The sequence below is a fragment of the Rhipicephalus sanguineus genome, chromosome 9, assembly GCF_013339695.2.
Source record: "Rhipicephalus sanguineus isolate Rsan-2018 chromosome 9, BIME_Rsan_1.4, whole genome shotgun sequence".
Classification (NCBI taxonomy): Eukaryota; Metazoa; Arthropoda; class Arachnida; order Ixodida; family Ixodidae; genus Rhipicephalus; species Rhipicephalus sanguineus.
The window spans coordinates 53,667,971-53,740,059 of record NC_051184.2 but is presented as its reverse complement, the minus strand read 5'-3'; the positions used below and the strand labels follow the sequence as shown (position 1 = coordinate 53,740,059).

General features: G+C 47.7%; 1 protein-coding gene across 1 annotated transcript; it reads left to right on the top strand.

The window, feature by feature from the left end:
- Positions 1-41,666: 41,666 nt before the first annotated feature.
- LOC119405533 (uncharacterized) lies at positions 41,667-67,747 on the top strand. The gene is made up of 6 exons (XM_049419430.1): positions 41,667-41,740; positions 48,104-48,242; positions 49,594-49,773; positions 64,189-64,330; positions 65,615-65,834; positions 67,510-67,747. Exons 1-6 carry the CDS (start codon positions 41,667-41,669, stop codon positions 67,745-67,747), a joined length of 993 nt encoding a protein of 330 aa, XP_049275387.1.
- Positions 67,748-72,089: the final 4,342 nt, after the last annotated feature.

Below are 72,089 nucleotides of genomic sequence, written 5' to 3'. Positions count from 1 at the left end.
ACACGCTAGATGTTTTGCGAGTGATAGACATGAATTTTGTCTTTGAGGTATTTAGAGAAAGGTTATTGCCGTTGCACCATTCGGAAAAAGAACACAAATCTGACTGCAGCAAGCGACAGTCGTTAACTGAATGAATTTCCTTAAATATCTTGATGTCATCGGCATAATAATAATAATAATAATAATAATAATAATAATAATAATAATAATAATAATAATAATAATAATAATAATAATAATCATCATCATTTATTTATTTAACGTGCTCAGGAACAACCGTAAGGTCTTTATGCAGGAGCACGCAAAAAAACAACAACAAAAATAAACAATACAATACAGACAGTTTTCAGTAATAAAAAAAGAAAAAACACGTAGACAAAGAGAAATGAACACAAAAGGAGAGGATTAAAATAAGACAACACGAGAAATATTGACGGGGAATAAAAAGTTAGATTGCATATATACAACTATGCGGAAAGACTGAGAAGGGAAGACTTTGTACATTGTGTCACACTATGTCAAAACAGTGCAAAGCTCGGATAAAAACAATGATTGTGGCCTATGAAAAACGTCAAGATCAAGAAAATTAACATTATTGAGACTTTGTATTCTGTGAACGGTAGTGTTGGAAGAAGCAGGCGGGTACATGAAACGGTCTGTTCTCTCTGGTTAACTTACGCGGAATTCGAAAATTTACACAATTGAGAAGTACAGGGCAGGATATGATACCGTGGACTAGCTTGTAAAGAAATAAGAGATCAGAGCGATTTCGTCGGCAGTGAAGTGATGGCAGTGATAATAATTCAGCAGTATTTGAACGAGATCCAGAGTCATTTTTAGCAAAGCGATGGTTATACATGCTGAGGAATTTTTTCTGGACTCGTTCAATGGTGTTACCGCTGGATTGAGCAATGCCATTCCATATCACGGACGCATACTCAAGTTGCGGAAGACATATTGCCGTGTACAACTTGTGTAGGGCCATGGGAGACCTGAATTCTCGAGATATTCTACAAACACATCCGAGAGAACGAAGGCCCCGCATAGCAGCACGCTTAACGTGAGAAGAAAAGTTTAACGCGCTGTCAACAATAACACCAAGATCACTGATTTCATAAATCTTGCATAACGGCACAGAATTGACAAAGTATTGAAATGACACGCTAGATGTTTTGCGAGTGATAGACATGAATTTTGTCTTCGAGGTATAATAATAATAATAATAATAATAATAATACTAATAATGATAATAATAATAATAATAATAATAATAATAATAATAATAATAATAATAATAATAATATCTGGGGTTTAACGTCCCAAAGCCACGATATGATTATCTATCTATCGATATGATCTATCTATCTATCTATCTATCTATCTATCTATCTATCTATCTATCTATCTATCTATCTATCTATCTATCTATCTATCTATCTATCTATCTATCTATCTATCTATCTATCTATCTATCTATCTATCTATCTATCTATCTATCTAAGTGCGCCTACTCGGCGCTTCCATTTTAGCGGCCACCTCCGCGCTAGGGCCGCAGATCCCTGACATCGACTTGATTGCACGCAGGCTCGTGTACACCCGACTACGAAGCGCAGCAGCTCTGATCGCCGCATTAACGCAACAGCACAAAAGGCGGATGTTGTGCTCAGAATACTCGGCGCCGTCTTGATCGCGATATTGTACGCGTGCACTACGCAGGGCAGCGGGGTTACGTAAGACGATATTCGGGTGCGCAGCACATTTCCGTACTCCTGCGTGCTCTGTCTTCTCGCTCCGCCGGCACCTTATGTCGAAATCGCGGAAAGATATTGTGCGCGTATACGTGCGTCGTGGACGACGTCGGGTAGACCGTCTATTGGGAAGAAAGCCGAGACGCTGTACGTCAAACCCTGGTTTTGTTACTCGGCATTGACGGCATAGGGAAATCGGAATTCGGAAAAGTCACATCATACTCGAAGACGACAGCCATCTTCTTTATAATCACAGTTGATCGTATTGGGCGAATATGTATTGGGTAATATGGCACCATGTCGTCCTTCAGAAGCCAAACTACAGCCATCGCAGAGCTCATTTGCTATGATGAAGTAAGTTGCACGGCACACCAGAAGTGAGTCCTGACAACAGAAAGAATTTGGTCGATAATGTAATATGGTGCCCCAGAAGAAATCTGGTCATTATGGCAGAACAGAGTTTGTCGATGATGCAAGATGGCACCCTGAAGAACTCCTAAAGCCATACTATAGCTATCGCCGAACTGATTTGGTAGGATGATGCAAGTTGCATGGTACACCAGAAGCATGGTACACCAGAAATTGGTGCCTCCGAATATCTTCAGAAAGTGGGCTTTACAGCACAACAAATTTTTAGCGATGATGCATCATGACACCCAGGAGTTCTCCAGAAGCCAGACTAGATTTATCACATAACCGTTTTCGTAGAATGACTCAAGCTGCATGAAACACCAGAAGTTAGTCTCGTAGAAAACCAAATTTGGACGATGATGTAACATGGTGCCCAAGAAGAACTTTGGTCTTTATAGCAGAACAGATTTTGCCTATGATGTAGCACGGTGCCCAAAAAAACTCAAGAAGTGAGACCACGGTTATCGCAATGTTAATCTCGCAGGATGATGCAAGCTCCATGATAGACCAGAAGTTAATCTTTGAACCAGAGCAATCTTGGACTATGATGCAACACGGCGCACCAGAAAAACTTCATTAGCGGGCCTATACAGCCGAACACGTTTTGTCGATGATGCAACATTGCACCCAGAAGTTCTTCAGAAGACAAGCTACATTTATCGCAGAATTGAATTGGTGGAATGAATCATGATGCAAGTTGATGGTACACCAGAAGTTAGTCTTTGAACCAGAGCAATCTTGGATTATGATGCAATACGGCGCACCAGAATAACTTCAGAAACTGGGCTTTTATAGGAGAACAGATTAGGGCGATGATGTGACATGGTACCCAGAAGTTCTCCAGAGGCCAAACTGCATTTATCGCAGAATTAATTTGGTGGGATGCAAGTTGATGGTACACCACAAGTTAGTCTTGATAGCAGAGAGAATTTGGTCGACGATGTAATATGGTGCCCAAGAAGATACTCAGAAGCTGGGCTTTACAGCAGAACAGATTTTTTCGATGATGCGATGTGGTACCCATAAGTTATCCAGAAGCCAGGCTACATTGATCCCAAAACTGGTTACGTTGGATGATGGAAGCTACAAATTTGGATGCCCCAGAAGAAATTCAGAAGGTGGGCTTTATTGCGGAGCATATTTTGTCGGCGATGCAACATCGTACCTAGAGGTTCCTCAGAAGCCAGACATCATTTATCGCAGAATTGATTTCGTAGGATAATTCAAGTTGCATGAAACACCAGAGGTTCGTCTTATAGAAGAGCAAATTTGGACGATGACGCAATGTTGTGCCCTATATAGAAGAACTTTGGTTTTTATAGCAGAGCAGATTTTGCCGATGATCTAGCATGGTACCAAAAAAACTCAAGAAGTGAAACCACAGTTATCGCAATGTTAATCTCGCAGGATGATGCAAGTTGCATGATAGACCACAAGTTAGTCTTTTAGCAGAGCAATCTTGGACTATGATGCAACGCAACGCACCAGAATAACTTCAGAATCTGGGCTTTTATAGCAGAACATATTTGGGCGATGATGCAACATGGTACCCAGAAGTTTTCCAGAAGCCAAACTTCATTTATCGCAGAATTGATTTGGTGGGGTGAACCATGATGCAAGTTAATGGTACACTAGAAGTTAGTCTTAATAGCAGAAAGAATTTGGTTGATGATGTAATATGGTGCCCAAGAAAATACTCAGAAGCTGGGCTTTAGAGCAGAACGGATTTTTTTTCGATGATGCAATGTGGTACCCATAAGTTCTCCAGAAGCCAGGCTACATTTATCACACAACTGGTTGCGTAGAATGATGGAAGCTACAAATGTGTTCCATGAGGCAACATGATGCCCCAGAAGAAATTCAGAAGCTGGACTTTATTGCAGAACATATTTTGCCGATGATGCAACATGGTACCCAGAGGTTCTTCAGAAGCCAGATACATTTATCGCAGAATTGATTTCGTAGGATGATTCAAGTTGCATGAAACACCAGAGGGTCGTCTTATAGAAGAGCAAATTTGGACGATGACGCGATATGGTGCCCCAGAAGAATTTTGGTCTTTATAGCAGAACAGATTTAGCCAATGATGTAGCATGGTGCCCAGAAAAACTCAAGAAGTGAGAGTACAGTTATCGCAATGTTGTTCTCGCAAGATGATGCAAGTTGCATGATAGACCAGAAGTTAGTCTTTATAGCAGAGCAAAAGTGGTCGATGATGTAATACGGTGCCCCAGAAAAACTTCATTAGCGGGCCTTCACACCCGAACATGTTTTGTCGATGATGCAACATGGCACCCAGAAGTTCTTCAGAAGCAAAACTACATTTATCGCAGAACTGATTTCGTAGGATGGTGCAAGTTGCATGGTACTGCATTGTTAGTCCTTACAGCATAGAACATTTGGCCGGCGATGTAATATGGTGTCCCAGAACTTCAGAGGCTGGTCTTGAAAGCAGAACAAATTTTATCGATGATGTAACATGTTACTCAGAAGCACTATAGAAGTCAAACGAAAGTTGTCGCCGAGCTAACTTGGTAGGATGATGCAAGAATCATGGTACTCCAGATATTAGCCTTACAGCAGAACAAAATTGGTCGATGGTACCCCGGAAGAACTTCACAAGCTGGTCTTTGTAGCAGAACAGATTTTGTCAATGACGCAAGCTGGTACCCGGAAGAACTCCAGAATGCCAAACTACAGTTATCGTAGAGCTGATTTGGAAGGATGATGCAAGCAGGATGGAACACCTGAGCTAATCTTTACAGCAGGACAAGTTCGGTTTATGATGTAATAGGTTGGCCCAGAAGGTGTTCTGAGGCTGGTCTTTGCAGTAGCACAAATTTTGTCGATGATGCAACACTGTACCCAGAACTTTTGCGGAAGTGAAGCTATAGTTACCGTCCAGCTGATTTGTTAGGATGATGTAGGTCACACATTAACCTAACAATGTCATCAAATTTCGACGGTATTCCGAGAGCGGGTCTCCCTATCGCAGAACTGTTCAAAAAACAAAAGAGAAAGTATCGCTACAACGCTTCGGACTGGAAACCGATCAGTAATAGACCCGGAAAACTGAGTCGCGCGGTGCTGCAGGCACGTGAGCGATCCACTGACGTGCAGCAACGCACACTGCGACTTGCGTCAGCCAAACCACGAGGTATCGTGCCAAAAGAGACGGGAGCAGAAGAGCGGCAAATTAAAGCCGAGGAAACGCGCAGGCAGCGCCTGCGGCGGCAGCCTTCTTTGTATATATAATATACGACACTGCGATTCCCTCGCCACAAACCTTCCACACGCCCTCTTCCGCGCGGCGTCCTCTCCCCACTAATGACGAGCGAACCATCGCGAGATGCCAGCTGCAACAGTAGAAGACTCCAGGAGAACGCCTGATGGGCGGGGAGCACGTGCGCCCATTTTTTTCTGTGTCTTTACTCTATTTTCGAGGCGCGAACCCCTTTTTCCTCGTGCCACAGTTAAAGATATACTTACAGGGACTCGTAAACTTGGCGCAATAGAGCGCGAGAAGCGATATACGGTCTGACAAAGACACACGCGCACGATGTGCGCCGGCTATGTACAGACGGGTCCATTGTGAAAGGGAACACTTGCGCGCGGAGAATGCGCGGATTTCATTTTCTTGCGAAAGCATATAATGACATATATTTCTAAGAAGACTACTGGTGGCTGAGAAATCAGACTCCTTTCGACAGACTCGTTCATTAGACAATGTTTCCACATACGGTTGCTGTTAGGGGGCCAGCAATGCATAAGGTGCACACTCGAGTGTTTCTTTATACGTATACCTAATGCCTACATAAGGGTCTACCTGGACTCTATGTGACCTTCTGTCCAAATCAATCAATCAATCAATCAATCAATCAATCAATCAATCAATCAATCAATCAATCAATCAATCAATCAATCAATCAATCAATCGATCGATTAATTAATTAAGCAATCAATCAATCAATCAAATATTAATTCAATTATTCTGCGAGGAAAACAGAACGAAAGAGTGTATACAGAGCCTTTATGCGACACCTTAGATCAGGGGTCTCAAGCATGCGGCCCGCAACTTCACAAGGAATAAAATATCCGTGACATTGTCAAATGGTGAGAGCATTGTTTGCTCGCTCACTGCGATTAATAATGCTTTGTTCGGGTAAGCTGCAGAGACAGGAGTGGTCTCAAGCATTTTATTTTCGCGAGGCACCCACGTGGTCACCCATGCGTTAAAACGCAACCGCGGAATAAAAACGCTATATTTCACAATCGACATCCAGATTTGAATCCTTACGGACATCAGCATCGACATGTTTCTCGAATGCTGACGCCGAATCCTCCTCAGAAATGATCCGTATATGACATATGGGAAATGCGTTCGTTCAAATGGCTGCAGCGTTAGGTGACATTTTAGGGGCGAAGCACCTTCGGGTCGACGCTTGTCCGTTGTTGTCCGTTGTCCGTGCTCATGGCACAGCACCACGTAAAATCGAAACGTGAGGTTTAACAATAGACTAATATCAATCATAATTGCGACGAAACAAGATAAGAGACCTACAAGCACAAACCCTTTATACTAGTCGGCGACTTCAACGTACACATTATGGGCACTAGGACCTAGCTTCGCCCTCGACTGACTCTCACTGTCAGCTGTCACGGTATATAGAAAACCGTTGCTATATTCGAAACATATATGTGTGTATGTGAATAATAAAAAAAGGTTTACAATAGACGAACATCAACCATAATTGTGACAGAACAGTATAAAACACCTACAAGCACAAACCCTTTATACTAGTCGGCGACTTCTACGTAGACATTATGGACCTTAGGAGCTAGCTTTGTCGTCGACTCTTTATGTCACTCAATTTACATTATATGGGGCAACGCTCGGGTAACGTACGGTTACTCACCCATACCATACCCACAGCTTCGCCCACTCGCCATAATTCACTTTGTGGAGATGCGTGGATTTTTTGTTCACCCCTTCCAACCTGCACCACCCCGCTTCAACCCCCTTAAGTGTCCTGGCCCTTGCGGGACCACATTTCGTGACTGTGGGGACCAATTTTCGGGACCAAATTCTGTAACTCGAGTCAACCAGTGTGCTATTCCGTTCGGTCGTTTTAAATTATGACGGATGGGCTGCGGACTGTGCCAGCTAGACGGCAGCGGTGGGCTGGGTGCTCAGATATGGATGCCTCCCTCCCTTGGCTGTATAGCGCGCGACACACCCCCAACAATTGGCAAGCACACCCAGCCCGACGGAACTGTCTCGTCAGCGGCTGCGGTAGAGAGAGCTTATCGTCAAGGCGGGGAAGGAGGCGCCGGCTCGACAAAGGCATGTCTCGATGGCTGGCCCAGATAAGGCCTAGTTATAAGCACGGATCGTCGCGACGAGGCGCGACCGCTGCCAAATGAAGACATGCCAACCTTCGATTGCATAAGACTCTATACACTACGCCTATATTTCATTCCTTATGCGAATCTGACAACATACGACAGGTTATCTTCGTCGTAACTTCTATTCTGCCTCTTCTATTCCCAAGTTGGTCCTTTCTAAAACTATTGTCATGCATTAGTAAACTTGAATACGCGGCCTCTACATGGGATCAATTTACTAGCAAGCTTGTTAACATAATTGAAGTATAGATAGCGATGCCATTTTCACAAACAGCTACAACAGTACAGCGAGTACTGTCGTCCATGACAAATACTTTACATTGTAATCATCACGACAACTGTAGGAGTTTTGCAATCCCAAAACTACAATATGACTATGAGGGACGCCGCAGTGGAGGGCTCCGGAAATTCGAACCACCTGGGGTTTCTTAACGCGCACCTATAAATATAAGTACGCGCGCACCCTAGCATATCCCTTCCATCAAAAATGCAAATGCGCCGCGGCCGGGATTCGATCCCGCGACCTTCGGGTCAGTAGTCGAGCACTATATGACCTTATATTGTCGGCTATTGCTTTGTTAACGCGAAGACACGTGTCGAGTTCAACACACATGACAGCTTTACGCAAAATCCGGTCGATACCGCCTGCATTGAGTATGATATAGACAGCGCTATAACGCAAAGCAGGTAACTGCCAGCCGGTCGTTACCGCCTACAAGCGGCTGTTGATTCAACTTTTTCCCTTTTAATTTCCTTTTTTTTTTAACAGGATGTGCTGCTACAGTTCGTATGCGTCAAAGCGCCGACGGCGGCGGTAAGTTGAGGTTCTACCGTACGCCTCTACAGTTTATCATTGCGTGGCCAAAAAACCCGGAACTGCCGGCAATGCTATTGGTATGCGCATTTCTAGTTGGTTTTCAGGTGAACTCGCGAAAGCGATCTGACTTAAAAGTTTCTTTTTTACTGCCGGTTTAGCCTAACTTCTTTTGGTCAGCAAATAGGTCGACTAGCAAAATACTCGTGAAGGCCAGCGCAAAAAGAGCATGGCATAAGAGAAAAGGAAAATACGACACAGGCACTGAACGTAATCCTACATTAGCCTAACAGAACGTAGCTAATTCATATTAGTAAGTTAATAATAGTTTCTGGGGTTTTATACATGCCGAAGCCACGATGTTATTACGAGGGACGCCTTAGTGGAGGGCTCTAGAAAATTTCGACCACCTGGTGTTCTTTAAGAGAGAGAATTTATTTACAGAAAGGCAGAGAGGTCGGCCTGAGCTATAGTTTGCTCTGGCCTGCTACTCTACACTGAGGAGGGGGGACAGGGGAGCGAAAGAGTGATGAATGACGATGGTAAGGTAGGGATCATTAAGGTAGGGTTCTTTAAAGTGCAGCTAAATCTAAGTAGCACGGGCCTCTCGCACTTCGCCTCCATCGAAATGCTACCGCCGCGACCGGGATCGAACCCGCGACTTTCGAGTCAGCAGCCGAGCACCGTAACCCCTGCATACCACCGCGACGGCTCGTAGAAGCCTAACATGGCGGCGCCCGTGAGGGCAAAATAAGAATCACACGGCGCATTTTTTAAGGCAATACAGAACGTATTAAAGATCACCCGTGACAGATACACTCTAAGAACTGTGACTCTCTTTTTATACATGTGACAATCATATGCGTAGCACTCCCTTTAGAGAGTCACGTTGGCCCTCTTTAGGAGAGTCGTGGAACGCACGACTTTCGAAAAGAGAGTCAATGGACGACTCCCCTAAAGAGCGTCAATTTGCCTCTCTAAAGGGAATGCTACGTATGTGACTCTTACATGCATAAAAAGAGAGTCAAATGACACCCTTTTTTTTCTTAGAGTGTAGCGTAAAGTGTACTTCTTGTACTCTATTGCTCCAAGCAACGGATGTTATTTCAACGAAAAATGAAGTTGCACGCAAAATAATGCACGAAGTTTAGGAAATGAAGTTTTCATTATCATCATCATCAGTTTCTTAAGATAAACGCTTTAAAGCGCAATCAACGCAGACAGATTCTCGAAACAACTCCGTTTCAGTCTCAACGACGTTAACGTCTCTCTTTACCGTCCCTTCAGAGCGAATGACACCGGTGGCACTGACTTCAACCTTAAGCTCAAGGGTGTCAAACACGTTAATCTACACCGACGCATCTATAGACCTTTCGTATAAACACTTCTCGACATCTCATACGATCGGCTCGGTTAGTGGCAAGTCTCTAGCAGCGCGACCTGTCCTCGGAGCTCTCCTCACCGGGCTGATGCAAGCTCGCCGTGGCATTGCCCGAGTCTAGCTGAGCGGGTTGTAATAATAACACCTGGTCCGTCAGGAAGTGCGGTCGACGCTTTGGCGGCACCGTTTCCTGCTCGTCTAGCTCTCTTGCAGCGGCGCGACTAAAGTTCCCGGATTATGCTCTCTTTCTTTCATATTTGTTTTATTTTCTTCTTCTTTTTTTTTTGTCAAGGGACCTTATAGGTATACACAGAGCCAGCATTGCAGTGAAAGCGCGTTGGCGTTTACGCGTTGACGGTCAGAAAAAAAGGAGAAGAAGATGAAGCAGAGAGATGTGAGGAGCGAGGCGCATGCATTCCTTCGCCAAGAACAAGATAAGAAGATAAGGAACAAGAAGAAGATGAAGAAAAAATAAATAAACAACGCCAAGACGCGTGTCAAGTCGCCGTCGCCGCCACCACGAGAGCGTGTCTGAATGCTGCCGTCGGTCGAGTTCTATTTTCCCGTTATTTATTAATCTTTCGCCTTTTTTTTTATTGCGCGCGTCTGCGCCAAAGCGACATATACGCAGTGCTGTTGAAAGAGAAATGCAAACTGGCGCTCGTCCAAGAAAAAAAAAATGTAATTATAGCTAAAGAAGAAAAGCTAACGCGGCGTCGTCGCCAAAGCTGTAAAAAAAGAAACACAAATACAAAAAAGCGAGGTGCTAAGCGATGTGTTTGTGCGAAAACACTCGACAGCCGCAGCGACAGTGATGATACTGCGTTGTTGCGCTTGTTGCTTTCATTTTGTGCGATATGCTCGCGCATTTACGTTATAAACTACCGCGTGATTAATCCCCCTCGTGCACTGACGTAGCCAGGAAGGGGGGTTTGGAGGGTTCAACCCAACCCCCAACCCCGGATTTTTTCATGTGCGTGTAAATTGTATGTTTTCATAATGTGTACGTGTTTTCATGTGTACATTTTCTGGCTACGCCCTGCCCTCGTGGGTATGAACGAGCCATATTTCTACTACAACAACAACAACAGCCGTGCGTAGGCACTTATGTGCTGTCGAAGTCTCTACTTTCTCCATATCGTGGTTATATACCACGAATGTGACCTTCGGGCAGATCGAAATACCGGGCTGCGGTATTTTGGGAGAAAGATGTGCTAACGCTTTGTTTTTTTTTTGTTTTTTTGCCAGAAGCTAAAATAGCACAGACATCGAAGTTCTGGTCGCATATCTAGCTCGAGACTGTGCGACCGAGACGCCGCGGAGACGCGGCGGCGATAGCCGGAACTTCCGCTGCAGGCAAAACGAGCCGTAATGATTCCGCGGCATCCCGTGAAGCCAACGAACGACGTTACCGCCTTTAACTGTAACAGTGACCAGCAAATAGCGCAGGCCCAGCTGTACCGTCGAACTACGGCGCGAGTGCTTAGAGGCATGCCCTTTTAAGCACGCCATCCGTTGCCCTAACCAACAGGGGCGTAGCCCAGGGGGGGGGGGGGGGGGGGGGGTAAACTCCCCTCCCCCCAAAATTTTTAGTTTTGCTTGCGTATATATACACGCACACATACAAACGCACGCACGAACATACATAAAGTATGGTTGAACCCCCCCCCCCCTCCCGAAAAATATTTCTGGCTACGCCCCTGCTAACCAAAAAGGAAATCGCGTATCTGGCTGTAATGCAATAGATTTGTGCGTTTGTGCTGATGTGTGCTGGTGTTATCATGTGAATATATTCTTGAAAAAATAAAAGCTGTCTCGAGTTATCGACGTAATATCAATTATGAAAGAATGCACAGTAAGCGTTTCGCTTAGCGAGCTAGGCGATTCGATGTTTATGGTAGAGGATCTATAGGCCCGTAGTCGCAAGAAATCTACTCTTACGCTGAAACTGTTGTTAAGCCACTTGTGATGCATGCTAACTGATCGGGTTGTATTGGACACTTTGGCAAAGGTGGCTAGCCTACTGTATATATCCCTATCCAACAAAAAGCCTTTGTGTATTTGGCCCTTAAAGAACTCGTCGAATGGCGGCAACATTGGCGTAGTCAGGGGTGGGGGGTTCAACCCCCCCCCCCCCCCGTAAATTTCCAGTTTTGCATGTGTACGTATACGCAGACGCATATAAGCGCACGTACGAACACGTGTAAATGGTGATTGAAAAAAAAAAGATGGCTACGCCTCTGGGCGGCAACAACCATGTTTGGCCGCATCGATGCAAAACGCATGTACACACACACAGTATGCGCGCCCACACGCGCATACTGTGCACTTTTCCAAGAAAGCACGCATGTTACCAAGGTTAGTTGAAAACCTCATTTATTCGTGTTAACACTTGACAGCAGCGTCGCCGCGTTCTCCTATAGCTGACGTCACGACCATCATCTCGATAACACCACGGTCGCGAAAACACACATTTCTCCCGACACCGCGAGATTGGCGTCTAGCGATAACGAACGACAACCACAGCCACAAATAATGCGTCATCAGAAGGAAAACGAAATACAGAAAACGTATTGATCAGTTAGTCGGCAATGCGTGCTCCCGATATCACGCGAGGAACGCGTATCGCGTTACCATCTTAATCGTCTGCTACAGCCGAGCCTCGTAGCTAATTGGGAATGCATGCATGGTCTCGAAATATCGTCTGCTTGGTATGCGTTCGAAAATCGTCTGCTCGGTATGCCAATTCTCGGAATGTAATACTTCACGCATGCAGTTGACCTTCACCAGCAGCCACTGCGGTTTGACGACTGTGGAATGATAATAATAGTAATAATAATAACTGCTGTGGTTTTACGTGCCAGAAACAGGATATGATTATGAGGCACACCGTAACGGGTGGAGAGGGAGGGGGATTAATATCGACTACCTGGGGAGAGAGAGAGAGAAATTTATTATGACAGAAAAGCTGAGAAGTCGGCCTGAATCAGTTTTATGACCTGCTACTCAGCGTTAGGTAAGTAGAGGGGGTGGTAAAGTGAAGGTGTCGATGATGATGAGGAGGAAGGTGGCGATGAAGCAAAACCTTGAATGTCCAGAAACTGTTTCCAGTGTCTTTTCTAATTCCGTCTCGCGCGCAAAAAAAAAAAAAAGAAAGGAAAGGAAAGCTTGTTCAGAGCTTTCAGAATATTGCGCTGATGACGAGGTGGAGGCCCCAACAGAACTTTTCCCGATACTTGTTGCTTGATAGATTTCAGCAAGAAGGTGCCCATCTGTTTACACTGTATGGTATATCGTGGGCAGACGACCACCTGGGGTTCTTTAACGAGCACCTAAATGAAAGCACACGGGCCTCTAGCATTTCGCCTCCATCGAAACGCGACCGACGCGCGGGCGGAATCGAACCCGCGACTTTCAGGTCTGCAGCCAAGTTTGGGCATTGATGTACGGTGCAACCGGTTTCTCGGTATAATGTTTAAGCCACACAATCAGCCAATACCGCAACAAGTTTCCCAGAAATATATAAAACAAGAATATCGCCTGCAATTGCAGATTTCGTCTGTTCGTATGCGGCATCGAGCAGTAGGCACAGTAAACACTTGCGTGCAGCACCGTCTTGGACGTGACGTCTTCGTGACTTCTTCGTCGTGACGCACTGTCTGCGACGCGAGATGTGCACAACAATGAGATTGTTCACGTGGCTTCAGCGCCTTGCCGTCTAGGGGTCATTTCACGACCTCGCTGGGTCTAAACAAGACAATTACGCCCGATCACGAGGCACGCGAGGAAAGCAAAAATCACCGGAGGCCATTTATCTTGATAGAACTGAACGGATAGGGTTAATGGAACCGAATCGTTTTCGTTTTGCAATGCGTTTTCCCATCGTCCTCCGAGAACCCCGTCGCAGTTATTTACGTCGTGTTTATTTCTTCCCGCGGCTTTGCGCGCAATTTCCTAACTAGCAGAGCGCAGTCGGCGTAATTATACGTACTAACCGCACTAAAGTTTAGGTTAGCGTCTGCGCAGCTAGGCTTAGCAATATATAGTTAGCGTAGGTACGTTTCTTGCGAAAACCTTAAGCGCATCATCGCCACAGTTGCGATTGCGCCATTAAACCTGACCTAACTACCAAATTGACCCAACCATTTTTGTGCACAGGTAAGAGCAAACACGTGTGACGACGTACATACGCGTGCGCAAAGGGTGGGCAGGAGGAGGGGGTGGGGGGGCGCCTCCCCCTTATGCCTGGTATTTGCACGGCGTTCTGAGCGTAAAGGCCTCAGTGGGAAGAGGTTCAAAGGAATGCGGGGGGGGGGGTTCTGCGTGAAACTTTGCTCCCCCTCCCCCCAATAAAAAAGCCTGATTGCGCCCATGACGACGTTAAACTACAGGACAGCCGACAGCAGTGAATCACTCCGAAAGTATTGCCGTCATTTGGAAACAACTCTGTCGCCAGGTGCAAGCCGAGGAGTAAGACGGGGGACATCGGTATTTATGCTGCGTGAAAGAAAGAAAGAAAGAAAGAAAGAAAGAAAGAAAGAAAGAAAGAAAGAAAGAAAGAAAGAAAGAAAGAAAGAAAGAAAGAAAGAAAGAAAGAAAGAAAGAAAGAAAGAAAGAAAGAAAGAAAGAAAGAAAGAAAGCGCTTATCAGGCGCGAATGTCTCTTCGTTGAGTGCGTCCTCTCCAAGCGATACATTCGGCGTAGTACATTGCCGACCACTTACGGGCCAGGAGTGCGCGAAGGAGATAGACGCGTCCTCAGACTCTGAAGACTTCAATCTCCGCTACAAGATAAGACGGCTGTTACGTTCCTCGGCCCCTCGTGTAAACAACGTCGGAAAACATTGACTGCACTACCGGCAAGGCTGTATCTATTTCAAGACAACGTGTAAGAGCGTGAATGGCCCGCTTGACCCATTTGTATCGAAGGGCTTGTCTACACCTGAAAAGAGCCGCGTCAGAACCGGAGAAAAAGTTTTAACTCACTGTTTAACTGTATAGTGAGTGACAGTGGGGATATATGTCAGTCTAAATACGTGATTCATTCATTCATTCATTCATTCATTCATTCATTCATTCATTCATTCATTCGTTCGTTCGTTCGTTCGTTCGTTCGTTCGTTCGTTCGTTCGTTCGTTCGTTCGTTCGTTCGTTCGTTCGTTCGTTCGTTCACAAAACTTTATTTCCGAGAGTAGCGAGGTGGGCCGCGTCCACGTCGGCACCGTCAGGTAGCCTGATCGCTTTTTTTTTTTCGTTTCCCTAGCTGCCATTAAAAGTCGGGCTCCCCGGTTCGGGAATCGAACCCCTTGCCCTCAGCAACGCGATGCCACAGCCGCCTGCGCTACCGTTGCGTGTTAATAATAATGGAAGAAAAGAATTAGGCCTTTTTTTTTACGTGAGTGTCAAAAAAGGAATTTTGAAAGTATGCAGAGCGCATCGTTTTCTCGAAAACAAAACTTCATAATTTCTTCGTTCCTCACATACACGTAGCCAAAAAAAAAAAGAAAGAATTCACGGATATGCCGTCTATTAGCGTGGTACTGGTCGGAATACAACTGACAATTCAAAGGGAATTCTTTAGGTAATTAAATGTTTTGTGTAATATAAGTGTAAGTGGCCTAGCCAGATTGGGGAGGGGGGTGTCCGAACAACAAAATAGAGCATAACCAACCAAAATCAGTCATAATCAATCAACGCATAATCAAAACTTTGACTACGCCTATAGAATATAACAGCACCAGAAGCGAATCGAGCATCGAATACCGCTATACCACTATAATGGCTTTGCAATAATGAATAGCCCTATTTTTTACAATTAATACAACACGATCATAACAATCACTGGGGTTTTACGGGCGAAAACCACAATACGATTATGACGCACCCCGTACTTGGGCACACCGGGTAAATTTAGACCACCTCGGGTTCATTAACGTGCGCCTGAATCTAAGCAAACGGGTTGTCTTTGCGTTTCACCCCCGTCGAAATGCGGTCACCGTGGCCGGGATTCGAACCCACGCCCTCGAGCTTAGCAGCGCGACCCCGCAAGCGCTAATTAAATTACCACGGCGGGTAATATATCAATACGTTCTTATCGCAGTTTACAGAGTCTTAGAACTAACAGCACAAAATTAAGCATCAGGAACAAAAAAAAAAAGCAGAACCTTGGCATTCACAGAACTGTTCAAGGAGTGCGCATTATCGTTGCACAGGCCGCTAAAACCTGGCTCTATGAGCGAAGTCGCACTAGACGTAAGCTCCCAAGTATCGTGACCATATGTATACACCATGCCAGCGGAGATGAAATGTATAGCGCTTTTGCACCAAATTTGTGCTTATTTGGGTGCATTTGATATTAAAGTATTCACAAAAGAATAATGGACAAACATTCGTAACACATAGTGTAGCTCATCGATTCGAGAACCGAATGGGGTAGGATACTATTCGACTCTAGGTTCGATATTTTCGAACATTCTTGCCCGGCTAATTGCAAGACAACAAAAAATTAACAAAGTTTATCCATCCATCCATCCATCCCACTCCGTACAGATGCGAACCTGAGACGTCCGGCTCAGTTATTTATAACTGGGTTAATCACGACGGTTCGCTAAGGTCTTTCTTAATTATTGCTTTCGTCTGTCCATAAATCTTAATTGGTGTTTGCGCCGCGTGTTCCCGTCTTCATTTGTAGTGGACCAGTGGTGAGCACTGGGGCTTTCCCAATTCCTGTGGCACATAAGCGCTAGGAATTATTCAGGCGAAAGCCTTAGATGCCTCATCAAAGGCGAAAATTGACCGGCGTACAACAGCCGTCGGCGCCAACACGAGTGATGCAAAAAAAAAAAAAATCACAGCATATCCACGGAGTGAATGATGATGAGTGGGCGAAGCTGCGGAGGTTCATCGGTAAACCGTGAATGTTCCGTGAATTCTGCCCAGTACATCATCACCGACGTGAGATCGGGCGCGTTTATACTAAAGGTTCGATGAGTTATGACGACTTGCAGCTCACTTTAATTTTACATGTACGCTGTGAATTTTCATTGTTTAGAAAACCATTGCTTTAGAAAACATCTGGCGTCTTTCGTTAAGCAGCTGGCGTCTTTTCGCTTTGCTTTAGAAACATCTGGCGTTCTTTCGTCTTGCTTTTACAAAACATCTGGCGTCTTTCGTTGGTTTATTTCATCAATCAACGGCGTTTTGAACAAAATTTTTATTGTTTATTCACGCACAGGAGAAATCCCACCAGGCACTACCCTGGAGGTAAACAATGGCTGCTAATGGGAATGAGAGACAGAAGAAGTCGGCTTTTAGCTAACACTTACACTTCTACTTCTACTAACGTTTCCTACTGGAACATGCCAATGGCTGCTAATGGGGAATGAGAGACAGAAGAAGTCGGCTTTTAGCTAACGCTGCGAATTTTTTATTGTTCAACAACGCACAGGAAAAATCTCCCACCGGCACCACCTTGGAGGTCAAAGCGTAAGACTGGTTACGCACTACGACTACGACTACGAGGGACGAACGGGTGCCGCCTTAAGGAGCTTCGCCCCTAAAAAAACGTTGCCGAAGCTTGCATTAAGCCGCGCAAGGCTTGAAACAGCGAAACTGCGGACGAATTTTGAAGACTAATCTGGTTGCTTCTAGGTTGTTTCTAGGCTTTAGCTATAGGTGATGCAGGTTGTTTCTAGGTTGCTTCTATAGGTCGTTGCTAAGCTTTAGCTAGGTGATGCTAGGTTGTCACTCCGTTGATTCTCAGTGCAGGGAGGTTCGAGTTAAACCACAGACAGTCACAGACACGACACGGATGTCCAAACTCCAAAGACAGAACCTCGCGCTCAAACCCAGCGTTCGCACCTCTCATAGATCGACGGGCCGCTTATTCTAGTTGCAGCTAGGCAGAACTTGGTTGTACCTATATGTTGTCGGTAGAGTGAGCCGGCAGCGAGTTCACTCACTGGCTTGGCTTCTTTCGCATACCCGTTTGATGACGATAGTTTCCTTCTTCATTTTAGAGCACAGCCCTTAGGCGCCCGTTCCTGCGTTGAGCAGCGTCGTCGCGTTGGCGTCGGCGTAACCGATAGAGCGAACGAGTACGAAAGAGAGCGAACGCGGAGTCTGTCGGTATCACGAGCCACTGGCCTCTAACCCCGCCTTCTTCCTCCGTCACGCGCGCTGGCCCCTCGGTCGGAGCTCGTGCGCATGCAGGGCTGGCACGTGCACCGCGGCTGGCTTCGCTTTTCGTAACGGGGCTGTCGGCGTTTCGCTTGGTTCGAGATGCCTGCAATGCACAGAGTGGTGTGCGTAGCACTCGAGCGCTGGCAGTTTCCGTGGCAATATGTGACGAATGTTATATTGCTACAACTGCGGATAGCCAAAACTTCAAACACAGTCGGCGTTGCCCCAACACGAAGCTGCGCTCAGAATTCGCATTAGGGAGTATCGTAATCGTCGGTGATTTTTTTACTGGATGTCTCTACCCGGACAGCAATAAATCAGTCATCGCTTAGTCTCATATAACACTGAAGGCAAAGCATCGGGTCTCTTTTGTCGCTATTATTTGGATCAATAGTTTGTTTTGATACTGCTAGGAATACCGAGACGGTGCCGAGCCGTAAAAGTGGTTTGATGTCCACTGGGCAGATGGCGCCACAACATTAACTCCGGTGATGCGTTGACGACGTGAAACGCCGTGAATGCCAATAATTGTTTACTGCGCCAATAATTTGTTGTTTCCGCTCAAGAACGGTATGTGATGCCTGCTGAAAGGGCGTTGACTGAATGTCCGCTATCTCCGGAGCGCTATAGGTTAGAGATCCGGTATTTCTCGAAAGAAGCAAGGTTAGTAGCGCTAAATGTGTTTGGTGCAATCAGAAAAAGAACTCGTTGAAAGCGCCAGCATGAACGCTGTTATAAAAAAATATCCGCGTTCCTCACAAGCGCCAGCGAACGCTCCCTGTACAAGTGCGCATAGGTCGGCAGTCTCACTCATTGACCGACTCGCCGAGACTCACTCAGACTGAGACCTCACTGTGAGTATGAATCTGAGTGAGCCCAGCTGTTTAATACATTGGTGAGCCTGAGCCCGAGTGAGTCCGGTTCAATAAAAATGCCCTTACTAAATTGGAACCACTGGTAACTCGTATATGAAGGTACGAAATCGAAAGGTGTTAAGTAGAGCACCGATTCGAAAAAGCTAATTATACGCTAACGAGCTCATGAGTCGACTCACTCAAACTGAGATCGAGCCGTGAGTCTGAGTGAGTCTAGCTGAGTAACACATTGGTGAGTCTGAGTGAGTCCGGTTGAGAGAAAATTTAGTGAGTCTGACTTCAAGTGAGTCCTAAGGGCAATTAATATGCTTCTCGAGAGATTCTGAGTGAGATCCACATTTTTTGCCGACCTATGCAAGTGGGTTTCTGAACATGAAAAGAAACGGCGAGGTAGCGTCCTCGACGAGGTTTATCAACTGCGAGGAGCAAGTATCAATAAAGCAGGCGAGCCGACGACGCGACGCGGTTGAACACGCCTTGAGGGGCTCCCGCCTTTCCTATTGGCTAACAAGCCCTGCAGCTTTCACAGTGTTACTGCTGTTATGTGAGAGGGGTACGCTCTCTCCGATCCCAGAGGAGAGAGCGACATTTTGTCTTGTACAAAAAGTGAACAATTTAGGGCAACCTAACGTCATTCGCCGTGGAAAAGCAGGCGATGCGGAACAACTGCCAAACAATGTAAGCATACAAGACGAAAGTTACGTCGAGGTACGAATTACCTTACATTGAAAAAACATCAATGTTTGCCCTGGTTTTATTGTTATTGCCTCAACGAATATATTACCGTCGAATTTGAGTAAACAACACATGTAGCAACCAATGAAAAGTGCTCAGTGCGCGACGCAGCTCTTTTATCAACATATTACACAAGAGGCTCGGAAATCATAGTGCTAGCGAAGGAGGTCTAAAAAAAAGGTGCTGAGTGCGAGCTCTCGCAACTTGGAAGCAAACGTGAAGCCAGGTTTTTGTCCATGCTATCCATGCTTTACCTCGAAACATAACATTTTCGTGTGATTCGCGATTAACGATGAAGTGCTTTGAGAGCGCAGCCCTTAGGCGCCTGCGTTGAGCGGCGTAGGCCGCACAAAATTACGGCGAAGGCCGCCCGTTCCCGCGTCGAGCGTACCCGTAGGCCTCACAAATTACGGCTAGCCTTAACAGCTTCGCTGTCAAAAATCATCGCGTGGTGTCACGTGACAACATCATCGCATGACGTCGTTGCTTGGTGAAAGGCGGGCCGATCACGGAGGCTGTGTAAATCCAGGTGAGGTGCAGAAAGCTTGCAACGTCTCCGATCTCGGAGGTAGTGCAAAAACCACGTTAGGTTGCGGAAAGCTTTCGGTGGGTGCCGGGGCAGTATCAATACATCGACCGAGAAGGTAAAGAAGATAGCTTTAGCCTTCGAGTCGTCTTAGGTGAGTGCGTAAGGAACCCTGTGATTACTGCGTATGTAAGACGAAGTAATTTTGGTTTCTCCTAGCCATATAGAGCTACGCTTTTGAAAAACAAGAAGTCTGCTACCTCCGAGGAGAAACGACGGCGTAGAAGGTTTTGGGCGCAGACGAACATATCCACGAAGCAGCAGCACGTGCACGTGGATGTAGACGTACAAGCGCAAGTGCCAAGAATAGCTCCATTAACGACCCCGAACTACCACCTGTCCTTCGATCTGAGTCCCCCTTGTTTCATTTCATTTTTTGCTCAGCGCGCGAAGGCTTGCGAACGAGGCTTAGTAGCCTTGGAAGTAAGCTTCGCGCGAGGTTTTCTTCTTCATTTTTTTTTCTTCTTACGAATGAGTGTAAGGGCAGCGGAGGGTGCATATGAAATCGATTGAACCTGGCTTCGAAATTGCCATACCAGACCTCATAGGCTCGCGGCGAAGTTGAGGTATGTCTTGCAAGACCTCTGAAGCGCTTTGAACGCAACCCAATCAAATATTTCGTCAGATTTCATTGGATCAAGATAAGGAAGACATACAGTTTCTGTATTTACCTAAAAAAAAGGTAAACGAAGACGAGCAGAAAATTTTCTTTCCTTCACATGCGTTCCCACACGTCGTGCCTGATGTGAAGGCAGCCCTGGCACGGTGGTCTAGTGGTTATGGCACTCGACTGCTGAACCAAAGGTCGCGGGATCGAATCCCGGCCGCGGCGGCTGCATTTCCGATGGAGGCGAAAATGTTTGAGGCCCGTGTACTTAGATTTAGGTGCACGTTTAAAGAACCCCAGGTGGTCTAAATTTCCGGAGCCCTCCACTACGGCGTCTCTCATAATCATATCGTGGTTTTGGGACGTTAAACCCCAGATATTGTTATTATGATGTGAAGGCAAGGTGTGAAGGTAGCTACACCGCACACGTAGTCGCACTGCGAAGAAGCCATCTTTGGCGTACACGTTTCGATGAGCTGTGTACACACGCACGATCGTTCTTGAGGCGCGCCGCTTGCGAAGGACACGACATCTCGCCGAGAAACGTAACAGCAACGTCTATAAGGCGAAAGCCTTAGATGCCTCACCAAACACAAAAAACGACCGTCGGCACCAGCACGAATGATGCAAAAAATCATCATGCGATGACCATATATGTTGGCAAACTCACTCATCAGTCGACTCACTCAGACTCAGATCAAACCGTGAGTCTCAGCCTAAGTGAGTCCGGGTAGGTAATAGGTAGGTAAGTCCGGTTGAGAAAATTTTTGGTGAGTCTGAGTCCGAGTGAGCCCTAAACGCAAAGTATACACCAGAGCACGCCTGTCTCGCACCCAGGCTGCTGGCGAGCCGAGCGGATACTCTCGCACCCAGACGCCGGGCTGATCGGGCTGCCAAGGCGCGCGCGGGCTGCACCAAGTAAACAGGGCAAGCTGCAGTTCTGAGGCTTTAAAGTGCGAAAAGTACCCGTTCACGCCGCTTCCGCGTATAAGAGCTCGTCTGGGCACTACTGCGTCGTCTTTGGATGCGAAAACAAGCAGCGCAACAAGAGGATATTAGCGTTGTCTGCGATGATTACGACGCGCCACGGAAATAGTGCCGGTGCGGTGTTTTCAGCTTCGTCGCGAGTGGATAACTGCGATTCAAGCAAAAAAAAAAAAAAAACTAGGAGCCGAGTGAAAACGCGCGAGTAAGTACACTAGCTGCGTGTATTCTGCAGTGTGATGCCCACCTATTTCACTTTGCGAACCTAATTTTCGTGACACGCAGCTGGGTTGAAGGCAGGCGCGAGATTTGTGTGGGGGTGAACTTCATATCTTTGAGCGTTTCGAAAATCTAGTGCAAGGTTGTGCTTTCAAGCACAAGCAATCAGCATGCTTTGCCACTCTCAAAGTAGTATTAAGATTTAGTGCTTCTGATGGCATCCACGCCTTCGAGATTTCGTCTTCAAAAGGTAATAAATGGCACGGTGCTCCTCAACAGCTGGCCAGAATTTCGTGCTTTCATTTCAGTGTTTGATTTCCCCAAATTTATTTGGACACGAGGCATCCAGCTGCACATAATACATATATTGGCACGTAAGTAAACAGTACTCGCGCCAGTGTCCTTTACGTCGCAGGCGTAGCTAACCGGCTTAACTAAGAGTGGCACAGTTTCGCTTGTAAAGCACCATCGTTACAAGAATAAAATCGCGCAGGTAGCTTCCAAAAGGGATCGCTGAACGATACTGCAGGTTATACTCTCTGATAGCACGCTTTTGTGAGCAAGACGCATTATTGTAAGAGCGCTCGTGAAACAAAAATTACGTACCGCGAAACTACCCGTAAAGCGTACTCTAATTATTACGCGATGCATGCTGAAATGATGAGCTTTCACAAAACTTTGAACAAAACGTCGTTGCACTCTTTCGCGAGCTGCACTGCAATTACGATTCACGCGTACTACAGCGAGCACGTTTTTTTTACAAATGTAACAGCGTACGTATCCGACGAAATTGCTTCCGCAGCCCACTCAGCACGTACTGTATACATTGTGGACTTGCATGAGCAAGATGTTCTTGATGTTCCAATAAAATCAGCGAAAATGTCCAGGCTAGAAAAGACGCAAAACACACTCTCCGACGGGCTGAGTTTCGGGAGTTTCACGTTTGCTCTGTGTAGCGTCTGCTTGCGTGGCAGCCCGCGCATGTTGTTTCGTCGCGTGTGCGATAGATGGCGGGACGCGCGATGCAAATATGGCGATGCGCATGGAATTCGCTGTGTTCTGGTCTATATTTCATGAGTAAGCCTGAGGGAGCTCCACATTTTTTGCCGATCTATGGTGATCGACGTCGCCTAATGAAGTCATCACGACGTCGCAGGTCGACAGAACATCCGACGACATGACGCCACTGTGACGTCGCATAACCTCACCTCACATGATGGCGCCAGTCACATGACATCCTCGCGTGGTCAAAGGTGGGCCGATCCAGGAGGCACTGCAAAAACCACGTGAGGAGCAGGAAGCTTCCATTTGTCTCCGATCCCGGAGGCAATGCAAAACTACGTTGGTTGCAGAAAGCTTGAGGGGGGCGGGGGTTGATCAGTACAATAGACCGAGAAAAAAAAGTAGACGAAGATGGCTTTCGCCTTCGAGTCGTCACAGACAAATGAATAAGGAAGCGCGTGACTTTATCTTAAGATTTTATAGAGAAAGCCTGCCCATAGGCAGCTATAGCTTAACGACCACCACGGTTTTCACATGGCCGACGTATCTGGCCGGTGACGTCACGCGTACACACACTAGAGTGACGTCAGCGCAGAGCTTACGTACACTGGATAAGCATAAAGAAACATGTCAACAATGTTACGACGACTAGATTTGAACTTTGGGCCTCAATGCAGGCCAGCCCAAACCTCTAACGTGGCTCTAACCAATACGCTACAGAGCACAGACGTGGACGTCGGGAGGATTTTGTCTTGGGGAAGCAAATCCGTGTTGTATCGCCGTGGGCGAAGGGTGAGCGCTGGTGTTGCTTGTGTGTGGTGCCAAATTAATGTTGGTGTAACGTGGGGGGGGGGGGGGGCGGAGTCATGTGCCCCTTGCTGACGCTCATAACAACATAATAGGACGCCCTTTTTAAAAATGTACCGCGTGCAAGTATCACGTGCAAGTGAAATAGTATTGCGCAAAAGACGATTAGTACACACAAAATGAGACCAAGACACTTCTGCTTTCTTCTGTATGCGTGCCGTCATTTAAGCAATATTTCTCATTCTGCGTAACTCACTCGTCCAAACTGCCACTTTGGCGAGCAAGTGAGCGTTGGCCGAAGCTTCCAGGTTCTACAAGCAACCAACTCACGCTAATCTTCAGTACATCGGATTTGTAGTACCAGCCACTGGCTGATGTGTGTGTGTGTGTGTGTGTGTGCGCGTGTGCGTGTGTGTGCGCGTGTGCGTGCGTGCGTGTGTGTGTGTGTGTGTGTGTGTGTGTGTGTGTGTGTGTGTGTGTGTGTGTGTGTGTGTGTGTGTGTGTGTGTGTGTGTGTGTGTGTGTGTGTGTGTGTGTGTGTGTGTGTGTGTGTGTACGTTCCGACAAGTGATCTTGTCTTCAAGGCAACAACTGAGGTAGCAACTGCTGCCTTGAAGAAGACAAGATCCCTTTTCGAAACGTTTAGTGCCAGCGACAACCCTGCTCAAAAAATGTTTCATGCATTCGGTCTCGTAATATTGCATGCTGCTGCTGAATGTTTGCTAGAGGAGCTGTTTATTCCAGTATTTTCATTAAGCTTTTGAGCCTATAATTCTTGGTAGCACATATATTCTTTTTTTCTCTCTCTCTCTTTTATTGGGCGCCAGTACTAGAATGACACCCAAAGGCTCCCTTACGAAAGTGCGCCACCCCATACGGCCGTCGTCTGGTTACCATCAGGGTTGCCAATGGTGGCTACTTTTCGCCAAATTGGCGAACTTGAGAGGCCCATGGCGACCTAAAATTATGAATGGCGACATGGCGAATTTTTGGCGATTTTCGGCTTAGGTCTCCACTGAGTTATGCATCCTGAGCCCAGAGTCTTCCCAACGAATGAGCGGCAACATTCTCACTACTTTTCTTGGTTTTAGACCCCTGAGTAGAATGTGCGCATTAAGCGTCATTCGGTATGTTCGTCCCGTAACTCGTGTGTATCTCCTCAATTAATCTAGATGCAGGTGGTACTGGAACGTCCCCCAGTGACATTCCAGCAAAATTTAGGTCAGCGGACTGCCTTGCAAACCGCGAGGGGCAGTGTACGACTATAAGTTTATGGCTATAGGTGCTTTAAGCTTCTCTAAAGTTCCGCTTCTGAAGGAGCTAGACGACTGGTTGGCCGCGTGCTCCGACCATTTGTTCCGCCAAAGCTCCAACTGTTCTGAATAGCTTGGCGACTTATTCACCGTTGCAGTACCCCCAATTCAGCTCGTAAAGGCTGTTTTGGAATAGCGAAGTGAGGCGGACACGCGGATATTTGTGCAATAAACAAATATTTATTGAGGCATTTTCCACTGCTCTCGGTGAGCGTGTGCAATGAAAACAATTGGTATATAACATTTTACATCGTCTATCTGTTCATTAATAACGCATTGGATTCACACGTGTAGATATTATAAGTGACTATATGAAAAAATCGGTGGCGTCCGGTATCATATTAGTTCACACTGAAAAGGTGTAAGACTCACTAATGATCGGTTCCTGTAAGAATTCTCTCGAGTTACCTTCAATAAACCTTTTTATCATTTTATTTCATATGAGGGTACGTAAAGCTGTCTACAAACGACGCTTTCACAGTTTTCGCTTAAGGTTTATCACACTTTTACCATTGAAACGAGCGGACAGGGATGGGATATCATGAGCGTTTCATTCATTCACCCTTGCGCCACCACGCACATCTTGCGGCTAGTCGGGAAGCAGCACCACGGACTGCCATGGTGAAGCGGGCGATACGAGTGGTATTGAGAAACGTCAATATAATTTAAGGGTCTTGGATGGTACTGTAATCTACGGTGCTATACGTAAGTGGAAATTTTTATTACTAGTTATGCCGCACATATTTACAATGGCGACTTTTTTGGCGAAATCTGTAAAAAAATGGCGACTTTTGGCGACTTTTTCTTCATCGTTTGGCAACATTTACTCTAAAGTCAGTGGCAACCCTGGTTACCATGGTGATTGCATCCGCTCGCGAAATCACTGCTGCAACAGCCTGCTGCGGCCACTTAGGAAAGTCTCTTACGTAAAAGCGCGTTTCCTTAATCCGAGCCCACTTTCCGTACTGCCTCGAGGCCGAGATTAACGGGCTGTGATGATTATCCAAAGCCCGCATTGACAGCCGATGCAAGTGACAAGTGCGTCAGCGAGGCTTGACCTTCTCGACGATATAGAGGAAAAAAAAAAAAGACAAACGTACCCAGCTTTCTCATTGGACCGTAACAGCAGGCGTGTTATTACTACGATATAGCTTTGCGCCCATATATATTCTCGTCTTTGCCGTTCCAATAAAATCGGCTGAATATACTTCAACTCATAGGTGTGCGCACGGGGGCGGGGGGCAGGGGGGGCGGGCGCCCCCCTCCCCTAATCACCTATGAGGGGGTGCAAAATCTGCCCCATACATTGACCCTCCTTATAGTCACCTAAGAGGGGGGGAGGCGCAAAATCTGCCTCGTACATTGACTTAGCAGGGGGGGGGGGGCGCTGCGATGAACCTTCGCCCCCCCCCCCCTTTTGGGGAACCCTGCGCACGCCTATGCTTCAACCAACATGCTGGTACCAATGTACGTTTCTACCAATATACTGCTAGAACCGTAGATAGACACCATCGTTCGCTAACAGTGTCATTAGTTCACTAGTTGCGGGGGGGGGGGGGGGTCTTATGAAGATTCCCGTAACCGAAGACTCCGTACGTGACGTAGAGCCTTTCTTGGTCACTGTGGACGATGCGTCTGCGTGAAGGGCAAGTCTCATAGTGAAATGTTCAGTTTCCCTCATTTATTTACTTATTAGGGCGAAAACATTAGATGCCTCATCAAACGCGAAAACTGACCATCGGCGTCAACACGAGTGATACAAAATATCATCCCGCGATTGTCACCGTGTGACTTCATCGTGACGTCACAGATTGTCAAATTTTGTACATCACGACTTCACTATGACGCCACATAACGTGACGTCGCAAGACATCGTCGCTCGCTCAAAGGTGCGCCGATCACGGAGGCAGTGCAAAATCACTTTAGGTGCAGAGCGCTTTCGGAGGTGGGCGGGGGAGCATCAATACATGATTAAGAGAAAGAAGAAGATGCCTTTCGCCTTCGAGTCGTCTTAGGCGGATCCATAATAGACCCTGACAGTTTATTTATTTATTTATTTATTTGGAAATGCCTCCAGCTTGCATAGCAAGATATTAAAGGGGCGCGGATACCTGTTATCGATTAACAGAAGGAAATACTTGACTAAAATAACAGAAAAAGCAAACGATGTAAAATAAGCGATATCAGCGTGAGACAGTTCATTAATGAATGTAATTATGCACAGCACGATGAAAAATCGGGAGAGTTGGTTTTGACTCGTGACGTGAAAAGGCCCGAAAGAGACCACGACACATGAAGGACGTCGTTCCGTGTTTTCTATTCTGGGCCGTCGCTTCTTCGCGCCTTTCCACGTTATAATTAGACAGCTGCTCGACAAATTCATGAATCGAGTAACTTACGCAAGGACCCTCCAGGACGATTACGGGTCCCAATTATGTGTTGGAAAAAAAAACTTAGAAATTTACAGGATTAGAGAGATCACTGGAACAAATGTTAAGACGTGTGCCTGATCGGCCGGGGAGATGGATTAGTAAAAATAAAATAAACCCACGGGGTCCCCTATGCATTCGCCTTAGACAGGGGTCTCAACAACGCGCCCCGCGAACATTTCGCTATCGGCCCGGCTCGCACATGACTGTCTTCGTCCCATTTTTTTTTTTTCAATTTTGTTAATAAGCATGTTCACGGACTACACAGACGTGACTGATCTCAGGCATTCCTTTCGGGAGGAATCCCGCCCGGTCATCATGTGCTAAAACTTAACCGTAGAAGAAAGACTATATTTCATAATCGACGTCAAGATTTCAGTCGTTCTGGATATCAGTACCGATATGTTTCTCGAAAACCTGACGCTGAGTGCCCTTCAAAACTGACCCATATTGCAGATATGGAAAAGGCCTCCTTTCAAGTTGCAATGAACCACTGGTTCAAGTTCACCAGTGGTAGCGCGTGCTCGAGCACAGGTAGTGCTGGTGAGAGAGGAGGAAGGGCGCGCTAAGCGGTTGGCGAAAGCGCACGAAAGGCACGCTGATGCCATACCGGCTCCGCTGTTTATTCAGCCTTCGCGACGTTAAAGGGGCCCCGCGACACTTCTTCAGTGTGGTCAGAAAATGCTGCCGATCGGTAGTCGAGGCTACCGATAACATGCGAGCCAAAGCACTGCACGCGACCTGGAATTTACAATAATTTCACAAAGACAGCTAGAAATAGTTCCCTCTTATCTCTACAAATGATACCATAAACCCAAACGATCGCGCCATAAACCCAAAGTGCACGGATACTGGCTGATTTGAGCATCGTGAGCTGCGTAGTTACTGCGGCCGCCGCGGGATGCCGCCACTGGCCCCCCGCGAGCGCTCGCGATCACACTCAATGTAAGCCCCACGTTCGAAGAAAAAAAAAAGTGCTTAAGGTCATGACGCGCGCTGACGAAGGGACGCATCTTCTTGCCCCCGTGTCATCCCCCTCCCTGCGTAGCTTTCAGCGCGCTCGCTGCTACGAAAGGAGAGAGAAAGCGCTTAAAGCGTGGGGCAAATCCCTGTAACTGCGCTCGTGCTTGATGGATTCTAAAAAAATAGGCGGCAGTCGATTCGTGAGACAATGAAGCCATTCGACGATAACTTGGAAAAGTGTTGCAGGGCTCCTTTAGGTCAGTTGAAGCTGCGCATCCTTTTTTCCACAGCGGTGTCAACTACCGGCATGGCCTTGTGACAGAACCAAGGTGTTTGGGCAAAACCAAGGAGTATTTATTCTCGTGCGACGCGTGCTTGGTGAGGAGGGCGATTTAAAAAAAAAACTACCTCCTTGGGCAGAACTCACTAATGTCACGTGGGCTTTTGTATCGCACGCCGCGTTTATCGAGGACAGCGCCTAATGAGGAACTTATGTCTTTAGCCCGAAAAAAAATCAAACGATTTTGTCGTCTCCACGATAACAGCGCTGTGTATCGGACGCGTTAGTATTCGGTTTTTGACAACATATTAGCTCGAGCTGAAGTGAACGACGTTAAGACGCATAGAACCCGACTGTCTAACCAGGAATGGAGCGGTGGTGCAAGGCATTATTGACCCACGAGCTTGCCATGTCGGGTTTGTTCGTCTTTAATCTTTCAAGGCATGTTACGTCGGCTTCTGTGTTGTTCGTGCTTCACATATCGATCAAACGTCAAGCATGTTTTCGAGCAGACTTCACAATTCAGGGACACCTTACTGCTATCTCATTGTAATGTCACGGCCACTCGATAAAAAAAAAAGAAAAAATAAAAGAAACGCGCGGCTTGATGCGTGCCCAGAAAACAGCGTGAGCTGCTGGTTGCAGCAGGGTGGAGGCTACGAGATGTAAGCAGGCCACATGCTTACGCAGCAAAACATAGTTCTGTTTGTAATCGCATCACAATTGGAGATGATTAATGATTACGACAACTGCGTTGGTTTGGCACGTGCTGCGTCACAACAGTACGTGATACGCTAATCCCACTTCGCATGTACTTCATGTACGACACTCTATTCGCCCAACGCGTGAGCGCAGACGCTGTGAGGATGCCGAGCAGACGACGTGGCGCGGATGAATACATCGTGAGGGATGTTCCCTCTTCTTCCTGTTGGCTAAGAAGCCCCGCAGCTTCCACAGTGCTGCAACCAACTTGTGAGATGGAGTATAGTTTCAGTTTCATTTTCAGTTTATTTCGGGCATAGTTACATAACATGAAATATGTCCACGAGGCAAGGCAAAAGGAGACTCGTATCTCTCCCGACGAGGCCTTCACTCCGGACTTACACGTCGGACAGCAGGAGCCAGTTCAGAGAAAATAAATACAATGCTCATTGCACAGCTTACATAAGCAACATGAACAGTAAGAAACACATGGGACAAAAATTATACAAAGTTTACATTGTTCGGGTTTAACACTTTTATAATGTTATACAAATATACAAAATTACGTAATTTTCACGTTCATAGCAAAATAATTGTATATTTCAAGGAGGCAGGAAAAGTAGCTTTACTTGTTTTTTAAAACGAGACATACTTGAGTTCTGATTGGCCAATTCGATTAGGGATGGGTATACATTCAACAATGAAATAATCTGATAATCTATAGTTTTAGTACCATAATTAGTTCTTGGTCTCGATCCCGTCAATGAAATAGTGCGAAAGTCATATGCCACTTGTCTGTTTAGATATTTGTTTGAGAACATGGTACGATCGTGCTTGAATTCGCGGAAAATCATTGTTGCCAAAGAAAGCTGATATAACTCTGAGAATGGTGGTACGTTCAGAATTTTATACAGAGAGTTAGTTGATGGGGGAGGATGGGAAGAAATCATTTTTAGGCTCCTTTTTTGTAGAGAGGAAACACGTTCAGCATCCGTCTTGTTGCACGTACCCCATACTAGGTGACATCTTAGTGCCGCTGTGGCGCCACGATACGGGTTGCACGAAGGTGGTTTAAAGAACGCAAGTGTGTCTTTGTGGTGCGGGTTTTCTAGAGGAGCCTCGACCTATTAGCAAGTATTATTTGGGGTCATGTCAACACTCCTCTGGATGCACTATTTTCTTCGGAAACAACGATATATTATTTCATCGTAACGACTTTTAACGCCATTCCGTGTCACACGGAAATTCGTGGTACCCGATCGATGTCGACATCCTTTAGTGTCGTTCAATGAAACCATGAAACGCAGCGGCTCCTTGGCATGTTCGTACATGGCGGGATACAATGTCTCGCGCAAGCCAAAACCCTGTTTTTATTCCCTATTTTTTGGTCTAAATGCGCGTGGATGTACAGTGGCGCTCAATATGACCTGCAACACGGGAGCGCGTGGCCTCATGAGTTCAAAGATTGCGCATGGCATCAGCTTGTTTTCATTTTGAGCAACTAAATGATATTTTCTTATTTGGAATCATCCCCGAGTGCGACAACAGCGTTTAGTTATGGAAATAAGGGCTAGTGGAAGCCATGGGCAGTTTTTGAACTCGTGAAGCCACGCGCTCCCGTGTTGCAAGTCATATTGAGCGCGACTGTACAAGGGGTAGCGCCAGTATCTTTTTAGTGGGGGGGGGGGGGGGGGGGGACCCACGACAAGTGCGTTCGTTCATGGGGGCAGGTAGGCTGGTAACATATGCGTTGTGTTTTGACAATGCTTGCTCTTGGGGGAGGGGGTAAATGGGGGGGGGGACAGGCGGAAATTTGGGGGGGGGGGGGGCTTCAGCACCCCATACCCCCCACTGGCGCCGCCCCTGGGATGTACGTCTACCAGGGCGAACACGGACAGTACTGCCAACACAGCGATCACGCTTGTTCCAGCCCGCGTGTTTCAGCGCGGCCCAACAGGCCGCACCCCCCCCCCCCCCTTTTTTTTTTTTAAATTAAGCTGTCGGCGGCGTCGCCCGTGAGCGAAACGTCCCGATGGATCGAAGTAATAAATATCAGAGCCCGTATTTGCAAAAAAAAAAAACATCCTATTCTAAAATTGTTCGTAATAGAAAATTTCAGGCAATCCTGATGCGGAACATATCATTAGCGAAGCCGGATCACCAATCGAAAAACGCTCTTACGAAACAGAAGCTTTGTGACAGAATAGAAGCAGGACACCGACCATGAAATAAAATACGGAAAAAGACGTTTCGGCTCCCCGTTTCGGCTCCCCCCGTCTTTTTCAGCATTTTATTTCATGGTCGGTGCCCTGCTTTTATTCTACCATGTTACTTCCCGACCAGATGGGCTTCCGTCAAAGCCTCGACTACAGAAGCTTTGTGAATTTGGCCCCAGGGGTCCGAGTGTAACTCGAACCTAGGCCTTCTGCGTGGCAATCAAGTATTAAGTATTCTACCACAGAGCCACGCCAGCACTCGAAACTGTTCCGAAAAAAATAAAAATAAAAATAAAACTATACATGCGTCGTGTAGTGCGAGGACATGTCATATTGCGTGGCAGAAGCGTGCAATCGCGGCAGGCGTCACCTGCGCAACGAGTGGGGTGGCTTAAAGGCCTACCCATTACAAAGCCCTCATACATTATTGATCACCCTGAGCCACTGCATCAAAAAAAGTGTGCGGCTGCGCGGACGCGTAGTGGGCACTTCGCATAGTGATGAATTATGGCGTAGTGGGCACTTCGCAACTGTCATCAAGCACTTCAGTATCTAATGAAACACATGCGGCTTTCGCCTTAATAGGCGCATCAACGCAAGTTTTCCCACGAACAATTTAATGCAACAGATCAACACGCTTACTAATACGTTTGTGACATTTTAATAATAATAATAATAATAATAATAATAATAATAATAATAATAATAATAATAATAATAATAATAATAATAATAATAATAATTGTCGGGGTTTTACGTCCCAAAACCACGATATAATTATGAGGGACGCCGTAGTGGAGGGCTCCGGAAATTTCCACCACCTGGGGTTCTTTAACGTGGACCTAAATCTAAGTACACGGACCTCAAACATATTCGCCTCCATCGAAAATGCAGCCGCCGCGGCCGGGAATCGATCCCGCGACCTTCGGTTCAGCAGTCTGTGATTATTTAGCACTATAGCTTATTATTAGCATGTGACGTCGGTAAAGAAAATAATGATCACGACTATTACGCTAAAATCTAGTGGCTTTCTATTTTTTTCCCCACTTTCTGAATAGAGTCCGTGCACAGGGGCGGCACCAGAATTTTTTAGGGAAGAGGGAACATATGCATGGGGGAACCTGTGGGTTGTAAAAGTGTTCATATTACAAAAAAAAAAAAAACGCGAAACAACAAGGACGAGACAGAAGAAAAAGGGCTAGCTCTGTTTTTTTTTTTTTCAGCGCTAGTTCTGTTTCATATCTGTCTCGTCCTTGTGGTTTCTCGCCGTTTTATATGCGCAGCATCTTATGGCGGAGTTCAATCCGGTGGTGGTGTGCGGCGTGACCTCCCTCACTGCGCATGCGCAAACTCTCTCCACACACATCCTCCCCTCTCTCCCTATCCTCTCCCCCTCTCCACTTCCCATCTCCAATCTTCCTCTAGACATGCCGAACAGGCTAGACATGCCGAAATTCTCTCCGGCGCAACGCAGCGATGAGCCCCAGAGCATGCCCGTATCCCCCTCTCTCTCCTCTCCTACACTCCCCCCTCTCGCGCGCCTGTCGACCGCGTTCCCCGCTCGCCCTGTGAGAATTAACCGCCAGGCTAGAGGGAAGACACGACGCGCATAGCGTTCCTCTTCGCGGTTTTTGCTATGAATGTGTACCAACAAACTCAAGTTCGCACGCTTCTGTAAAAGTGTGGTTCGTTGGGCTAGTTGATCACACATTTGTGTGTTCAAGTTGTTCACACATCAGTGTCTACCTTCGCTTGTGCTACGTCTCCTTTTGCGCTGTTTTCCCATTTACTATGCGACTCTTGGAGGGGCAAAGAGGGCGGGAGGGCGAGAAAAATAGAGGGGGGGGGGACCCCCTCCTGGCGCCGGTGACGGTATCGCCGATGCGTACTCAAAGCACGGGCCTGATCAGTGATTTGCATGCCGTTAATTTACAATCAACATCGCCCGATCCGCGTATGCAAATGAGCACTGCATGCTCGCGTGGTCTCTATCTCTCAGTCAACTCGTTCACACGGGCGGCGATTGCGACAGCTTATATGCATTCATTGCACTGAGAGCTATCTCTCCGTACGTATACGTAACGCATGCCAGTGATGGCGTAGGAACTCAAGTCAATTGCTTCCCGGAAAAAAACAAAAAGAAATGCAACGGTGTTTACGAACAGGCTTTGACGACCTTTCTAAGTTGCAGGAGAAGACCCCTGTCCTCACTGGTAGTGACGCAAACGCCGCGAGTATAACGACGCTATTTCCAGAAAGAAAGAAAGAATGAATGAATGAAAGAAGTGACCGCAGTGGGACCGAAATAAACCATCCCCCGCTGTTTTTTTTTTGTTTCTTTTTCCCTTATCTTTTGTAAGAGCAGTCACTTCGCTTTCCCCATTAAGATTATCAATACGGTGTCTTTACAGAAGCATCAGACGGGCTAGATTACGAATTCAGCGTGCAATTCTAGAACGAAGAAGTACTCCCTCATTACTGGGCGAACACGTAAACCGTCTCAGCGCTAACGCGCGCACACAGGGGAGTATACATACGTAAATGTAAGCGTCAAGGATATGCTCATATTTGCATAAACAGATGCATCTAAATCATTTAATACATATCTATGCGTAAAATCTCAAAATAAACAAAAAATCAAACATGTTTGATCCCTCCGTCACTGGAATCGGTACAACACGAAATTGAAACGAGTCTTTACAGAAGTCACTTGATTGGTTATTGTACACTGATATACGAGAGCTTGCACAATGCCTATTGGTGTTTGGGTTCAAAAATTATTTTCGTCCTTAAAACGAAAATTGTAATGATAAAACTTGCAATATAAGAATAACTATTTATTTACTTTCGATTAAGGCATAAAGCTGATTTTTAATTGGAACACCACGTGGTGTAAATTGGGTCTCAATGTGGACCAAAATGATGATTTTATCAAATTTGCGATCTTTTTTTGTAAAATTTAGAAACATCAGTGGTCGGAAAATATTTTTAACGTAAACTATACCTTCTGTAGAGTAAGTGTTAATTACTCAGATATTCATGCATAGCGCAACGTTATAAGGGAAAAAAATGCAAACATGAAACGTTTTAACGAAAGTTCTGGAGACGTCTATGGCAGAATTGCAGTAATATTATTGAGCTTCGAACAGCTTACGCAAACGTCTACGCTTTCTATCTAAACCGAATTTTGTATTCAAACAAGAAACGATACTCTCAGAATAATTTTTTTCTGACAAACCACACTCGGACGACATTCTGCCAAATTTAGAAGGCTCTCACGTGACCAATCTTTTTTTTTGTCTCTGAAATATTATAGCAATTCACTGCTTTCAATGCACTCAAATGAGCAGAATTCTTTTCGAATACATTCGAGATGGTCGCCAAAATGGCTGGGACGTTTGACGTGGAATGACCCTATACATAAACCAACGTTTCCTTCAAATATGTCCAGCGGTCAGATTTTACGCACCTCGCTCTTAATTCGAACAGGGAAAATGAGAGTTGACCCTTAGGTTACCACCCTCGCACATGCAGTCAACATGCTCGAATAACATATTTCTTAAACTATACACCACTCGCGATACACACGTGGAGTGGACATGCCACTCCGTCTGACACGACGTGCTCGTGACGCCAGCAGGACGGGAAGGAAGTGGAAGGTCCCAGCAAAAACCACTTCGCACATTGAATTCCCGTGAAGTTTTCCTCGCTTGATATTCGAGTCGCGGTCTTACTTCTTTTTTCCGCCAAGGCTCGCTCTCTCCAAGAACGAGTGCGCGCGTGAAAAGCTTCGCCTCTGGTATGCACATTCGAGGCCATTAAAAGGCGAGCCAAGCCTCCTCTCTGTTTATTACACGAAGCTTCTACGACTTAACAGATTTCGGTGGCGATGGCGGCATTATTCGCGAAAAACCCGGGCGCCGGTGTGCACAGAAATAGGCCCTTGAAGGTGGCGCCGGTCGCATTCGTATTTGTGTGTATACCGCTTTCCAATAAACGATGCTCTCTCTCTCGATGGTGTGGCTTGTCGGAGATCGGCCGTTTCTGAAACGGCGTAGTCTGATCCCTTATCGAGGCCGCTTGTCGTTTCACGTTGGCACGTTTCATTGTTGCCTGGATATGTGCGCACAAGCGTCGTTGTTGCCCGTAGCAACTGAAGTGCTGCGCTGGTAAGCACGTGGACGAAGCTCGAGTCCAATTCCCGGCAAGGAGGAAGGAAACAGAAAGAAAGAAAGAAAGAAAGAAAGAAAGAAAGAAAGAAAGAAAGAAAGAAAGAAAGAAAGAAAGAAAGAAAGAAAGAAAGAAAGAAAGAAAGAAAGAAAGAAAGAAAGAAAGAAAGAAAGAAAGGAAGAAAGAGCACGCTCACGTCAAGGTTCGCTTGCCCCCGTTGTTTTCCCGATAGGGCAAGGGCTACTTATTTTTTTATTTTGTTTATTGTATTTTGGTGCAACGATTAACGGCGAACAGAAAGTAAGAGAGCGCGTTGTGCACAAAATGCTTTAAGTTATGAAACTTCCGCGACAAGCAGTAAACAGTTTTGCAGCCGAATATTCGCCGGTTGATGTGAAGTATTAAATTGGAACTGAACGTCACGTTTCGAAAGAAGCAGTTTGTGGGTTCACCTAAAAAAAGGTTCCCCTACCATTACTATGCGCAAATTAAAAAAAAACAACAACACTAATGAAGTAAAGAAAGAATATAAACTAGAAAACCCCGGACGTAAAACACCAGCACTGGCGAATGTTGGCTGGCTCTATACCTAATGTCGAATAACTGCTTACTAACGGTGACTGATGTTACCTAGCTGTTGTCTCACGTTGGGCAGTGTAACCTAACCGTTGGCTTACTGCAACCTGTTGTTGGGTAACTGTTGCCTACCGCTGACTGATGTTACCCAACTGTTGTTAAAAGTTGACTAGCGTTACCTAACTGTCGTCTGATGTTACCAAACTCTTCGTCAACCGTTGTCTATTGTTGTTTTACTATTGATGAACTGTCATCGCCTGTCGACCAATGTTATCTAGCTGTTGCTCAATTGTTGTCTAATCTTACCTAACCGTAGTCAAGTGTTAGTTAGTGTTACCTTACTCTTGGCTAATATTAACTCTTTAGCGTTGCCTACTGTTGGCTAGTGTTACCAGTGCATAGCGTGAGCAGCTAACTCTTCGCACACGCGACACGTTTCCTTGAACAAAATATACCGCAATCTTTACGCGACGAAAGGGATAACAGACAACCACCAGTTTGCAGCACGAAGCCACAAAGAAATCCATGCGGATTTCTCAGAAAGCAAAGCCTCTCAGTTGAAGAAATATTCGTCCTGGTCAGCAGAAGGGTGTTCTTGTATTTCGCCCCCATTTAAATGCAGCCGGGAATCGAACCCGCGTCCTCGAGCTCGATAGTGCTACATCGCATACCAGCTATAGCTTACCTAATTAATGTCGGATAACTGTTTACTAATTTTCACTAATGTTACCCAACTGTTGTCCAATGTTGACCAGTGTTACCTAACTGTTGTCTAATGTTAACTCACTGTTGGCAAATTCTTGTCTCAGGTTGACTAATGTTACCTGTCTGTTACTGTGACAGTGGGTACGGTGCACAAGCACCCACTTTTGCACTTGCGCGCAGTGCGTCGACGCGCTGTAGGGAAGCACACTTGATCAAACTCAATCCGGTGTCCCGTGTACTCTATCCCTGCACATTTGAAAACCCAGTGTGCAGCTTTTCGGGGATTGACTGTACAATTCATGTTCACTGAAACAGTTGTAGGAGAAGACCCCGTCGCATCACATTATACACTGAGACTTTCCTGTTAAAGGAAAAACGAATGCGGTACGCCACATTCGTGCATTCCGCCAAAGGGGCTCCGGCGTACGCACGCGTGCAAGTAAAGGAAGGAAAGACGAAAAAAAGAAGACAGATAAGCGCTGTGATTATGCGAGAAGCAGCACACCACGCCACGCATAGCCCGAGCCATCACCCGCTATAGTCCGATTCTGCGAAAGGACGCGGACTTCATTGACTCAGCTGCTTTATATTCCGGGTCCTTACGGGAAACCAGCGGCTTTCACGCCTATCTCATGTATACACGGTACTGCAAGCTTGTCGCCTGTGTGTGCAGCGAGGTGTGTGAGGTAAATGAGCAGACGACGCGCGTAAACAATGAACAAACAGGCGTTGTTCGAGCGGACGAACAACATTTGACAGCCCCGCAAATGTATACCGCGTTTACTCGCGTACAATCCATAGACGCCCGTAAGGTGTCGCGTTGTTACCTAAGTTCGAGGGCGCGGGTTCGATTCCCGCCCAAGGCAGTCGCATTCCGACGGGCGCAAAATGCGAAATGCTTAGACTTATAGGCGTACGTCAAGGAAGTTCAGGCGGTCAAAATTATTTCGGAATGCCCCACAACGACGCGCGCATCAATGATATCGCGGTTGTGGCACGTAAAAATCCTCGAAATTATTATTTTTATTTGATTAGCTTTTCCCGAGTTATTTGGGTCGCAATGTGTGCCGAAGGAGCCATTTAGCTTTATGCTTCTGTTTCACGCCCCACGCAAAGAGCACACGGCGCACGTAATACGAAGTGTTTCTTTTTTTTTTTTTTTTGCAGCGAAGCTATGTATAGGAGGTGGGAAAAATTGGCCGCGTATCTGCATGCTTCGCTGCAAATGTCGTCTAAAGACGATAGAATAAGAGGCGCTGCGTGAGATATGGACGCCATCTGGCAATACGTCGGGAAACATGAGTGCTGTGTTGGGGGCTGGTAGTCCCGGCGCAGCAGCAGGCGAAGACCGGCGGTGACCAACGCGACCGGCGGGACGCCAGCCAGCCCGAACACGCGGTTTGGCGCGAAGCGCTGAAGAAGAAACGTCCGCATTCATTCATTCATTCATTCATTCATTCATTCATTCATTCATTCATTCATTCATTTTTTATTTCAACATCAGATTTTGACAAATACAGATGTTGAGGGTAATGTTGAGGATGTTGTGGAGAGTACTCAACGAGTACTCTCCACACACTCTTTTATTTACACGTCGCCTGGGTAAAACAGGAATGCCAGAGCGGCGCCCCATGTCATTCGTACAGTGCAATACAGAACCGAATCCGAAACAACACAATGAACTCGTGCAGAGGGCACGAAGGGAGGAAAGTTTCAGCGCAGTCGCATTTTCAGCGCAGCTTAAGAAACTAGGGTCTTTACAATTACGTATGTATGCATTTTCTATTAAAGGAACACACCACCTAATACTTACCTAGTGATGTTGCGCCTCAGATATGCCTAATGTTTGCTTTTTGATCGACAATGTACACAAGTATGAACCTAGTCAGCCGTTCAAGATGGCTGGCCCTTGTGCAAGTGGTTCAACTTTGGCCGAGTGGCTGAATTTTAGTTGAATCGAGTGACGTGCCGACAAACAGAAAGACAGACAGACAGACCAAAATTTCTCCGTTTAAGTATCCCAAAAAAGACTATCGACTTTAAAAGTGGCGGTCCGTGCGTGCGTAGAAACTGTAATGAAGAAATATACTGCAGAAAGAGGTGTCAGTGGACGAGATGGTGTTTGCTAACGGACATACTGCAGCGCTGAAGCAAAATCACTAAAGAACAAACAGAAGACGCCAGCACAAAACTTTATTCTAGATAGAGTTAATACCTCCAATGCGCAGACGCTACCCCGAAGGGTCTCCACGCTTGCGCTAGTATATATCTTCAGGTTTCGTTAGCATATATATAGCCTATAGGAATGATATCCGCCTGAACCAATACCATAAAATCATTTAGTGTTCTAATTATATCCTTTAAGCTAATGTCACCGACGCAAGGCATGAAGCACGCATCTCCTAAATGCGGTGATAGAGAAACCAAAAGCTACAGTAGAAGACACTTCGACAGATCGCAGCTCGTCACATACATATGGGGTGTATTACTTGGATAATGCGGGATGTTAAAGATCGTCTGTAACAGAAAGGACAGCATTCTTTGAGCTCGATGAGTCCACGCGACGGATGTTTTAGATCGAAATTAATTGAAATAAATATTCCACCTATTAGACAATTAATTCATTATCTTACGAAATATAATGCCGATGACGAATTGCGGTCGCTGAGTTTCCCAGGCATATCCATTTGGTGTGAGAACTGCAGCGTCCCGTGGATTTTGATATATGCGCCACCAAGCCTTCGCTACATTGCACTGTTGTTCGAACTAATCCATAAATTAATTTCTGTTAATTCCTGCTAAGTTTCTTCCGTTGAACCAGGAAAGTAACTGGAACACCCACGTAATTCGTCCAATACTTTTGGGAATGAACATCTCGAAGCCGATTTTATTCTGAAAATCAGCTCAGCGTGGATACGACCTGCGATAGAATCCTGCGGCTTCAATTAGGCCGTGGCAACATGTGCGCAAAGTGACTGATCGATTGATCGATGCTGTCTCGATTAATTAATCGATAATAAAAACGAGTCGATAATAAAAACGCCTTTCTCGCGATAGTTATGAACGTCCGCCGGAGTATAGTCCAGTTTAACGACTACGATTACGTCGTGTGTTGCGGACTTTTGTTTTAGTTCTACGTAGTTTTTTTAGGGTACGCTGTTTTAAACAATAGACAGTTTTAGAGCAGGGTTCGTAGCGTTAGCGTTGCTTGGGTACGTATACGCTATTTTCGAAATATAAAGCGCGTACTCGAGGGGTAAGCGTATGACGCATGCGCGGTGGAGACAAACGCTAAAGCGAAGCCTTGCGTATACGCTATTCTAAAACTGCTTAATAAAAAACATAAAATATTAAAACATTCAGAAGCCCTTGTCCTATCGAAAAAAAAAATGCCCCCACCTCCCCGAAGGGAATCGTGAGGAAATGCGAATGCATTTCTTGCGCCGAGAGTACACGGCGTAGTAATCGATTCACTCCATTTACATATACGTGTGAGCGAGCGGACGGGAGAGTGGGGCGCAAGGAGGAGAGAGAGCGAACGGCGAGAGAAGGAGCGGCGAAGCACTGCACCTACCCTCTCCTACACTCTCTCCACACACACTGGAGCTCCGCCGAGCTCCCGCGATGCGAGCGCCCTCACAAGCCAGAGCGCGCTCCTCCTCTCCACTCACTCTCCGCTACTCCGCCCGCAGCACCTGCTCCGGTTGCTAGGGGCGAGGATAAGCGCGCGCGCCCGCAGCTGTTGCTATGGGACAGGGAGTGAGAGCGGAGAGATAACACCTGCCGGCGCGCGGACACCGACAGACGCCTGACATGCCCCGACTAAGAAATGCATTCGCATTTAAAATAATATCTGGGTTTTTACGTCCCCAAACGTGAGATGATTATGAGCACGCCGTAGTGGAGGGCTCCGGAAATTTTGACCATCTGTGCTACAGGCAATAACGACGGTCGTGCGTTCACATCCAGGCCAGAATGACATGTGACAACGTGAAATGACAAATAACCTCGAAAACCTCGATAAAAGATCAGATTTCCGTATCAGACACGGCTGATCACCGACAATCCCGGGATCGAAAGAGCGTCACATATTTGAAAACGGTACGTACAAATACGCAAGTGGCCAGCACACCTTCGAGGGCCTTATTTGTGTATACCTGCGTTTCTGTACACTCGCCGGCGCCTGGTTTTTATGCAGTTTCACGCCCTATTTACAGGTATCCAGTTTATAAGCATCTCTAGCGGATGCGTGTACCGGGTTCAATAAACTTTCCGTTGTATTATGAGGCATAAAAGCTTCGCTCAAAATTTAGGAGGCAGACAGACAATGAACTTTATTGAGGTCCTGAGGGGCGACTCGGAAAGCCCCCTTACGGGGGAGGAGCCGCCGAGGGCATCTCCCATGTCGGGAACGGCAGGCCGTGCCTTACCGCCGCGTCGCGGGCCCTCTGGATGGCCCCGTAGCTGAGCGGCGAGTTCGGAGATCTTAAATGTCTCCTCCGACTCTTCGACCGTGGTGAGATGATCGTGGTCCCGTAACGAGGGGCACCGCTAGGGCATGCGCTTTGAAGTGCAGAAGGGATCTCCGCAATCGGGCTCGAACGAGTCCGCGTACCTGCTGACCCTGGCTAGGTTGGGATAGGACCCACTCTGCAGCATGCGAAAAGTTGAAGATTGGCACCTAGAGAGCTCGGCACGTGGCTGAGGATAGACCCTCCTGCCGAGCTGGTAGTGCTTCGTAATCGCGCTGAACGCGTGGAGCGAGTCCTTGTGGAGTCCCGCGACTGCGTCCGCAAGCGACGTTTCCTCGGCGCGGTGTGTGAGTTCACGCGCGCGCGCGCGCAAGCTACGGAGGGAACTACGGGGGAGACCGGAGGCCCCATGTGGGCCGGGAACCAAGTGATGACGTGGGGGACGACGTTCCTGCCGCAAAGCAGGGCGAACCCGCGAGACCGAACCCAAGGCGAAGGCCCTGACCGCCGCCCGGGAATCCGTGTAGACATGCGGCCGGCTCCCGTCCCGGAGATCGAGAGCCACCGCGACCTGTTCTGCCAGCGCCGGGGACGATGCTGTTCTTAAGTTCAAATGGAGCAGAAGAGCTCTGTCAAACGCACGGGACGCCACACGTGGGTAAATTAAAATTATGCGAGGCGCAATGCGCCTGTGTCGCCTCGCCGACGACGCAAGACGCCTTGGTGATCTACGCTAGTTTTCGTTTTTTGGATCTTGGGACGACACGAACGCAAGAGCACAAATTCAGCGTGAGTTCTGTGCATGCGCAATGACGGCTCACGAATTTCTTGGGTCCCCAACTCCAAACGACCTAAGAATATATGTAAACACCGCCCACAGTCGCAACTGCCCCACCCAGAGAGAATTTGCATACACGCTCTATCCAGTCTTTCTACTGCTCACTTCTATGACATCAAGCGCGTACGACGCCCTTCAGGCAGAGGGTTTTCTCATACATACACGTTAGTGTCGCTGGTTTTTACTTGAAAACTTGAACTTCCTGCCAAGTTTCAGCAAGGATTCAGACATCACTGCTCAGCCGAACGCAATTCTTTTACGTAGGGATGACAAACCTTTAATCTTTAGTACGCGTAGTATTTACATTAGACGCTAAAAAGTAGTTAAACTGTAAACGGAAACCACCTGGCAGGACTCTTGCACAGATTAATGGCAGGCGTGCCGAAGTTCTGGGAGCGCGGATCTTGTATTTATGCTCAGGTTGTAACCGACCGTAGTATTTCGTAACGTAACAGTTCCGTCTCGCACCTGTACAAGGCCTCTCCGCACACTGCGCGTGCGTCAGGAGATCAGCGAGCGACGCGCAATTTGAAAAAAAAGAAAAAGCGTGGCGCCGGCGCGTACTAGATGACGCTACTACAATGACCGCGGTGGGAGGAAACAACCTTGCACAGGTGCGGCGTCGGCGCCGTCGCGGCATCACGCCACACTCACTGCGCAGTCGCGCGATGTGTATGGGAACCCAGACAACCCAGATGTACATACTCCGCATACACGCGGAACAAACTGGCCGCGGCGCGAGCTTAGCGTGTGCCGCGGCGAAGGAAGTCAATTGTCCGTGCCCCCTCCGTCAACTCCCGAGAATCACGCGATCACCGCCGCTACACCTTGATTGTTTCGTCCGTAATGTAGTTTCCTACTATTGTTGGCATAGGGAAATGCGGCGCTGCGATCGTTCAGCTGTACTGTGAGGAACGAAAAAAAAGTAAACAGGGGGCCATGTACACCTATTCACAGAAGGCTACCTGGACGCCGCCATAATTCCCTCTTGTCTTTGGTGAAGTAGGCGTGACCCCCCAAAAATGCACTACCGAGGCTGTGACGTCAGCCTCTGTATTCCCGTGCGACAGCGCAGAGAGGAGGTGTTTCTTATGTTCTGTAGAAAGGTCTATACAGTCCAGAAAGGAGGTCCATACCTCCTTTCTGGGCTGTCGCATGGGAATACAAAGGCTGACGTCACAGCCTCGGCAGTGCATTTTTTGGGGGTCACGCCTATTTCGCAGAGCCGTCATCATGAACCCCATTTATGACGAATTATACACAAGTAATCTATGCCAGTATTGTAACACCAGAGCCACGCTTGATCATATCCTATGGGCATGTCCAGCATGAATCAGCAATACTGGGGTCGCGGCCTACAATGAAGGCCTTCGGGTGCGTTGGCGGAGTGCGCTGCTAAGTTCTGGCCTGGACCAGCAACTCTGCGTGATCCAGCAGCCCCATGAAGCTGCCGGGAGACACAATCTCTGCGTTAGCTCCTGGGTGGAAGCTGCAGCCCAGCAGTGTGCCGGAAATTATTAAAGATTTCCTCTCTCTCTCTCAGGTATAGCCACCACTCGACGCAGGCACCGCGTCGGGGTGTTTGGGAACCTATGCGACTCTCTTAAACATTCCGGAAAGATTGCGCGCACGATGCTAGTAACTGAGTTTATTCTGGAGCTAACGCGAGCACCACGGATAGCGCTGGAACGTTCGGTCACTCATGTATAAAAGCCGACGTGTTTCAGCAACGATGAGATTATCGACGACCGACGATTGTGCTCGCCGCTGAGATCTTTGAATTGCAAGGGTTACGTCTTTCTCAGGGAACAGGCTCCGCCCCCCCCCCCGCCCCCGTAGCTGCATCTTTACTGGGTGAGTTTTGCGTTATTCGCCGCCGCAAGCACGTCACAAAAATTGGCTCAGGTTTCACTCTTGTAAACCCAGTTATCGCGAGCGAACGGTATCTTTGGCTTGGTTTTGCGAATAGTGTGTCATTAAAGTTAGGCTTTATTGCAAATGTGATGATGAAACCACACAGTGGTCGAAATTTAATTGTGGCGTCGCAGTTGTGCTCGAGTCTACAGCAAACGCTAGAGGAGTTACACACGTTTGCTAGCACGCGTTTACAGGCGAAGCTACGACGTCTCTCCGCAGCACATCACGTGGCATGACGTCGCGCCTGCCCCTACTTGCGCTCCGGCGGCCCAAGGTCATTGCGACGCAATGAATAACCTTGGGAGACGTAGCGTATTAACGCTTTCCCTCTAATATGATAAATATGCACGTCGAAGACGTGTGTCGGGGTCAATTTTGACGAGCTCGCGCGTCTTTAACGAGCACTCACACGGGTGTCCCTGCATTTCGTCCCCACTGAAATGCGACCTCCGCGGCCGGGAGTCGAACCCGCGTCCTCAAGCTTAGGAGCGCCACACATTAGCCGATAAAACTACCACTGTGGCTACCTTGCGGATTAATAATGCGCATACAGAGCGTGAGCGTAAGATTCGCTCAATAAAGGAAAATGCCTCCATCGGTGGGACTTGAAACAAGGTTCTTCGGCGCGTGTTGTTCGATTCTCCACCAATTATGGCGCACACAGACGTTTTCAAAGAGTAAACTGTTACGAGCTCACAACAGCCGATTTTAGCGGCGACGTCGTTAGCCGGCGCAGCCGGTGTCCGTTGCATCCGTCGCCCGCAGTGGGAAAGAAAAAAAGGATTGCAGCGGTAATCGAACCCACGCATTCTGCCTGGCAGTCGGGTATTCTACCACAGGGCCACGCCAGTTATTGAATCTTCTTCGCAAAATCACCCTACACAGGCGTCATGTCGGCAGAGAAATCATGCTCGCAGACGTAATATTGCGTGGCAGAAGAGTATATATATACTCGCGCCAGGCGTCACACCATGTAAATTGCGTTACGAGTGGATGTTTTCAAGCTTCTAACCCATTACAAAGGGCTCACACACATGTCATCATCAGCGGCCACAGCATCGACAAAGTGTGCAATTACGTCAGTGCGCTCATTGCCTCACATAGGCGTAGTGAGTACTTCGCCACTTCGCAAAATCATGATTTATGGCGTAGTGGGCACCTCGCAAAAGTGTGCTTTCAGTGGACTCCTAACAATGTTTACAGCGGACTCTATGAAGGCCGTTCCTCCAGCTTACGCTGTGACTGCGCTGCGTGTCCCAGGCAGGCCTGGCGTTTTTATTTTCTCTTTATTACATGTACGTAATATATTGTAAGAAAAAAGAAAGCACTGCAAAACTGAACATGACTGAAAGTCGGGCCAGCAGCTGCAGTCTTTCACCAAAGGCATTCAATCCAGTGGTAATTCTTGCGCCATAAGCATAGTGCAAACGTAAGCAGTGGATTCCCGGAAGAAGTTACCGAGTGCTTGTTTTGCGTTGATTCAGCGTGTATGCCGCATATTACATACTGTACCGAACGCTGAGAAGGCATGGACAAGCATGAGCATGGCATTGTGGGTCGTAGGGATTTCTCCGAAATGCAGTAAATGCGTTTAGTATATGGGCGTCATGTCTGAATCCTTTTTTATAAAGTGCTCTCTAGAGAATGTTCCAGAAGAACACCGCAAAACAATGATCAATCGTTTCCGCGTTCGCGCTACAAGCGGCCATTTGTCGAGCACGGCACGAAACAGCTTCTTTTTTCTTAACCGAGGTCTGGCGGCATGCACATAATAGAAAAATCAATAAAAATTCCAAGAAGATTCCAAGCACGGTGCACGATAAAGTAGAACAGGAAACAAAGTGTCTACGAGTGCAGCGAGAATTCCTTTGCAAGATGGCAGTGAAAATGTAATCCACACTGAAGCAACCTTCGGAAGGCGCATTCTCTCTTTTTTTTTAACATAGTGTACTTATTGTATCGAGGGCATCATTGTATGCGAGAACTATACGCACGCATAGGCCCGCAAATACATCACAGATTCATAGGAACTATAAAGGATGTGGAAAGCAAGTGCTTCTGCAGCGCTGTAGTTAATAATGGATCAACACCCGCTAGCCTAGGTTAACCCAGAACTAATAAGAAACGATACAGATACATGTGGTACAGTATATCGGTGATACAATAGTCTTGTTGTCACTAATTTTTTTGACGAGACCAATGATACTTCGGGTGAAACAGTTGTGCTGATCAAAGGCGATAAGGAATGCCCACGAGCTCCTTGTCAAATGTCATGGAATGGTGCTGTTATCCAAGACGAGAAATGAACTCAACCAACCACCACGGTGGTATAACACCCGTCTACAAGAACGTGTGATGGATTTAACATGCCAGAACATGGTACGCATTTACCTTGTTCATGCTCCATATAGGCGCTGCTGTGCGCACGTAGCCGAGATATTTGATTGAACAACAGTTCTCAAGATCGAGGCCGGCTAGAAAGAAGAATCAATTGTTGTGGATGCAATAGTGTGAAAATAGCACATTAGCACACTGTGCGCTAAAGCTGTTGTGTGCTAAAACATTGTGTGCTTAAATTTTTAGCACGTTGTGTGCTAAAAGGTCGACGACCTTACGAAACTTTTTTTAAATACTCCTCTTGATATCTGTCCGCACCATAAGCCATTTCGAATACAACTACTAGAACTGCTAGTATTTCTTCTACCATTAGCGCTAGACCCATAGGCGTGCGCGCACAGGAAAGGGGGGTTGCCCCCCCCCCCTCCCCCCAATAATTTAAGGGGAGCGTCATGTCAGCCCCATAGCTTTGCTCAGCCGGAACTGTCCCGTCATTGTTAAAAGTGCAAATTTACGGCCACGCAGGTTTCTGACATCAGTTCGCTTCCCATCTCGATCCCCGAAATGCCGGGGACCAAAGACAGGCCACTATGAGAAACACGTCACCACTTGTTTCAACAGCAGAGCTGTTGAAGCTCGGCAAACCTATATTATCATCGTGAACGCATGCAACGCAATAACTCGGTCGGCGCGCTCTCTACTTCATCTACTGCTTCGCTCCCCGAACACGTGCTCCCGGTGCGCGCTCTCCCCCGCTGCGCCGGTTTGTCCGGCGTGGGACGCAATAACTGGGATGGGCGAGAGAACGAGCACAGAGAGAGAGAAAGAAAGAAGTAGATAGGAAGATAAAAGGAAAAATAGAGAGAAAGAAAGGGAAGGAAGAGAAAAAAGAAAGACAGAGAAAGAAATAGACACAGAGAGAAAGAGAAAGCGGACACAAAAAAGAGATGGAAGAAACAGAGAGAAAGAGATAGAAAGAGAGGAAGAAGGCAAGAGAAAAATTAAGAGAAACAAGGCACCCAGCTCCGGTATTGGTTCTAGCCTTGCGCCACTAGTGGAAGTCTCGCAATTTTTTTTTTCATTTTCGCGTATCGACCAACGGGGGGGGGGGGGGAGGATAGGGGGAGGTTAGAATTCGTTCCCACAAATGGAGAACCCTTCGCATGCCTATGGCTACAACTGCGACAGCGACGACTGCTGCAGCTGCCAGGAGTAACCAGCCTCGGTAGTCGCAACGGGCAGGCTTTCGCAAAGGAGAAAGAAGAGGAGATCCACGATGGACGTATATTTTGTTCTTCGACCTATAACTTAATTTATCACTGCACTTAACATTATTATTATTCCGGAAAACTTCTTTCTACATGCACATTCGTTCGTCATCATCTGCATATTGACCAATCTCATTAGTAGTGGGTAGCGCTCATCGACCAGGAGGAACAAGAACAAGAAGACCACGTACCGTGGTCAGCGGAGAGCGGTGGCGGCGGCGGCCATCTTGAAGACCTCGTTTCCCTCCCAGGACTCGAAGCGCGAATGCGGAACCAGCACTGTAGCTCACATGGCTGCCAAGGTAAGGTCCGTAGCCGCCATTCTTGAGCCCACGCACTGGTACAGCCGCCATATTGGACTTGTGTACCCTCGCACGCGTGAGCCTCGCTCCATGCAGCGGACACCATGCAGCGCCTGCGAAAGGGCAACACCAGAAGGAGTGACCTTACTGTGCACTCGGTTTTAAACTCAGTAAGCGCAACAAACGTCGCGGGAGCTGCGCGCAAGAAGTTATACCCTAAACATATTACTCCACGAGCATCGCGCGGTGCAGTCCTTTTAAAGTTACGGCTCCTACTACTAGATAAACATACTTCAGGTGTTAGAACTGACGCTTGCGGAAGTATGGTTGCAAGCTTAACTTTCTTTATTCTATAACTCCATTCTCCTGTCTTCGCGATAGCCGCGTCAAACAGAGGTGATAATATAACGTCCAGAACGCGACGTGAGAAAGGACTCGCGCACAAGACGTCCTCGGGGCATTTTGGAATAACAAACGGCTTACGCGATGTGTCGAGTATTGTGGGCTACGTCGGCGTTAATGTTAAACTGCAAACGCGTCAGCAGTGACGCGTGACGACTGAAGGCACGTCGATCTAACACAGGCCTACAAACTTGGCCAGTGGAAACGTTTAAAGGTATAGCTGGTGAGCGCATACAGCCAGACGCACCACCAGTGAAGGGATATTTAACAGACACGTGGATGTATAAGCCTTATTTATATAGGCTGACGTTCCGGCATCCGTTGTTTTCGGTTGACCATAACATTTTCGCTGTAATGCTTCTTCACATTTCACACGTTCTTGTGCGTTGTGGTCCAGTGTGCAAGAGAACATCTATTTCGGGCTCAAGCAATGACTGCGCCGCAGATCGGTGTAGCCTCAGGCGTCACTCGCTCTATGACTCTTCCAGCTGTCGAAGAACTTGACCGTGCTTCGCTGACTGGACTAGTGCGCTGGTGAGCCTTAGCGATTCGGATGTACGCAGTGACATTTGCGTAACACGGGTTTGTTGGACGCTCGTAACGAATTATTGCAACGCTTCGACCTCAGTGTCCAATGGACACGTCTTCGTGTTCCGTGAGTGTTTTTGGTGAAGAAAAGAATACTTTAATACGGCAGTGTGTTAACGATTACGCCACTGGCGAAGTTTCACGCTAGCATAAAAGCAGAATACGTTTGGTTGGCTCAATATTACCTCTGCGTTTCATGGCTGAGCTCCGCGCCCAAGCAGGTTACGTTTATGCCTCTGGTGACCCTGTGATGCTGACATGGCGAGAAGTTTGCGAACACACCAGAACTCTCGTCCTGAAATGGGAACGAAGTGCTTTGCACACCGAACAGTGGTGGGCTAACGGTGTGCCCTGCGTGCAGAATTCCGGGTCACATGCGGACACTGAGCGCGCGAGGAACATCGGCGGTGGGACCAACAGCGACCATGGACGTCACCAGCAGGGGCGACCAATCGGCAGGCAGCAACTCCGGTCGCCGTCGGTTCCCCCTTCTCCAGCGGCGATGGGACGCGCTACCGACAGCCAGGAGTCGCTGCGATCGGCAAACAAGGAGTCAAGCCGAGGTGCGAGTTGTTCGATAAGTGCACGGAAGAAGGAAACAAACTATAGGAGGGAGCGTCACGTGACAATCTTGAAGCCCAGTAAATTTATTGGAGAAAAACAAATATTCAGCCATCCCCACGTCGTGAGAACCTTCGGACAGCGAAGCTATGTGATTGGCTAGCAAGATCACATGGGTGTCGTAAATCCGCCGCTAGATTTTTAAATACGCGCGCTAAAACTTGATTGGACGAAGCGAGGTCAAGTGGCCTGTGGGCTCGGGCAATGGCGTGAAATGCTTTCCTGGCATTTCGTAGTATAATAATAATAATAATAATAATAATAATAATAATAATAATAATAATAATAATAATAATAATAATAATAATAATAATAATAATAATAATAATATCTGGGGTTTAACGCCCCAAAACCACGATATGATTATGAGGGACGCCGTAGTGGAGGGCTCCGGAAATTTCGACCAACTGGGGTTCTTTAACGTGCACCTGAATCTAAGTACACGGGCCTCAAACATTGCGCAGGTGTGGAGGCGCGGGAATATATAACACGGTGATGCGCAACTTCAACGTAGGCCGCATCCCATTTCGTTGTGCGCCAGACACAGAGCACAGACAAGCAGCGGAATCGGTGAGGTCTGCGTTGCGTATGCATCAGTTACAATAACAAAGACATTCCGTTCGCCGCCATCTACCAGAGAACTCTCAAGAACCACACATGCACACGGGTTCGTGAAACGTGCGTGCGTTCTCCATCATAACGGACAAGTATAAGCACTACATATCGGCTTGCCGCGTCTGATGTTGTTAATGCCCACGTTGCTGCTGGCGTCGTTACGCAAATGTGAACAACTGGTTATGTAACACATGTGCGACTCTTCAACATATGTGCGTCCTTGTACCATTTGCACATACCTTTAGCGTCATTTCGTAACGTTTCACTCAACGTAAAAAATTACGCCACAGTCACCTTCCCGCCTTCGCATAACATCGATTCCCACAGTACGTGGGACCTGCCGATTTTTTTGTTTTATTTATTTCTTCATTCACTCCTCCTCTGGTCACATGACCTACGCGACTACTACTAGTACTACCACTACGACGACGGCACAGGGTAGACTAAGACAGCTTCGCTGCAAAAGGCCCTGGTCACGTGATAAGCAAGCGCTACTATTGGTCGGCTCGTACTGGTTGCGACATGCTGCGGGTGCCTTATCCTACCCAGGAGGCAACGCGGAGTGGTCGAGATAGGCGGCGTCAGAGGAGGTTGGCTTGCCGAGGCTAGCGAATCACATGACGCTTGCTCGTAGTTTTTTTTCCCCCTTTCTTCATGGTGTCAGGCGTAACTACAGAGGTATGCAGGCAATTGCCCCGCCCAGTTTCCTCCTCTCCGGCATGTGAGCTGTTACGTCGCGCTGTGCGCGCCTTATTCGCCTGTCCGCTCTTCGCTTTTAAGTGCGTAGCACTTTAGGGGTCCATGCGTATCAGGTGGCGTGCTCACGCTCAAAATCAAGTGCTCAATACAGGCCTAAAACAAGGCTAGCAATGCTCAAAACCGGCTTAAAACAAACGAACAACGTCTAAAGCAACATAATTAACAGAAATGACCAAGAAGTAATCGCTATAATGAACTTAAAATTGCTAAAAACACTTCAGAAACATGCTGCAGAGCGTCGCCAAGCGCGCGATTGATCCTCCCACCGGCGCTTCTCCGGCGCCGTCGTCGCTACATCTGCAGAAGGAAACACCCTGACGGAGCTCGCTGCACACGACACTTATCTCAACTGCCGTAACAAGCAGGAAGTCAATAAAGCGCAGCAAAAAGTAGCGCACATGTGGCACACCGGGTTTGCGAATCTCCCTAACAAGATTCTACTCGTGCCGGGGAATCCTTACGTGCTCACCTCAAACATTGACGTCATCGACGGTTTGGTAAGAGGAGCAGTGGGAACTCTACGAACGGGAATCGCTGGGTGCCCATGCTACGCACTTCAGATTTCACAGTAGTGGAGCTGAATTCAGCGCAGGATTTAGAACTACACCAATAGCTACACAGTTTTTCTTAAATGATGTTTTTCAACAACAGAATTTGATGTCACGATATAGATGACATGCATATCATGTCGTTCATTTCATGACCTGTCATTTATCTTTGCCATACACCCACGTCATGTGATGCACATTCTGGTGCATTACAAGGCAATTAAACGACCACCATGTCATCGCGCAACAGCGTGTTATTTATTTCGCGTCGTACATGACATGCATGCCCTCATGTCATGAACTGTTATTCACGTTCGTTGTACACTCATGTCACGCCATGCATGTTTCACCAAGCTGACAGACAGACAGACAGACAGACAGACAGACAGACAGACAGACAGACAGACAGATAGATAGATAGATAGATAGATAGATAGATAGATAGATAGATAGATAGATAGATAGATAGATAGATAGATAGATACCGTGAAAGTGCCTACGATGTGCCAAGAAAAACAGGGGCCATGGACTTGCCATGAATCTGAGAAGCTGTATGCCCATATTAGTACGTGCGCCCTGTATCCACATTAGGTTCGAAGAAATTAAATTAAAGGACACGAAGGAAACTCAAAGAATGCCAGCAAGCCTTCCTTATGTCATCGTTGCCGCGATTCATAAGCCCACGTTCACAGACAATAGCTATTAATTAATTAGAGAAAGCACGGAGGCTTTTAATAATAAGGCCTACAGACAAAACCTCCACTTCGCGTGCTCTCGAAGCAGTGAAAGTGTTCTGTTGCGCATATGTTAACCGTCTGTGATAATTCTAAACACATGAGCATCACTGCATACACAAATAAGTTATTTTCGCTGTACATAACAGCTTGCTTTGTACATACGCATGAACAACATTGTATATCCTTTTGTGTACACAATAAGTTATGTAAGATAGATCCGGAAATAAAATTCTCTTAAAAGGAAAACCTCCTTGGTGTTGACAAGGGACAGCTACACAGCGCTTTCCGCAAACGTTTTGTCACTATGGTACAGTCGCAGACATAATAAGGCGAGAGCCTGCGACACACATAGTAGTGCGCTAAGTTATACAATCGGGGACTACACTTCTTGCAAGACACTACGAATTGCAGATGCGTGCAGAAATGTTACAACGCTGGCCAAGAAACACTCGGCTCCTTCTCGCCGCGACCCAAGCTCTTTCTTCGCTACATGAACGATTGCCTTTGTGTTGATAAGATATCTGAAATTGAAAACTTCAGACAGCACCCAAATTCCGTTCACCCAGCCATACAGTTCAGGGTCGAGTGTGAACGCGACCGCACCCTCCCCTTTCTCGACGTCCAGGTGGCAAGAAGGGGCAGTGACTTGGATTTCTCCGTTTACAGGAAGCCGACGCACACCGGCCGATACCTTCAATATGATTCGCCCCATCCCTCCACCCACAAGGACTCCGTTGTGACCACTTTACTCCAGAGAGCCAAAAAGATATGCTCCACTGACACGGAACGCCGGAAAGAAGAGGCTCGCGTAATTGCGGACCTCAGAAAAAAGGGATATCCGAAAAAATTCATTCGATCCGTCGCCCGCCGCGCAGAGCAAGAGAGGTCACGCGACTCCCAGCCAGCATTGACGGACAGCTCTCCAAAACGCGTGTCGGTCCCATACGTCCAGGGAGCCAGCGAGGCGTTCGGCCCGGATTTTCAGAAAAGAAGGTGTGCACATCGCGCACGTGCCTTCATGCACGCTGGGCCGCTTCCTTCCCCGCCCGAAAGACCGACCAACAAAGGACAGGGCGCCCGGCGTCGTATACAAAATACCATGCGCCGACTGCCCCTCATCGTACATCGGCGAGACCAAAAACCTTCCCGAACGAATTAGACAACACGTCAAGGGCGTCCGGAAATCCAACAAATAGTGCAGCGCCGTCGCCGAACACGCCTAGACTTCTTCTTCTTCTTCAGTGGTTATTCAGGAAAGGAAAAAGGCACCTAATTTCTGTCTGCCTATAGGCGACACGGCGCAGTGCCTTGTAGGGGTGGGGGGTAAGGAGGGAATAAAAGAATAGTAGGAAAATAGAGAGAAAAGTGATAGGAGCACATCCATCCAACGAAGAGAAAAGAGGACAGGAAAGATTGGGAAACGGTCACGGGAGTTCAGGGACGGGTCCGCGAAACACAGCTAGAGGCACAGTGCACAACACCGACGAAACGGAGAAGGTCCCGGCGATGAGCGGCGCACGGCATAGCGGGCGAGGAGTCCGTCACGGGGCGCCGGTCAGCGAGAGGTACGAGGAGTAATCCAGGACATCGCGGCCGGCACGTCCGTCTTCAACGGAACGGCCATCCTTGAAAGTGAAACCAAGTGGAGGAGGATATTACTACTGGAGTCGTGACACATTCAGCGAACCACTCAAAACATCAACCGTTCCCTCGGAACCCTCCCTCCGGTGTATGCGCATGGGCTACGCTCCGCGGTAATGCGTGGGGCCATTGACGGCCGCGAGAGTGCCTTCAGGACGCCGCTGCAAAGTCGCCGCAGTCCCCCCTGAGGAAAGAATCAAGCCGGTTCCGAAACGTCGGGTTATTACGTGTTTTCCTAACTCTCAGTTTACTTACCCAACCAGACAGACTTCTGTCTAATGTTTGCCGTCAAGTTCATTGATGATAGTGCATATTTATGGTGTTCAGTCGACCGGGAAAAAAAAAGATACCGCAATACGCCCTCTATATTCGTTTTTTTCGTAGCACGCACGCACCGTGAGCACCAATGATATGCTGTTACGTTCGTCGCGAAAAATACCATCGTGCAAATGTGGACGTTACCGCCGCTGTATTGATTTAGTTTTTTTATTTAGCACATACTGCCAATCCCATTAGGGATTTTCTCAGGAAGGACACAAACAATAAATGCGTCAAAGTCAAAATGAAGAAAATACAGCTAATCATTGTAAATCATAATAATTGTCGGGATTTAACGTCCCAAAACCTCGATATGATTGAGAGATGCCGTAGTGGAGGACTCCGGAAATTTCGACCACCTGGGGTTCTTTAACGTGCACCTAAATCTAAGCACACGGGCCCTCCAGTATTTCCGCCTCCATTGATAACGCGGCCGCCGCGGCCGGGATTCGATCCCGCGACCTGCGGGTCAGCAGTCGAGCGCCATGCATAACCACTAGACCACCGTGGCGGGTAACCATTGTAAATGAGTTCTGCAGAATGCCGCAAGGTGGCGGAAAGGTTAAGAAAGGAAAATTGACGACCACCCGTTTGTAGCACGAAGCCAAAAGGAAATCCATACGGATTTTTCAGAAAGACCGCTTCTTAGTTGCCGAATAATTCGTATTGGTCCGGTGATCGAACCCGGGACCAACGCCTTTCCGGGGTGGTCGCTCTACCAATTGAGCTAACTAGGAAGCAATTCGCAGCGCGAGGGCGAATTCATCGACAACTCGAAACGCATGGACACAAATTGAAAAATCAGTTCTTCTCCAGCTAACCATGCAGCTAACAGACAATGAAGCTCAGGAAAGCGCTTACGAAAAGCATTTTTATCAATTACATTACAAGTCGATAATTTAGCGATAAAGCACGTTATCGTAAAGGGACAATACGACGGGCCATCGCGAATTCTTTGACATTTATAACAACTTTTTCTTTCTTTTATTTCATGTACCAGCAAAACTCGAAAAATTTCATATAATGATTTTACATTTAGCAGTTTTAGCACACAAGCATCCTAAATGGCAGCAATGTCTTCACAGCCGCTACAGCTCAGTGTCCTCACTTCACTAATAATCGCATTGTCTTCAAAACGACATAATTGCCAGCCGGCTTCGGTATGCTTAATAAAACCAAACTTCAGTTTTGCGACACACAAAGGAGCATCTGAACAAGCAGCAGACTTATTTATTTCTCTGAAACCTGTATTTCTTAGTTTATTGCACAGTATAGTAGTTTAAACACGAAGAGAAAAAGCGATGTTCTATGAATGTTGTCCTTATGAAGTTTCTCGCCGAAACACCGGAACCGGTACGTCAGTGTGACGTAACGGATGTCAAAGTATAATATTGCCGCGCCCCACCTTCTGCTGGCTAATTCATTCAAACTTGCTGAGCTCAGTCTGTGGCCATCTTTGGTCGCTTTTGAGTAGAACGCATACCTCCTTTTAGGAGCTTGCTCGCCAAGCTTCTTATGCTCGCACCTTGTCCATCGCGCCGTATCCGCTAGCTCTCATTGCTCCCGCTAGAGGCGCAGCTGTGCTCTCTCCGGTGATTCAAGCGCGCTCACTAGATGGCGCGCACTCCGCTGCACACTCCGCGCGTGCTCTCGTTAGACAGGTGACCGCTAGAGAGCCGCACCCATATACAGCGCTTGCTCTCGGCGCGCTTCCTTTCTCTTCGCCGGGAGCTCACTCAGAGCACTTCGCTACCGCTACTCAGCATGAACACCCAAGAAGCATTGCGTATATACTGTGTATATATATAACAACGTAGTAACGTTTTTATATGAAGATAGAGGAATTTGTACGGAGGATTCACGGGTTACCCGATTATCTCCGAGCAAGCTCCTCTAAGATCATTCAATTCGTGGATATGGCGTGACTTTTTCGACAGATCTTAACTACGCCCGAGATGACGTCCGATGAAGTTTTGGGAGGTTAACCCCCAACAATCATCGTCTCTCTAAACACCGTGTCTTAGATCTTGCATCCTTTTGCAACTTATCTGTGCATTGATAGTGCGGTATACAAAACAAACCTGTCACTGTTGTAATGAAAATTTAGAAATCTTTTAACGCAAGGTTCATTCCTGTATCGTACCACGTGTCCAGAACAGAATACATCCGCTAATTAAAATTGCTGAAGTATGCGGCAGTTACTGACGCATCCGCTTTATGCAGATTTGTCAAGAATACGGTGCGATAAGCCATCATGGAATGGCTTCAGCGAGGCACGTCGACCGTGACCTTGAGTTTCTCAATCCCTTTCTAACTGCGCACTACGCTTTTCCCGCCAAAGTGCAAGAGCACACGGCACTATATAGGGACGACCAGCGAGCGCCGGTCTTTCTTCTATTACATCCTCGACACCCGAGAACGAAGCTGCAGCCGATATAGAACAATGGCGGCGGCTCCGACGAACAGACGTCGTCCCACTTCCCGCCATTTTTCTTGCCTCTCCTTTGCCCGCTAGGAGGCGTCACGTGTCGCGGCGCATGTGCGCGCTTCCCTTAACGGTCAGGTAGCGGTTTAGGCTTACGCTTTGATACGCACGCACAACGGAGATGTACCTGTCGCCGCCGCGTCTGAGATACGTGACACTGCGAGAAGAATGGAGACACCTCGTGCGGCATGTGAGATGTGGCGCCACACCTTGTATGTGCGTACATGCGGGAGGTGCGCAGAAAGAAAAGGTGTCGCCTGTCTCTTGCGCGGATCGTGGTTGCTCCCGTCTTCATTTTTCCGCCGGCTTTTTTCATTATATTCGCGCTCGCGGATGCGCGTGCACATGGTGGCAACGGTGGTCGGCAAGAGCGAGCGATTGGCTGCTGCCGGCTCGCTCGAGCCGGTGATCAGCCAATCGCGGGCCGTACACTATTACATGATGGATGGGTGTATACGGTTTTGCTGCGGTTACAGAGCGACACTACTACCATAACGTGCGTAATATTATATATATATATATATATATATATATATATATATATATATATATATATATATATATATACTCCAGCTCGTAGGCAAACTGCTAGATATCGAAGTGATATCCAGTAATATTAGAGGCTTATAAGAACTTGCTAGTTAGCAATATGTCATCTTGAAAATTAGGCGCAAATTTCACTCCTCCATTCGCGCACACATTGACAGCGCAAGTACTCCCGACCACACCTCACTAGTACTAACCTTCAAGATGATATTAGGGGCGTTGCTAAAGTTTTCTTTCGGAGAAGGGGTGGGTGGGGGAGGGTTGCTTTATGTATGTTCGTGCGCATAGGCGTGCGCAGGGTTCCCCTTCAAGGAGGGCGAACATTCATCGCAGCGCCCCCCCCCTCCCTATTAAGTCGAAGTATGGGGCAGACTTTGCGCCCCCCCCCCCCTGCCCCCCTCCCCCTTGCGCACGCCTATGTTCGAGCGTGTTTAGTTATGTGCACTTATATGTACATGCAAGTGCAAAATGTAATATTCCGCGGCGGGAGGGGGGGGGGGGCAGGGTGAACCTCGTGCGTTTGTACCTGGATGCGAACTCGCCGCCCTTGCTTGATCGTGTAGCCTCTGTCAGGAAGAATAGGCCTGGTCTTTATTGCATCATCTCCGGCATTGGCCCCGGGGAGGCAGAGGCAACGAAAAGCTGTATATATTTCACAGACGACAGATGGACATAGACAAAGCCATAGACATCGCATAGACAGACAGACAGACAGACAGACAGACAGACAGACAGACAGACAGACAGACAGACAGACAGACAGACAGACAGACAGATAGATAGATAGATAGATAGATAGATAGATAGATAGATAGATAGATAGATAGATAGATAGATAGATAGATAGATAGATAGATAGATAGATAGATACACACGTTTGGGTGTTCCGTAGGGAAGAGCTAGCTGCAACAAGCAGTGCTTAACCAACCGTTACGTGTGGTCACGAAAGAGTATAGCTAACCATGCGTGTCTGCTGCGCATACGTGACTCGACGCACAGGGGCGACAAACTGCGCAACATCACGCGCAGGCGATTCGCGTGTCCGCGCCACCCGCGGCCAGCAAGGCACAGGCAACGAACGAAACCGTTTTTGACCTGCGCAGCGTGCACGCGGATACGGGAGTACACAGCTCCTTCGCTCGTACATGGACCAACCGCCGAGAAAGGAGCTAAATGCGACACAATGGAGGGCATGAATTCAGTGCCAACTCGCGACTGGCGCGCCAATGCCAGCGCGGGAAAAAAGACGTCACGCCATCACGACGGATGACGCCACCGTCGGTAGCGCCATAGCTGCAGCAGACGGTGCCTTTCCTTGCAGACGACGACGACACGGAAACGAATGTACTCGCGTTCTTTTTTTTATTTTTATCTTGTCAAGTCTGTCTTTCTTGGCACGCGTAGTTTGAGAACTGTCTTCTCAGCGTAAATGGAGTTTTAAAGGGCTCCATTGTCGACTCTCGGTTTTTATCTTCGCGCCGCCTTACATGTACCACTTGCGTTTACGGCGTTGTACATTGTCGCACACTTTGTTTCCGTTTGCGCAGCTCTTCACTGTCTCGTCTCTTGTGAGGAGGATAAGGTTATCATGAAAGTTGCGGGTCAGTGTCAGGGTCGTGGCGATGCTCTCGAAGATACCATATAGGCCGGCAACGCGTTTCGCCACTGTCTACCGTGGAAAGCGAAAGCCCTATAAGGCGAAAACCTTAGATGCCTTATCAAACGCGAAAATTTACCGTCGGCGTCGGCGGCGTCAAGACGAGTGATGCAAAAAACCATCACGCGATGACGTCATCGTGACGTCACAATGAGATCGCGTAACGTAACGTCACGAGATGATGACATCACGCGGTATTGTCGTTTGATCAAATGTGGACCGATCCCGGAGGCGGAGCGACATGACGTCACAGATCGCCAAAGTATTTAACGTCATCATGATCTCATATGACGTCACATAACATGACGCCACACGATGGCGTCATCACATGACAGTGTCGTTTGATCAAAGGTGGGCCGATCCCGGAGGCAGTGCGAAACCAGGTGAGCGTGCAGAAAGCTTGCAATGCGTCTGATCCTGGAGGCAGTGCAAAACGACCTTAGGCGCAGAAATCTTTCGAAGTGGGGCGGGCGATGATCAATGCATCTACCGAGAAGAAAAAGATGGCTTTCGCCTTCGAGTAGGCGAATGCTTAAGGGACCCTGTGAGTTTCTGGATACGTCGCCGACAAGTCGGGCGTTTCATTCGTGTAAGCATTTGTGAAAACAACATTTTCAGTTACATTTTTGGGGTTACGAGTCAGAACCAAGATACGACTGCATGGCCAACCGTATAGTCGGACTCCGAATCAATTTCGACATTTTGTGGTTTCTCAGACCTGCACGTAAATCAGGGTAAACAGGTCGTGGTACCCTAGCACGCAAGGTGACGCACTGCCAAGCTCCAGGGCGCGGGTTCGACTCCCAGCCACGGCGGCCGCATTTAGATGGGGGCGAAATGCAAGAAAACACCCGTGAACTTAAAGGACCGACAACTGCCCAGAATATGAAATGAGTTGACTCCACTGATGTAAAGATTGTCCGTTGCACTGACTCAAACCAACCCAGTTTTTTTCGTGAGAGATGGATTTATATATTTATTTTTTAATTGAAAGTCGCGAAAAATGACCTGTGGCGCCTCTGGCGGCAAAAACATGAATGATCCGATGAAGACGGCCACGTGACCGTTGATTGCTGTACGCGGTCGACGATTTTTTTGTTAGTATTGAAATATTGTTCGCTTCTTTATATTAAAATGTATTATTCCATAATAATGTACATATAGGCCTGTGTTAGTAGTATGCATTAAAGTGGCGCTGCCTTCGCGTGACGTAATGATCCCATGCTCGTCAGCGCGTCCTGAGCAACTTTTCAGCGTGCTCATGCAACCGTGCACGCAGTTTCCAGGTCGCTAAGATTTTGGAGCGGCATAGTTTTGCTCCGACACTTCGTCTCAGAAATGACGCGCGCTGCTACTCGGCGCGGCCGTGCATATGCACAGTTACGTTTTTGATGGCTTGGCTCGTGTATCGAGAGAGTAACGACGCCGGGACAAGCCATCCATGACACAGGCGCAGGCAACCTTGGGCGCAGGCGCACACAACGCTGTACAAATACCGGGAAGGTGTATAAAGCCACACATCTCATTGTAACAGCTTGCTATTTTCAAATATGGTTGGAAAGCTCAAAATAAAGGTGGTTAAGCGTAGTTACAGTAACTCCTGCGAAAGCAGAACGACGACAGCTTTGACAAGGGCTAGCGGCATCGCTATCAATTCTCAGCGTTGCTGGAGCAAGCCTCCATGCGTGTTTGGAGCCTTTCAGATCGAAAAATACTGCTTATAAAATAACTACGTGCTTTTCGGATAAACCACTGCAGCTACAAACGCTACGAAGGGTGAGCTTCCTGTCGCACCGTAAAAAACTGGGTCAAGAAAAATCAGTTCTCGGCCCCTTTAAGAGTTACGTGAACGTTAAGAACCTCAGGTGGCCGAAATTAATCCGCAGTCCCCCATCACGGCGCGCATCATAATCATATCGTGGTTTTGGCACGTAAAACCCAAGAAATTATCATTATTAGATTCACGTAAGTCCGCAGGTGTTTTTCGCGTTTCGCTTTCAAGGAAGCGCGACCGTCGTGACCGGGATTCGAATCCGCGCCTCTTTTTTCAGCATACATTCGTTTAATGCTAAAAAAAAAAGCACGCTTAATATTACGCTAAACTGAGTTTAAGCTTGACGCCCTTGTAAATGGGGCGTGTATGACGTCGCTTAAAGCACCACGTGACACAAAAATAGGCGTGACATTCGTGCACGCAAGCGTGAGGACAAGACTGCGTCGTACCCATTCCTGTAATATATGTGCCGTGAAAACACAGATCCTTACTTGTTTTTCTGAATAACTGTATCGATTGCAGTAGCACAGCCAGAAATTGTTTTCGGGGAAGGGGGGGGGGTGGATTCAGCGCCCCTTTATGCCTGTTCTTGCGTGCGTTTGTATGTGTGCGTGTATATACGCACATGCTAAATTGAAATTTCGGGGGGGGGGGTTGCATCCCCCAGGCTACGCCAGTGATCGACTGTCTTAATTAGACATACCTTTTGCGTCTTCCCTAAAACGCTACGCGAGCTACGTTCAAAACATAAGACGCAGTTTCTTTCGTTTTTTCATACTGACTTTTCGATCGCTCGTGCGTTTTTATCCCCGCATTTCAATCGCTTCACTGTGCTTGCATCGCCAGCTGCAGTCGCGGATGTTGCCTCAAATGCGCACGCGTTCAATGACAGGCCGCTGAACGCGTTCCCAGCACGGCCTGGAATCAGAGGTAATATATATTTATAGAGAGAATATATATGTCTTAAGTAACAATAATAATTGTTGGGGTTTTACGTGCCCAAAACCACAATATGATTAATAGGCACGCCGTACAGTGGAGGGCTCCGGAAATTTCGACCACCTGGGGTTCCTTAACGTGCACATACATCGCACTGTATTCGCGGGCCTCTAGCATTTCGCCTCCATCGAAACTCGTCTCCGCCGCGGCCGGCATTCGATCCCGCGACCTTCGGGTCACCAGTCGAGCACCATGACCACTAAACCACCGCGCCTTGAAGCTTCAAGGGGTTGCGGGGTGGGGCCCGAGGGGAGGGGGGTGTAAAGAACAAGTACGACTATACCAAGTGATTAGAATTGATAATTAGTGCATAAGACGAATGAAATGGGAATTAAGGTGAATTAATCAATCACGTGCGAATTATAGTTAATTAAAGGTGAATCTGATTCGAATTAGCGAATTAAAGTAGTACAAGTGCGCAAGTAAATCGTGTGAATTAACAGTGAATGACTCAAATAAGCGAACTAAAGGAAATTATAGGTGAATCAAGTGTCAACATCTCGGCGACCAAATCTCAGAACAAGTTGTGATGTCTGGGCGACCGAAAGAGAACAAGTACAATAATAGGCAACAATGCAATAGACCAGGGGTCTCAAACCCACCTCAGCTAGCGGGCCACAGTCACGGAGTTTAGTCCCGCTAGGCCCGGGGCAGTGAAGTAGGTAGGAGGGGGGGGGGTTAGCTTGTACAAAATATCAGCTAACCTTGCCATTCGAAAGGCGGCATTCCCCATATCTCATATATGGATTAGTATTTGTGAATGCGTCAGGATTTCAACAGCATATCGACACCGATCTCGAAAACGACTAAAATCTGGACGCCGATTCTGAAACATAGAGCTATCGTTTCACGGTTATGTTTCAACAGATAGTGACCGCATAGGGTGCGTCACGAAAAAAAAAAAAATGCTTGAAACCATTCATGTCTATGTAGCTCACGAATACACTTGTTCAGAAGGTTAAAAAAAGATCGGACAAACACAGTCATATGCGGGCCGCTAGAGAAAGGTTCTTTCGATAGCTGCTACTGCAATAAATTGGGTATATACTGCAATAGACTTTCGCTAGAGACTACTGGACTAAACTGAGAACGTCAAAGTAATATACGCATCTCGTTATGGCATAGGTTTTGGCCTGTGTTCTCCTAGCGTTATGTAAATGGATTGCCAATTTATGCTGCTTCTACATATAGATGGAGGTTACGAATGGGATTAAAATTAAGCTGGTGATTGGCCGAACAACACACGCATCAACGCACTCATTATCGTAGACTTAACGCTCCCACTTGCGTCATGAGCCGTTGGCAAACGGCCGGGATACAATTAACCAGCGTTCACAGACGTAACGGGCGTTACAATCGTTCGATAGAGACCTCGCGCATTGACGTCAGTGATTGCGCCAAGAAAATGCGTGTCAAGCATTACTTTTTTCTTCGGGCACGTGGGCGAAGAACGGCTGTAGTGTTTCCCTTGTTTCCCTGTTGCACTACTAAGCTCGAGGACGCGGGTTCGATTCCCGCGTCCCCTCGAGAGTAGATGCCGGCGAAATGTAAGAACGCTCGTGTGCTTATATTTAGGCGCACGTTAATGGAGAACCAAATTGAAACACTAAATCCCTTTAGCCTGATAGTTCATATCATGGTCCTACCACGGTGGTGTAGCGGTCACGGTGCTCGGCTGCTGCCCCGAAGGTCGCGGGTTCGATCCCGGCCGCGGCGGTCGCGTTTCGATGAAGGCGAAATGCTAGAGGCCCGTGTACTGCTGTGCGATGTCAGTGCAGGTTAAAGAACACCTGGTGGTCAAAATTGCCGGAGCCCTCCACCACGGCGTGTCGTTTGAATGTCTTCTGGCGCTCTTTTTTCTGCAAATTCTGCGGATAATTTTAATAATGACGCGACAGGGTTAGGTCAGACTGAATAAAAATATGTGGCAGAGTTGCACCTTCCTAGATGATTAGGAGCCCCCCCTCCCCCTGTGAACACGTCTATGGCGAAAAGTACGATTAGTTTCGGCGGATAGTGATTTGCTGCCACCAATAGCAATGGGCAACTTCGCCATCTAAGCGGTTTGTCAAAGGCGGCTTCCCCGCATCAAATGCGCTTACGGGGGAGAGCCCGCTTTAGTTTTTTTTCCGACAACCCAAGAAACGCGTAGCGGGAGATTTCTGGAACCACTGAGATACACTCGGAAGATAACAGAATAGAGTGAATGCGAGCGAGGGAAAAAAATTGCGGAGCAGCGCTCGATCTTGTCGGCAGTGCCACAAAGTGTTAACGTCTGTCGTCCACGTGCTCGCAGGAGTCGGCAGCGAACACGGTTTCCGGCACTTGTTCGACAGCTGCGCCCACTGCGACTGGATCTGGAAGGGCGACGCCTGCGACATCTTCTACAGGGAGCTGGGTAAGCATTGCGCCACGGCTCGAAAGCTGTAATCCTGTACACACGTCGCCGAAAGGAGCTCCGATTGCAAATTCAGCCCCCCGATTTCCGGGACGTGCCTTCACTTTAGCCCTCCAGTTACCCTTCTCCATCTTGTAAATTCTACGCCTCTTCCGGAGCAGACTTAAACCACATCGTGTGGCGGTGCCCTAAGCATCGTCTTCCCCCTTTCCTGAAGCACTTCATTTCTTGCGCAGCTCGAGGCCCGACATTCAGGAGGCCATCCTGGAGTGAGCTGAGGGCAGGCCTATACTTCAAGTAGTTCCTCCCCTCACCCTCTGTCCCATTGCCCCCAACCCTTTAAACGGGGGTCAGTAAAGTTGCTCATTCATTAGCATTGCGCCTCGAACAAGTGGACGGCAGCACCGCCTCTCAAGAGCATTGCCATTGGTGGCTGCGCTGCACTGCAATAACACCACGGGAATTTGAGCTTTTGCGCCAGGGACACCTTCCATTGGGTCCCGATGCCCTTGCGTATTTGTAGTCTCCTTGGGTGCGGCAGACGAACGGAAGAAAGCGGGAAGGGTACAAAAGAACGCAAGAGCGTGGGTACGCAAGTTACTTGGGGGTGCCGCCTCCAAAACTCTATGTTAGAGTGTTTTAGTGCCACCGGGCTCCTAAGGTTGCCGGGTTCGAATAGTTGGGCGAGTCGGTACGCGGTAACTTTTACTGTAGCGCGAAAGGACGAAGACGTAGACGAGAAAACAAATGACAAGCGATGCGTTGTACGTGCGTTAGTCCGGCATTTTCTATAGTCGGATACAACTTCACAAGACCGCGGAATTTCATCCGCAAAGGCGGATGCACACAAGCCTGCGCCAATGGGCGCGCACTCATGACTCACGTCATGAGCCGGACCGCCGGTGACCCCACCTTCGGAGCACATTGCTCAGTGCATCAGCGGACTATATCTTTAGTCGCGGGGGCGATCGGCTGCCGCGCTACGGTCGTCTGGGTGGGGCCACTCCGGGCTTTTTAAGTTGTATCGGACTATATATATATAGTCAATGTGTCTTCGCCATTTGTCGCGCTACAACGGAATTAAGCTATCAGTGGCGTTTCGTTGAGGCCTATCGACTACAGAAAATCACCAGCACCCCTCTGGTACGACACGTAAAGCGTTAACGCCGTGGCTGCATATACGAAACAAACGGAGTGTTGTAGATTGAAGTTAGAGGTGCGAGCCACGGTGTCGCCACGCGACCCAGCATGACCGCACCGTGGCCGCCGCCGCCGCTGCTGCAGCCGAGTCCCAGACGGAGAGCATCACGTACGAGTTGGCCTCGCGTCCGGACCCGGGCCTGTTCGCGCGGTTCTTCGCCGACAAGGGCTACCAGAAGGGACGAGCCGTGCAAGACTCTGACAAGACCGCGGCTGCCTCGTCGTCGTCTCCGACGAGAGGGACGTGGGCGTCGGACGCTGACTGGAGGGCCCAGATCTCGAACCTCGCAACGCACGAGAAGAGGTGTGTTGATACATCGCGGTGCCTAACTGTTTGGGTTGGGCAATCGAAGTCCTGGTAATGTTATTGTCTTATACCGGTTTTGTTTTGGTTTGGAAAAACTTTATTAGAAAATGTCCGGAGGCGTGTGCCCTAGCACACGGCGGGCCGCACCCACGATGGAACAGTCAGGCTGAGACCTATACCGCCTCATCGCGGGCCCTCTGTACAGCCCAAAGTTATGCTTGTACGCTCGGACTCCTTATAGCGGAGGCCCCTTGCTGTCCGATGCTGTATCATTGCCCCGTGTCGAAGGGCACTTCCAGAGCATGTGGTGTAAGGTGGCTAAGCCGTCACATTTGGTACATTAGTTAGTTAAGTATACATCCGGATAAAGCTTACAGAGAAAGGCCGGATTAGGATACGTTTCCGTTTGTCATACGGATACGTTTGATCGCGATAAGGGCCACATCCGGATCGGATATCTTGATCGCGATCAATAACGGTCCCTGCAACACGGTCCAAACTGATCCGGATCGAGTTTGGCGCAGACAGCAGCCAAATCGCGGTCTGGGAGCGATGCGCACATCGCGATCGTCCTGATCCCGATCGGGTTTGTGCACCTGATCCGGATCGGCCCTGATCGCGATCGAAAGTGTCCACGCAACACCGACATGATATACGCTTGTCATACGGTGTACTTTCAGAAGCGATCAATCCATGTCGGCATCGAATTTCTCAGTCTTGATTGGCTCAATTGCGTAAGTTAGGGAGGTGGGGGTGGGAGTGGATTACATAAGGGGTGGGTTTACAATTGTACAGTGCATAATTAGTGATATTGCTGATTGTTCTGATAAGCGCCCACTAACGATATGATTGGAACCTTCGATGCCACATGTATAAAAAATAATGTCGACGTGCTTTACCGCTGATCAGATTACCGACGTCCGACGACTGGGATTGCCGCTATCAGTGTACAACGTGTATTGCTTGTACTTTGATTTTTAATTTTTGGGCAAGTTCGCTTAATAAAGAGTTTCGTCTTTGACAGCCCGATTACTCCCTTCTTCACCATCACGACCACGTGACAATGTGACACCCCCCCCCCCCCCCGACCCTCTTTTATTATGTCCACCTCTGACAAATTTCTGAGGAGAACCCTGACAGAAGCATGGGAGAGTCAGCAGTGCAGGGTTTCGAGGAGATTGTATGGTGAAAACATACCGTGTTTACACGATTATAGGTCGATTAATTTTATCTAAATTTTAAATCCGAAGTTGGGGGGGGGGGGGGGTCGACTTACATCCAAGACCGAAACAATTGAGAAATCCGACACGCTGTGGTATGGTTGTGACATTACGTTCCGGCTCCACTTGTAACGTATGCCGTATTTTCTCGTCTATGTATTATGTCTATGCCGTATTTTCCCGCAACAATCCGCGGAAACTTTTGTAAAAACGATCCCCGCGTGTTGCCGCGAAGCTAGCTTTCTTGTATAGCTTTAAATCACTGCTGTGAAGCCACTTCTGCACACAAGAATTCGAGTTTGTTTTCTTCAGCGACATCCTAAATAAATTTCCTTTAAGAAATGTGCTCGCGCTTTTTTTTTGCCGTTTGATTTTTGGAGGTCGACCTACATTCGAGTCGACTTACAATCGTGTAAATACCGTACATACACGGCATGATACGCGACTCGCAGGACCCGCAAGTCAGCCAAGATGCTGCTGGCGCAGCAGGCGCTCAACCGGCTGCGTCACTGGACGTCAGGGCACCACCACCACCACCACGCGATGACCACCGACAACGGAGGCTCTCCACTTAGGCAAGACCTCATGGACGACGCCAAGTCGACAGAGGAGGCCAAGACACTCCTACGAAGGCCCCGCGAGGAGGACTGCTCCGAGGTGCGAAAGCGCACGGTGCCGCTACGTAGTTAAAGGGACCGAGAACCAATTTTTATGGTGCCCATATTTTTTTAGCGCAACGGAAAGCTTACCGGTGGGAGTGTCTAATCACGGAACGGTAACGTGGAAAACGCCGAGAAACATTTGTAATCAGAATTTTTCAATCTGCGGCGAATATGAAGTCGTAAACACAAGTGACAACCCATGCTGCAAACAGTGAGCGCGAGAGCGATTCGTGTTCGAGTGCGGCGGTTTGCTGCGCATGCGTGCATTCCGCGCGCATGCGCCGCGGCTCGACATGTTCCACTGGTTACCGCGAAGGCAGCGCCGCTTCTCATCGTGCAACTCCTTTTATACCTCGTAAGCAGCACAAAATAGAGCGGGGATAGATGATAATATGCATACTCTAATTTTCAGGACTTATGGCGCGCATGACAGCACGAGACTACGTGACTACGTACAGCAAAAAGTGATCCGACTACATAATACAGCTTCAAGGCTCTTTCGCTATGCTGCGCGACATACCGGTTTTTGGTACTTTTAAACACTATTTAAAAATATAAATCCTACTGACAACGCGAAAAAGATGCTGGAATATGCCGCTATATATTTTACTGTCTTTTCATTTTTACCAGGATCTAATCACCCGTTGTGACCAGTTGTCGGTCCCCAGTCACCGCAGACACTCTGAGACACACACACACGCAAAGAAAATGTAGTTCATATCCAGCGCTAATAGGGAGTTTTCGAATAGGGGCCCCAAAGAAATAGCCTCGATGCCACTGCGCATGCGCAAGACCCAGGCAGCGTTTGGGTTTTGCGTTGGGGACGCTATTTCTCGAATTTAGCTGAAGCCCCAAAGCCTGCCCCAAAAGCCTTGCTTCAAACAAACATGACAACACCCACTAAAGCGACGGCTCTTGGCCAAGACTACAGAGTGAGCTAGAATAGGGGGAGTGCCCAAAGCGCCGCAGACCCTATCCGAAAACTCTTAGCTCCTGCTTGACCCAAAGCAAGCACCCGCAAAGGGATTTGGGGCCCCAAACCTTGGGGCCCCTATTCGAAAACTCCCTAATGTTCTTATGTAGCAATCGGTGTAGTTCTAAATCCTGCGCCAAATGCAGCTCGGCTACTGTGAAAGATGAGGATACATGCGTAGCACGGGCACCCAGCGATTCCCGTTGCGCTGTTGTTAGTTTCTGCCCAGGAATGATGTCTCGCAGGAGTTGGTAACATCGGCGTCGCGGCAGCTGTAGTGGCGCAGTTTTCAGGCCCGTTGTGTGGTATGATTACTTGCCGCGGTAACCGTATATTGTACTGCTTTCTTTCTGCAGTAACACGACAGTGTAGGACACCCCGTGCATTCGCACGGACCGTAACGCGTCCCTTTACTCAGGCACGGCTTTCCGAGAGAAGTATAGTTCGGAATGCTCGCGCACATTCAGCTGATTAGTACTCTACTATGGTATAGCGTGAAGCTATCCCTTAAAAAAGAAGGGGGGTGAAAAGTCGCCCGCATCTTCCCATGGGGAGAACGCGAGTAAATGCGTCGCAGAGTGGTGGGGGTATCGCGTGAATGTTGCGTAATTGTGTATGGTTTGGGAATGCTTAATTGTTACACGATGCGCACACCAAGTAGGACTTGAACGGCTCCAGCGTGCACGAAGTTCCGGGTCCGCAGCTCGCTTCAAACGCTTGCGTTCAGCGTCGTATGCTCGTCTCTTCGCCGCCTCGTCTTCTGCGTTGCTTGCTGTTGTTGACACCGACGACAGTGAGGGTGGGGTAACGTTGCCTTCAACGAGTGGTGGGATGCTGATTGAAGGTACTGTTGCTTCCATCGCATCTACTCGAGTCGAGCAAAGCGTCAAATCAAGCGAAAGCCAAGTAAAGACGCCCTTGACTGAATTCCGAACGCGCGCTCCGCCGCTTATTTACACACCGCCCGCGTTCGAGGGAGAGGAGAGACGGAGGGAGGGACGGAGAGGAGAGGCCTGCTGCCGGCACGAGACGAGCCGAGCATGCGCAGTGGGGGTGTGGACGGCGCCGCCGACGCCGCATGTGCGACTAAGAAATGCTCCGCATTTAAAAATAAACGCAGCTGATATGCGTGTTCACTGTTCAGAAAAAATGGAAAACGACTCATAGTGCTAGGTGTACTATGAGAGGACTATATGCAGTATTGTACTATATGCATCTGTACATGAAGAGTGGACACGTGGGGGCGAACAGCAAGCGCCGGAATGGGAATGGTTTAGAACAAACATGTAGGGAAAGGTGTTTCAGCTCCACTAACGTGAAACCTGTGGAGGGGCGAAGCATGCAGTGTGCGCCAGTGTTTCCAAGAGCAAAATCACTGGTAAATGAGAGACAGAAGAGAGGTTAGACAGAGAGACCCACAGCCCAACTCCACTTTAAAGTAAAGTCCGCTTTTAGATAACGTACACGCTGCAAATATTTATTGTTCAACTACGCACAAGAGAAATCTCCCAGCGGCGCTACATTGCAGGTCAAGATCCAGTGCCTATATATACGGGGTGGCCGGTGAACGGTTTTACAGCGCCAGCAGTCGATTTTTTAGGGGCGAAGCTCCTTAAAGCGGCACCAGTTCGTCCCTCGTAGTTGTCGTAGTCGTAGTGCGTAACCAGTCGTAACGCTAGTACCAGATCTTGACCTCCAAGGTGGTGCCCGTGGGAGATTTTTCCTGTGCGTTGTTGAACGATAAAAATCACAGCATACCCACGGAGTGAATGATGATGAGTGGGCGAAGCTGCGGAGGTTCATCGGTAAACCGTGAATCTTCCGTGAATTCTGCCCAGTACATCATCACCGACGTGAGATCGGGCGCGTTTATACTAAAGGTTCAATGAGTTATGACGACTTGCAGCTCACTTTAATTTTACATGTACGCTGTGAATTTTCATTGTTTAGAAAACCATTGCTTTAGAAAACATCTGGCGTCTTTCGTTAAGCAGCTGGCGTCTTTTCGTTTTGCTTTAGAAACATCTGGCGTTCTTTCGTTTTGCTTTTAGAAAACATCTGGCGTCTTTCGTTGGTTTATTTCATCAATCAACGGCGTTTTGAACAAAAATTTTATTGTTTAATCACGCACAGGAGAAATCTCACCAGGCACTACCTTGGAGGTAAACAATGGCTGCTAATGGGAATGAGAGACAGAAGAAGTCGGCTTTTAGCTAACACTTACACTTCTACTAACGTTTCCTACTGGGACATGCCAATGGCTGCTAATGGGGAATGAGAGACAGAAGAATTCGGCTTTTAGTTAACGCGCACGCTGCGAATTTTTTATTGTTCAACAACGCACAGGAAAAATCTCCCACCGGCACTACCTTGGAGGTCAAGATCTAGTACTAGCGTTACGACTGGTTACGCACTACGACTACGACAACTACGAGGGACGAACGGGTGCCGCTTTAAGGAGCTTCGCCCCTAAAAATTCGCAGCGTGCGCGTTAACTAAAAGCCGAATTCTTCTGTCTCTCATTCCCCATTAGCAGCCATTGGCATGTTCCAGTAGGAAACGTTAGTAGAAGTAGAAGTGTAAGTGTTAGCTAAAAGCCGACTTCTTCTGTCTCTCATTCCCATTAGCAGCCAATGTTTACCTCCAAGGTAGTGCCTGTTGAGATTTCTCCTGTGCGTGATTAAACAATAAAAATTTTGTTCAAAACGCCGTTGATTGATGAAATAAACCAACGAAAGACGCCAGATGTTTTCTAAAAGCAAAACGAAAGAACGTCAGATGTTTCTAAAGCAAAACGAAAGACGCCAGATGTTTTCTAAAGCAATGGTTTTCTAAACAATGAAAATTCACAGCGTACATGTAAAATTAAAGTGAGCTGCAAGTCGTCATAACTCATCGAACCTTTAGTATAAACGCGCCCGATCTCACGTCGGTGATGATGTACTGGGCAGAATTCACGGAAGATTCACGGTTTACCGATGAACCTCCGCAGCTTCGCCCACTCATCATCATTCATTTTCAGTCAAGAAACTCGCTAGCAGACGCTGCCTGCGTCGGCGTTGTCTCTCGCGGGCGAGGGCGCGTTCTCGTTCCTTGCGATCTGGTAGTTGAGCGTTCATCGCAGAAAGAGCGTTTCCATAGTCAATGCGCGCCGTTCGCTCTCTCTCGCCACACGCGGTGGCGCCCTCTCTCGCGCTCAAGCAAATGGACGTTCCCGACAGCAGAGGACGATGCACAATGCACGCCGACACGCCGAGACCCTAAGGTGCTTCGCCCCTCAAAGTGAACGAGTATTATGGGAGAGCTAGGTGCTTGCTGCTGTTTTTTTTTAAAAGCCTAGCTTGTGGATTGGCCTAAGCAATAACGTTTATAGAGAATGAGTGTAGACGATCGATCT

What these genes read in the sequence shown, in the direction of transcription:
- LOC119405533 (XM_049419430.1), top strand. Translation starts at nt 41,667, where the DNA reads ATGCGCTTTGAAGTGCAGAAGGGATCTCCGCAATCGGGCTCGAACGAG. An exon ending in TAGCTCACATGGCTGCCAAG is followed by an intron (nt 48,243 to 49,593) that starts GTAAGGTCCGTA and finishes CCCTGCGTGCAG; the next exon opens with AATTCCGGGTCACATGCGGA. An exon ending in GCCAGGAGTCGCTGCGATCG is followed by an intron (nt 49,774 to 64,188) that starts GCAAACAAGGAG and finishes TCTTGTCGGCAG; the next exon opens with TGCCACAAAGTGTTAACGTC.